Here is a 72,089-nt window from a genome sequence, read left to right on the forward strand (position 1 = left end):
ATTACTAGTCTGTTAAACATGTCTGACATAGAGGAAACTCCTTGTTCATTATGTTTAGAAGCCATTGTGGAACCCCCTCTTAGAATGTGTACCAAATGCACTGATCTTACTATAAGTTATAAAGACCATATTCTGGCTTTAAACGATTTATCACCAGAGGAAATTGACAAGGGGGAAGTTATGCCGACTAACTCTCCCCACGTGTCAGAGCCTTTAACTCCAGCTCAAGAGGCGCCAAGTACATCTAGCGCGCCCATTGCGTATACTTTACAAGACATGGCGGCAGTTATGAATCATACTCTTACAGAAGTATTGTCCAAACTGCCAGGGTTACAGGGAAAGCGAGACAGCTCTGGGACTAGAAAAATACAGAGCTCTCTGACGCTTTAGTAGCTATGTCCGATATACCCTCACAATGTGCAGAAGCCGAAGAAGGAGAGCTTCTATCTGTGGGTGATTTTTATGACTCAGGGAAGACACTTCAACCTGATTCTGATATGTCTACATTTAAATTTAAGCTTGAACACCTCCGCATGTTGCTCAGGGAGGTTTTAGCAACTCTGGATGACTGTGACGCCATTGTAGTCCCAGAGAAATTGTGTAAATTGGATAAATACTACGCAGTGCCTGTTTACACTGATGTTTTTCCAATACCTAAGAGGTTTTCAGAAATTATTACTAAGGAATGGGATAGACCAGGTGTACCGTTCTCTCCCCCTCCTGTTTTTAAAAAGATGTTTCCCATAGATGCCGCTACACGGGACTTGTGGCAAACGATCCCTAAGGTGCAGGGAGCAATCTCTACTCTAGCGAAGCGTACAACTATCCCTGTCGAGGACAGTTGTGCTTTTCTAGACCCAATAGATAAAAAATTAGAGGGTTACCTTAAGAAAATTTTTATTCAACAAGTTTTTATTCTCCAGCCCCTTGCATGCATTGCCCCTGTCACTGCTGCTGCGGCCTTCTGGTTTGAGTCTTTAGAAGAGGCTCTACAGGTAGAAACCCCATTTGATGATATCCTTGACAAGCTTAAAGCTCTTAAGCTAGCCAATTCATTTGTTTCTGACGCCGTTGTTCATTTAACTAAACTAACGGCTAAGAACTCAGGTTTTGCTATTCAGGCGCGTAGGGCGTTATGGCTTAAATCCTGGTCTGCTGACGTTACTTCAAAGTCTAAGCTTCTCAACATTCCCTTCAAGAGCAAGACCCTATTCGGGCCTGGACTGAAGGAGATCATTTCTGATATTACTGGAGGAAAAGGTCACGCCCTTCCTCAGGATAGGTCCAACAAATTAATAAAAAACAGCCTAATTTTCATGCCTTTCGAAACTTCAAGAGTGGCGCAGCTTCAACTTCCTCTAATACAAAACAAGAGGGAAATTTTGCCCAGTCCAAGTCTGGAGACCTAACCAGGCTTGGAACAAAGGAAAGCAGGCCAAAAAACCTGCTGCTGCCTCTAAGACAGCATGAAAGATCAGCCCCCGATCCGGTAACGGATCTAGTAGGGGGCAGACTTTCTCTCTTCGCCCAGGCTTGGGCAAGAGATGTCCAGGATCCCTGGGCGTTGGAAATTGTGTCCCAGGGATATCTTCTGGACTTCAAAGCTTCTTCCCCAAAAGGAAGATTTCATCTCTCACAATTATCTGCAAACCACATAAAGAGAGAGGCATTCTTACATTGTGTTCAAGACCTCCTAGTTATGGGAGTGATCCACCCAGTTCCAAAGGAGGAACAGGGGCAAGGCTTCTATTCAAATCTGTTTGTGGTTCCCAAGAAAGAGGGAGCCTTCAGACAAATCTTAGATCTCAAGATCCTAAACAAATTTCTCAGGGTCCCATCCTTCAAGATTGTAACGTTTCACCAACCAATTCTATGAAAAGTGATGTTAAAATGTATAATGATAGTTTGTAGCTATTTGTTACTACTTCATTCACATATAACTTTGTGAGGAAGTTAAACCCAAATAGCAGATATTGGAAGGATTGAGTAAAGTTCGTTTTGAGTCACAAAATCACAATGAGTAAAGTTGTGAATATTGATATTCAGTAGTTCAGCTTTAACAACCTCGGTAGTATTGTAATGAAAACTCTTATTCAGAATCTGTGATAATTCAAAGTATAAACAGCAACAGTATCGGATTAGATAAATATGGACACAGTTTGTATGAGCATTTGACTGTTGTTACAATTGTTACTAATTAGTTATACTTGCGGTTGATTCCACTGTAGAGATTGACAGACTGTATCTGTGTTAGTCACCTCCGGTATTGTTAAATGGATAAGGTTCCACTGTGGGGGTTCAGGGAGAGTTGTTCCAGCTTGGTTTACCCTGTCCGCGATGTTAGTATGAGACAGACTCTCAGATTTTCCGACACTCGATGGAGGAGATGAGAAGGAACCGCGCTGCGGTTGGCGTGTGACGTCACGATGCTGTGTGATTCTGACAGGCACACGGAACACGCTCAGAGCAGTAGGTAGATTTTGTTTTAAGCTGAATTTGGATGTTAGGTGAAAAAGTTAATGTCCCATATATAGTTAGATGCTCTAGGATGACTTGATGATTTCAACTTATGTGATGAAGAAAAGGTTTTGGAAAAGTTATAATCCAGGATATAGGGAGATACAAGTTACTAACTAACTATCCCTATACACTATAATAATCAAGCAGGGAAGCAAGGAAGAGGAGTTCCCTTTATAGAGAGAAACAGGAAGTTGGATTTCAGTAATTAAAGGAACAGCAGAACGTGACAGATCCCCCTTCTCAAGATCCCCTTGAAGCAGGACCAGGACCCGGTTTCAACGGGTACTTGTCATGAAAAGAGGCCAATAAACGTGGGGCATGTAAATCATGCGCTGGAACCCATGAGTCTTCAGAAGTATCATAACCTCTCCAATGCACTAGATATTCAAGCTTACGATTGCGAATACGGGAATCTAGAAGTTTGCCCACTTCGTATTCTTGTTGATCATCCACTAATGAGAGTGACTCAGTAGGAGATGGCAATTGAATGTCCGGATCGCCTCTGTACGGTTTCAGCAATGAGACGTGAAAAGAAGGATGAATATGTAGGTCTTCTGGCAACTGGAGACGAACTGCATTATCATTGATGACTTTGGATATGGGAAAGGGTCCCAAATACTGAGAGGCCAATTTCTTACAGGGTACTGACATTTTAATGTTCTTCGTAGACAACCATACCAAATCCCCTTCTTCATAAGCAGGAGGTGTAGAGTGTTTAGCATCAAAATATTTTTTCTGAGTTGCTTTAGCATTAGACAATTGATCCCGAAGAGTATCAAGCGTATTCTTGAGTGTCATAGAATAATCTTGAGCAGCAGGAGATATGGAGGAAGTGGTGGGATTTGGGAAACTGACAGGGTGGTATCCAAAGGTTGCATAGAATGGAGATTGTTTAATAGAATCATTCACAGAATTATTATAAGTGAACTCAGCCAGTGGAAGCCATTCGGACCAATCATCTTGTGAGTTACTAATATAACATCTGAGATATTGCTCTAGAGTCTGATTTAGACGTTCTGTCTGGGGATGGTAGGCTGTGGAAAACCTGTTTGAGATTTTGAGTTGGTGACATAAATTCCGCCAGAATCGGGAAGTAAATTGTGTTCCCCTATCCGTTACTATAGAGGAGGGGAGACCATGTAATTTCACGATATGTGATAAAAAGATTTTTGCAGTTGTTGTTGCATTTGGAACTTGTTTTAATGGTACAAAATGTGCCAATTTAGTCAGATGGTCTATAACTACTAAGATGGCAGTATATCCATTGGATGTAGGTAGATCCACAATGAAGTCCATACCTATGATGCTCCAAGGTTTCATAGGAACTGGTAATGGGGTTAATAGACCACTAGGTTTAGTATGTAGTTTTTTCTTGGTAGCACAAATGAGACAGGAATTTATGTAATGATGTATATCTTTTTTCATAGATGGCCACCAAAATTGTCTTTTGATAAGTTCTGTCGTACGTGTTATGCCCGGATGGCCGGCCATAGGAGAATCATGATGATTTTGTATGATTTGATTCCGTATAGCTGGTGGAATGTATGTTAAATTTTGATATGTGTATAACCCCGTTGTGGCATCCTTTATACAGTGGTTGGGTATTGATGAATCCGACTGTAGAGCCACTAAAATATCAGATTGAAGTGTAGTTAAGGTACAAATAAGCTTAGTAGGAGGTATGATAAACACTTTTTCCATATTTTCGGTAGAGGGTTCTGTAGTTCTTGAGAGAGCATCAGCTCTAACATTGGTATTTCCTGGTCTATAGGTTAATACAAAATTAAACCTGTCGAGAAATAAGGCCCAACGTACCTGCCTAGAAGTCAATGTTTTACTTTTCTTCAAATATTGGAGATTCTTGTGATCAGTAAATATTGTAAAAGGGGTTGAACAACCTTCTAGCAGATGTCTCCATTGTTCAAGTGCTGCCTTAACAGCTAGCAACTCTTTGTCCCCTATTGAGTAGTTCTTCTCTGCTGGGGTTAACAAACGTGAATAATAAGCAATAGGACGTTCTTCTTTGGATTCTTGATTGATTTGAGACAAGACTGCACCAATCCCGGTATTGGATGCATCTACCTCCAGAGTGTATGGAAGGGATGGATTGGGTAGTTGTAAAAACGGAGCAGAAGTAAATTTCTTCTTTAATGTTTGGAAGGCGTTTTCTGCTTCTGAATCCCATTTAAACTTGCTTTTCCCAGTTAAACGAGTAAGTGGTTGTACTATGCTGGAGTAGTGGTCAATAAACTTTCTGTAAAAATTTGAAAATCTGAGGAATCTCTGTAAGGATTTTACATTGGTTGGAGTAGGCCAGTTGAGTATAGAAGTGATCTTTTCTGGATCCATTTGGATTCCAGTTGGTGAAATAATGTAACCAAGGAATTTGATAGTTTTTTGATGAAAATAAAATTTCTCCATCTTTGCGTAAAGATGATGTTCCCGCAAAGTAGATAGCACCCATCTCACATGTTTTTGATGTTCCAACAAATTTTTTGAGTAGATGAGGATGTCGTCGAGATATACTATTACACATATATCCATAAGATCTTTAAATATCTCATTAATGAAAAATTGAAAGGTGGCGGGAGCGTTAGTGAGGCCGAAAGGCATAACATTATACTGATATAATCCGTAACGGGTTTTAAATGCTGTTTTCCACTCATCTCCAGGTCTCATTCTGATGAGATTGTAAGCTCCTTTCAGGTCCAGTTTAGTGAAAATGGTGGCCCCAGCTAAACGTTCTAACAATTCAGGTATTAAAGGAAGTGGATAGCGATTTTTTATGGTTATTGCGTTTAATGCTCTGTAATCAATAATGGGGCGTAGGGTTCCGTCTTTGTTGGTAACGAAAAAGATGGCAGAAGCAATTGGAGATGATGATGGTGAAATAAAACCTTTTCTGAGATTTTCATCGAGGTATTCACGAAGATGTTGTAGTTCCTTTTGTGATAAAGGAAAAATGCGGTTGGTTGGCAGTATAGCGCCTTCCTTGAGATCAATAGGGCAATCGAAGGATCGATGAGGTGGAAGGTTTTCTGCACTTTTGAGATTGAAGACATCAGAAAAATCACTGTATTGTTTTGGTAACAATGGATCTAAATGATTTATTGAAACATATGGAAAACATGTTTGTGAACAGAATGTGGAATCAAAGGTGAGTGTGCAATTATGCCAGTTAATAACTGGGTTATGTTTCTGTAACCATGGGAAACCGAGTATAATTGGGTGTAAAGAACTAGGTATTATATCATAAGTGATGAATTCTTTATGACCTGTGTTGGTTAAAGTGAGTATTGGAACAGTGTGGTGTGTGATGGGTCCTTTGAGATATTGAGACCCATCAATAACTCTCACAAATACAGGGATTGCTTTCTTCACACAGGGTATTTTATTTTTTGTTACAATTGATTGATCAATGAAATTGCCATAAGCTCCGGAATCAATTGTGGCTTGTTCCTGGATCTGTAACTGGTCCCACTGTAATGATAGAGTTAGAGTTAGATGAGTACGTGATTCATGAGTTTCAGAGATAAGTAATGATTTTATCTTACCCTTTCTAGGTCTGTTTAATAGAGGACAAGTAGCAACATCATGTTCTCTGTTACCACAGTACATGCATAGATTTGCCTGTTTTCTTCTTAATTTTTCTTCTATCGATAGTGGACCTCTTATGGTTCCGATTTCCATAGGTACTACTGTTGTAGCGGGTTTTTCATGAGTTGTTGAGTAATGTTTCCTAGGGTTAGAGTCAGGTTGGAATTTTTCATGTCTTCGTTCTCTATATCTTCTGCCTATAGAGATACTCAACTTGATAAGTCCCTCTAAAGTCTCTGGGAGTTCAACCCTAGATAACTCATCTTTTACATATTCAGAGAGTCCTAAACGGAATTGATTCCTGAGAGAGATGGAGTTCCATTGTGAATCAGTACTCCATAGCTGAAATTCAGCTATGTAGTCCTCGACGGCTCTTTTACCCTGTCTGAGGGAACGCAAATGATTTTCTGTGGTTTGCTGTTTATTTATATCTTCGTAGAGAACTGCCATAGCGTGGAAGAAATCTTCTAAGGAACTTAATATTGGGTCATCAGATTCAAAAAATCTGTTAGCCCAAGCCCTAGGTTCACCACTTAAATATGAAATGGTAGTGCAGACCTTTATTTTGTCATTACAGTATGTCCTGGGTTTCATTGCAAATAGTAACAAACATGAGTTTCTAAACTCACGAAACTTAGTTCTATCACCTGAAAAGGGAGTAGGGGGGTTAACCTGTGGTTCAGGCCTTTCATTTGCTTTCTGAGTTATTAATTCATTCAGTGCTCTTTTTAAGGTGGAGTTTTCACTTTGTACTTCTCTTAAACCTTGTGCTAGTAAGTCCATCTTTTGATTAATTGTGGTTATTTCATTACTCATGGCTACTGGGTCCATGTTTATAGATATAAGTGTTTTTAATGGCTTGATTATTCTGTAACGTTTCACCAACCAATTCTATGAAAAGTGATGTTAAAATGTATAATGATAGTTTGTAGCTATTTGTTACTACTTCATTCACATATAACTTTGTGAGGAAGTTAAACCCAAATAGCAGATATTGGAAGGATTGAGTAAAGTTCGTTTTGAGTCACAAAATCACAATGAGTAAAGTTGTGAATATTGATATTCAGTAGTTCAGCTTTAACAACCTCGGTAGTATTGTAATGAAAACTCTTATTCAGAATCTGTGATAATTCAAAGTATAAACAGCAACAGTATCGGATTAGATAAATATGGACACAGTTTGTATGAGCATTTGACTGTTGTTACAATTGTTACTAATTAGTTATACTTGCGGTTGATTCCACTGTAGAGATTGACAGACTGTATCTGTGTTAGTCACCTCCGGTATTGTTAAATGGATAAGGTTCCACTGTGGGGGTTCAGGGAGAGTTGTTCCAGCTTGGTTTACCCTGTCCGCGATGTTAGTATGAGACAGACTCTCAGATTTTCCGACACTCGATGGAGGAGATGAGAAGGAACCGCGCTGCGGTTGGCGTGTGACGTCACGATGCTGTGTGATTCTGACAGGCACACGGAACACGCTCAGAGCAGTAGGTAGATTTTGTTTAAAGCTGAATTTGGATGTTAGGTGAAAAAGTTAATGTCCCATATATAGTTAGATGCTTTAGGATGACTTGATGATTTCAAATTATGTGATGAAGAAAAGGTTTTGGAAAAGTTATAATCCAGGATATAGGGAGATACAAGTTACTAACTAACTATCCCTATACACTATAATAATCAAGCAGGGAAGCAAGGAAGAGAAGTTCCCTTTATAGAGAGAAACAGGAAGTTGGATTTCAGTAATTAAAGGAACAGCAGAACGTGACAAAGATGGAGACTATTCGAACCATCCTACCTATGATCCAGGAGGGTCAATATATGACTACCGTGGACTTAAAGGTTGCTTATCTGCACATTCCGATACACAGAGATCATCATCGGTTTCTCAGGTTCGCCGTCCTAGACAGGCATTACCAGTTTGTGGCTCTTCCCTTTGGGTTAGCTACGGCACCAAGAATCTTTATGAAGGTTCTGGGGTCACTCCTAGCGGTCCTAAGGCCGCGGGGTATAGCAGTAGCCCCTTACCTAGACGACATTCTAATACAGGCGTCGAATTTTCAAATCGCCAGGTCCCATACAGACATTGTTCTGGCATTTCTGAGGTCCCATGGGTGGAAAGTGAACGAAGAAAAGAGTTCTCTATCCCCTCTCACAAGAGTTTCCTTCCTAGGAACTCTGATAGATTCTGTAGAAATGAAGATTTACCTGACAGAGGCCAGGTTGTCAAAACTTCTAAATTCCTGCCGTGTTCTTTATTCTACTTCTCGCCCTTCGGTGGCTCAGTGTATGGAAGTAATCAGCTTAATGGTAGCAGCAATGGACATAGTTCCGTTTGCCCGCGTACATCTCAGACCGCTGCAACTCTGCATGCTCAGTCAGTGGAATGGGGATTACACAGATTTGTCCCCTCTACTAAATCTGGATCAAGAGACCAGGGATTCTCTCCTCTGGTGGCTATCTCAAGTCCATCTGTCCAAAGGAATGACCTTCCGCAGGCCAGATTGGACAATAGTAACAACAGATGCCAGCCTTCTGGGCTGGGGGGCAGTCTGGAACTCTCTGAAGGCTCAGGGGTCATTGACTCAGGAGGAGGCTCTCCTTCCGATAAACATTCTGGAACTAAGTGCGATATTCAATGCTCTTCAGACTTGGCCTCACCTAGCGGCAGTGAGGTTCATCAGATTTCAGTCGGACAACATCACGACTATAGCTTACATCAACCATCAAGGGGGAACAAGGAGTTCCCTAGTGATGTTGGAGGTTTCAAAGATAATTCATTGGGCAGAGATTCACTCTTGCCACCTATCAGCTATCCATATTCCAGGAGTAGAGAACTGGGAGGCGGATTTTCTAAGTCGACAGACTTTTCATCCAGGGGAGTGGGAACTCCATCCGGAGGTGTTTGCACAGTTGATTCAACGTTGGGGCAAACCAGAACTGGATCTCATGGCATCTCGCCAGAACGCCAAGCTTCCTTGTTACGGATCCAGGTCCAGGGATCCCAAGGCAGCGCTGATAGATGCTCTAGCAGCGCCTTGGTCCTTCAACCTGGCTTATGTGTTTCCACCGTTTCCTCTGCTCCCTCGTCTGATTGCCAAGGTCAAGTAGGAGAGAGCATCTGTGATTTTGATAGCACCTGCGTGGCCACGCAGGACTTGGTATGCAGATCTGGTGGACATGTCATCCTTTCCACCATGGACTCTGCCTCTGAGACAGGACCTTCTACTTCAGGGTCCTTTCAACCATCCAAATCTAATTTCTCTGCGGCTGACTGCTTGGAGATTGAACGCTTGATTTTATCAAAGCGTGGTTTCTCCGAGTCGGTCATTGATACCTTAATACAGGCGCGAAAGCCTGTCACCAGGAAAATCTATCATAAGATATGGTGTAAATATCTTCATTGGTGTGAATCCAAGGGTTACTCATGGAGTAAGGTCAGGATTCCTAGGATATTATCTTTTCTCCAAAATGGATTGGAGAAGGGTTTGTCAGCAAGTTCCTTAAAGGGACAGATTTTTGCTCTGTCCTTTTGCACAAACGACTGGCTGAGGTTCCAGACGTGCAGGCGTTTTGTCAGGCTTTAGTCAGAATTAAGCCTGTGTTTAAACCTCTTGCTCCGCCTTGGAGTTTAAATTTAGTTCTTAAGGTTCTTCAAGGGGTTCCGTTTGAACCTTTGCATTCCATAGATATTAAGCTCTTATCTTGGAAAGTTTTGTTTTTAGTAGCTATCTCCTCGGCTCGAAGAGTTTCTGAGTTATCTGCTTTACAATGTGATTCTCCTTATCTCATTTTTTATTCCGATAAGGTAGTGTTACGTACCAAACCTAGTTTTCTACCTAAGGTGGTATCTAATAAAAATATCAATCAGGAGATTGTTGTACTGTCACTGTGTCCTAATCCTTCTTCAAAGAAGGAACGTCTTTTACACAATCTTGACGTGGTTCGTGCTTTAAAGTTTTATTTACAAGCTACTAAAGATTTTCGTCAAACATCTGCATTGTTTGTTGTCTACTCTGGTATCTAATAAAAATATCAATCAGGAGATTGTTGTACTGTCACTGTGTCCTAATCCTTCTTCAAAGAAGGAACGTCTTTTACACAATCTTGACGTGGTTCGTGCTTTAAAGTTTTATTTACAAGCTACTAAAGATTTTCGTCAAACATCTGCATTGTTTGTTGTCTACTCTGGACAGAGGAGAGGCCAAACGGCTTCGGCAACTTCTCTTTCTTTTTGGCTAAGGAGTATAATACGCTTAGCTTATGAGACTGCTGGCCAGCAGCCTCCTGAAAGGATTACAGCTCATTCTACTAGAGCTGTGGCTTCCACTTGGGCCTTTAAAAATGAGGCTTCTGTTGAACAGATTTGCAAGGCGGCGACTTGGTCTTCGCTTCATACCTTTTCAAAATTCTACAAATTTGATACTTTTGCTTCTTCGGAGGCTATTTTTGGGAGAAAGGTTTTGCAGGCAGTGGTGCCTTCCGTTTAAGCACCTGCCTTGTCCCTCCCTTCATCCGTGTCCTATAGCTTTGGTATTGGTATCCCACAAGTAATGGATGATCCGTGGACTGGATACACCTTACAAGAGAACACAACATTTATGCTTACCTGATAAATTTATTTCTCTTGTGGTGTATCCAGTCCATGGCCCGCCCTGTCATTTTAAGGCAGGTGTGTTTTATTTTTAAACTAAAGTCACCACTGCACCCTATGGTTTCTCCTTTCTCTTGCTTGTCTTCGGTCGAATGACTGGTAGTGGCAGTTAGAGGAGGAGCTATATAGACAGCTCTGCTGTGGGTGATTCTCTTGCAGCTTCCTGTTGGGAAGGAGAATATCCCACAAGTAATGGATGATCCGTGGACTGGATACACCACAAGAGAAATAAATTTATCAGGTAAGCATAAATGTTGTTTTAATTTAAATCTAAAGGTAAGTTTAAATTTATTATAAGATAGGGATGAGTTAATATTTAATATAAAGTTAGCGGGTTGTTAGGTTTAGGGGTTAATAGGTTAATTTAGTTTATGGCGATGTGGGGGGCTGGCAATTTAGGGGTTAATAGGTTTAGTAAGTGCTAGTGATGTGGGAGGCCAGCGGTTTAGGGGTTAATACATTTAGTTAGTTGTGGCGGGCTCCGGGAGCGGCGGGATAGGGGTTAATAACTTTATTAGAGTTGCGGCGGTGTTGGGGAGCGGCAGGATAGGGGTTAATAAGTTTATTAGAGTTGCGGTGGGCTCTGGGAGCGGCGGGATAGGGGTTAATAACTTTATTTAGTTGCGGCGGGGTCCGGGAGCGGTGGGATAGGTGTTAAACAGTTTAGTATAGTGGCGGTGTTTAGTGACAGTATACAAATAAAGCTGGGGAAAAGCCGAATAGCAGCGAGATCGATGACTGATAGTTAACAACAGCCCGCTGCTCATCGCCCCATACTTGGTGCCCGGCTTTTTGACAGCTTTGTTAAATATGGAGAGCGTATTCAGGTCCGCGGCCGCGATGCTAGGTGATCTTAGGCGAGCGTATTGGTGCCATCGAATGCAAGTAAGTTGACGGCTTGATAAGTAGGCCTCTATATCTAATGAAATAATCGCATGGTCTGAAACTATTATCTCATGTATATTGGCCTTCACTTCTAGGTTGATTATTTTATCGGATACTAAAAACAAATCTATCCTTGATAGAGAGCCATGTGACTTAGAATCACAAGTGAAGTTTTTAGTATCTGGATATTGTACTCGCCATATGTCAAGGAGTTTCATATTCTTACAAAATTGCTTAAATATTGCTGCCTTTTTATTAGAAAAAAAAAAGATTTCTTTGGGCTGAATCTATCTAAACTTTCTGTAGGTATCAAGTTGAGGTCACCTGCAACAATTAAGTACTGACCTATATATTTAGATAATAAACACATCAGGTTATTCCAAAAACTGGCCTCAACCATATTTGGCCCATAGATATTGCAGATTATCAATTTATTTTCTTTCACTTGTAACTCCACTATTAACCATCTTCCCTCCGGGTCCATCTCTACATTGATAATACTATAATCCAAATTTTTATTGAATAATATGGCTACCCCCTTTTTTTCTCGGGGAACAAGGGGTGGCAATCACCTCTCCAAACCACTTATTTTTAAGTTTACTGGCTTCCTCACCTTAACTTTCTAATTTACTTCTATTGTCAATTTCTTTCATGTAAGTGGCAAGAGTCCATGAGCTAGTGACGTATGAAATATATATTCTTACCAGGAGGGGGCAAAGTTTCCCAAACCTCAAATTGCCTATAAATACACCTCCCACCTCACTCATACCTTAGTTTTGAAAACTTTGCCTCTCATGGAGGTGGTGAAGTAAGTTGTGCTTGATTTTCTTCTGTGATAGGCACTTCTAAGCACATTGAAGCCCAGTTCCTCTCAAAGTACAGTGTTTGTCTGAGGGATGTGAAGGGAGTATTGCCTGATGACGCCATTTTTTCCTCTATGGGAAATCTATTCTAAGGCTCTCTGTAATCGGTCGCAGGGATTCATCTGCTGCCTCCCTTTACAGATCGACATTATACTCCTCTACCATTACCTCTGCTGATATGTTTCATTACTGGTTTGGCTGTCTGCTATATGTGAATGAGTGTCTTCTGGTAAGTATATATAATTTTTTCTCCTCCTTGGAGTCTCAATTTGGTTTTGAAGATTTTACAGGCTTCTCCTTTTGAGCCTATGCATTCTCTGGATATTAAATTACTTTCTTGGAAGTGTTATTTCTTTTGGCTATCTCTTTTGCTAGAAGAGTTCCTGAATTGTCTGCTCTTTCTTGTGAGTCTCCTTATTTGATTTTCCATCAAGATAAAGCTGTTTTGCGGACTTCATTTACATTTTTGCCTAAAGTTGTGAACATTAATAGGGAAATTGTTGTTCCTTCCTTGTGTCCTAATCCTAAGAATACTCTTGAAAGGTCTTTACTTTCTTTGGATGTGGTAAGAGCTTTGAAATATTATGTTGAGGCTACTAAAGATTTCAGAAAGACTTCTAGTCTATTTGTTATTTTTTCTGGTTCCAGGAAAGGTCAGAAAGCCTCTGCCATTTCTCTGGCATCTTGAAACTTTTGATTCACAAAGCTTATTTGGAGGCGGGGCAGTCTCCGCCTCAGAGAATTACAGCTCATTCTACTAGATCAGTTGCCACTTCTTAGGCTTTTAAGAATGAAGCTTCAGTTGGTCTTCTTTGCATACTTTTACTAAATTTTACTATTTTTATGTGTTTGCTTCTTCGGAAGCAGCCTTTGGTAGAAAGGTTCTTCAGGCAGTTGTCTCAGTTTGATTCTAGTGCCTTTGATTTTAGTTTTTTTTTAAATTTTTAAGAAAACTTAATTTTTTTTTGGATTTAATTTCTCAGCGGATTTAGCTGTTGTTATTTTATCCCTCCCTCTCTAGTGACTCGTGGATTTCCACATCTTGGGTATTATATCCCATGCGTCACTAGCTCATGAACTCTTGCCACTTACATGAAAGAAAACATAATTTATGTAAGAACTTACCGGATAAATTCATTTATTTCATAGTGGCAAGAGTCCATGAGACCCACCCTATTTTTTGTGGTTTAGATTTTTTGTATAAAGCACTTTATTTTTTCCAGTTCCTCTTTTTATATGCTTTTTACACCTCACTTCTTGACTACATGGTAAAGTAAAGTGTATATTTTAAAAGGGTTAATGACCATTGAGGCACTGATTTCACAATGAATACACATAGGGCTTGATTTATCAAGCAAGGGCAGACAGGGACTTGAAAACTTGCAGTCATAGGGAGGCGAAGGGAGTCCGTTGGAAAGATCCCCCTGCATGACATTAAATTGTTTTTTAGCCTGGCCCAATGGTGTTTTAGGCACATAAATTAATGCCAACTATGGTATAGGTGCTGTTATTCACAAAATTTGGATATGTAACATTTTAAAATGGTTAATGGACATCGGGCCACCAATTTTGCAATGAATATATGTAGGGTAGATCCCCCTCGGGGTCATGAAATAGTTTTTAGACTGACCCAATGATGTTTTAGGCACAGCAATCGATGCCAACACTGGCACAGGGGCTGTAATTCACAAGTAACTGATATTTTAAAAGGGTTCATTACCATTGGGCCACTGATTATACTGTGAACTTATGTAGGATAGAACCCCCTACATGACATTTGTTTTATCCTTGCCCAATGATGTTTTGGGCACAGAAATGAATGCCCACACTGGCATAGGTGCTGTAACTTACAAGTTTGAATAAGTGATATTTTAATAACCATTGGGCCACTGATTTCATTATGTATATGTAGGATAAATCCCCCTCCATAAAATAAAATTGTTTTTTAGCCTAGCCCAATGGTGTTTGCGAATTACAGCTCCTATGCCAGTGTTGGCATACATTTCTGTGTCTAATTTTTAACTGATATTTTCAAAGGGTTAATGACAATTTGTCCACTGATTTCACTATGAATATGCGTAGGGTAGATCCCCCTCCATGACATGGAATTATTTTTTGCCTGATCCAATGGTGTTTTAGGCGCAGAAATTGATGTCAATACTGGCATAGGGGCTGTAATTCAAATTTTTTTAATAAATTATATTTTCAAATGGATAATGACCATTCGGCCACTGATTTCACTATGAATATGCATAGTGTAAATCCCACTCTGTGACATTATTTTTGTGAATTACAGCATCTATGCCAGTATTGGCAATGACATCAATTCCAGCAACTAAAAACACAATTAGGCCAGGCTAAAAAAAATCCAAGTCATGGAGGGGGATCTACTCTAGGTATATTCATAGGGAAATCAGTGGCCCAATGATAATTAACCCTTTGTACATATCATTTACTTATTAAATGTTTTAATATTTTGGATGTCAATTTGCCCTTTGTTTCCAGTTTGTATATAGAGAATTCACCTCTAACTACATTTTATGAGTCATTTTAAACACAATTTAAAGCAGTCTGACAAATTTTGAATAAGAAACAACTTCCTTATCGTCACATTAGTCTGGTCTCTTTTGTCACCATTTAATCTACAGCAATGACATGAACATCTTTGTTTTTCCTGATAAAAAATTAAACTTTTTGGCTATCATCAATTTGCCATAAGGTGTGTTCCTGCCCGTCTAAGGCTCTACAATCTTTATTTACAAACCAATTCATGATACATTTCCAGATTCCTCGGGAACCAAGAAAATTTATACAAGATGATGTGTTATACAGCCGACGATAAATAATATGTTACAATAATTCTCTGCTAAATGTTGACATATGTAGATTTGCTTTTAGAGAAGAACCGTGTTTCTGACAGTCAATAAGAAGAAAAACAAAAAGAAAGAAGAGGGCTCAGCAATTTAATATCTTGATAAACCTACTAACTTTCTATATCTGAATTGGGGATTTTCAATATTACTTTAAAGGGACAGTCAACACCAGAATATTTGTTGTTTTAGAAGATAGATAATCTCTTAATTGCCAATTCCCCAGTTTTGCATAACCAACACAGTTGAAATTATACACGTTTTACCTCTGTAATTACCTTGTATCTAAGCCTCAGCAGACTGCCCCCTTATTTTAGTTCTTTTGGCAGACTTGTATTTTAGCCAATCAGAGCTGCCTCCATGGTATATTCACGTGCATGAGCTCAATGTTATCTATATGAAACACGTGAACTAATGCCCTCTAGTGGTGAAAAACTATCAAAATGCATTTAGATTAGAGGCGGCCTTCAAGGTCTAAGAAATTAGCATATGAACCTCCTAGGTTTAGCTTTCAACTAAGAATACCAAGAGAACAAAGCAAAATTGGTGATAAAAGTAAATTGCTAAGTTGTTTAAAATTACATGCCCTATTTGAAACATGAAAGTTTTTTTGGACTTGACTGTCCCTTTAAAAAAATGGGCCCAGATAAAACATGAAAAACTGGGGAGAAAAAAAAATTTAATTATTTTTTTTCCTTTTCTTTTCTTTTTCCTTTTAATTATTTAGGTTATCATTTGTCTCCAATGTGCGGGATAGTGATTTAACAACAATGAAGGAAGAGAGGGGAAGCCTGCAAAGGGTATATAATCTGTGTTTGAATTTTATGGGAATGTGACATGATAACGTTCTCCCATTTTGCCAGGAAAGCCTTGAGTTTAGTATCTGAAAATATCAAGGGGTCTTTTAAGTCTACTGCTAGTTGAAATAGCATACTTTTAATAAATGCAGCAATACTTGGTGCTCTCTTGTCTTTCCAACTTTTTAAAACCATCTGCCTAGCAACTAAGATAGTAGTGTTAATCAGCCGTTTGTTTGGCACATCACTTTTAGAAAGAAAGAAAATCTTTTCCATCAAGTTTAATTTTATTTGGGAGAAATGTATTAAAGTGAAGCCTCCTAATATTTGGTGAATACATCTGTACTTAAACCGCTACCTTTTATTAAAAAAAATAAATAAATGGTTTATTATATATTTTAAATACTAACTTGGGTCCGTTATGAGATTACACTCCTCCCATCCTGCACTTCCATGGTATACAGAGGGTGACGCATAGAGCGGTCCTGAAGCGCGCACCCGTGGAGCCCTTACTATGCGCATGCATTAACAACCTATTTACTTAATATGCGCATGTGTTAACAACCTATCTACTTAATATGCGCATGCATTCAAAATCAATGTAATTACTATGCACAAGTGTTAACATGTTAGATAGTTACAAGGCGCATGCGTTACCCTGCGCATCCAATTGATTCCTATAGAGCATGCGCGTCGCATGGACGCGCATCGCTCAGAACCAGCACAATATATTCTAACGCATGTGCAGAAGAAGCGCATGACGTTTAAAAAAGGGGTTGAACGCCCCGGGGCGGGGGGAAAGGATTGGCAATCGTAGTTGTCAATCATTCTCTAAAAGTGGGACAAAATTGCGGGCGGAGGAAGCGCGGTAGAAAATAGAAGATGAATAGGTATTTATTACATTTTAAAAAGAAAATTAGGAAAAACGATGAATGAAAGTGCCCCTAAATTGTATTGATTGGTAATATGGCTTAAACGTGTATAGCTGAGTTTACATTCACTTTAAGCCAAAATGCGATTTTACACCAAACATTCTGAATTTTAGGACATAAATAAAAGGCATGTAAGAGATCTGCCTCAGGAAGACTACATCTCAAGCACAAGATGATACACAGCGTATGCCATTTAATCATCATATTGGGAGTAAAGTAAGATCTATTAAAGGGACACTGAACCCAAATTTTTTCTTTCGTGATTCAGATAGCACATGAAATTTTAAGCAACTTTCTAATTTACTCCTATTATCAAATTTTTTCTTATTTGAAATGCAAAAATGTAAGTTTAGATGCCGGCCCATTTTTGGTGAACAACCTGGGTTGTCCTTGCTGATTAGTGGATAAATTCATCCACCAATCAAAAAGTGCTGTCCAGATCCTGAACCAAGAAAAAAAGCTTAGATGTCTTCTTTTTCAAATAAAGATAGCAAGAGAACGAAGAAAATGTGATAATAGGAGTAAATTAGAAAGTTGCTTAAAATTGCATGCTCTATCTAAATCATGAAAGAAAAAATTTGGGCTCAGTGTCCCTTTAAGTAATTTAATATGCGATTCTCTAAGAGAAACAGCAGATGTATATTCAGAAATCCAGAGCAAAACTCTTTTTAAAATATTCAAAATTCAAGTCTTTAAAATCATTGCTCCATTTAGCAAAAAGATCCAGAATTTTATCTTTATAGATATTATAGTTTTAGATAGGAAAGAAATTGAATGTTTCCCAGAGCGATATATATTGATAATTGTATTAATTTCTCCTAGAGTCTATGGGTTAAAATATGTTAGTTTGTGGGTATTAATGAAGTGTCTAGTTTGCAAATAAGCATATAAGTGATTTCTCTCTAGTTCGTACTCCCTGACCAATGAGTCAAAGGACTTAACAGACTTGGTCTTTGTATCAATTAATTGAATAATATAATTAAGCCCTTTTTGAGACCAGGAGCTAAAGGCATAGGATTCAAAGCCACTTTCAAACTGTGGATTGCCCCTTATTGTCAGATAGTGAGGTTTTATGTTCAATATGGAGACTCTGGCAAATTTTCTTCCAAGCTAATAAAATATTGTATATAGTATATTTAAAGGGTGTTTTTTCGAGAAGTTTAAAATGTTTCTGGTGTAATAAGGCCTTGAGAGAGTAGGGTGAATCTGGAGCCTCTTCCCCTTGATCATTTGTAATATAGTACCAATAGAAGATAAGTTAAGAGTGGAGCGCCAACAAAGGCAAGGTCTGGTGTGTGTGTGAGGGATGTGTTCACACTATCTTATGTGGGGGCTATATCCCTGTGATTAACTGCAAAAGTTAATAATGGTTACTAAAATGATAAAGATAAAAGTAATAACACAATTTTAATACAAACACAAATTACATCACTAAACATGGATCCATGGTACATAAAAACATATATATATATATGTATATATATTTATAAAAACAATTCTAAAAAACAATTCTAAAAAACACAACACTTAAAATATAGGTTTGGATACCAGGGGGAATATGTCCCTCCAAGAGAAAGTTACAATATTGTTAGAACTAATATGGGTATGTAAATCGTAGAGGTGGTTGAACTCAACTACCCTCTATAACATTGGGTTCAGGGCTACCCGAAAATGGTTCAAATCACTGGTAGGTTGGTTCCTACTAGTCTGATCGATGCAATATACAAATTGTACAGAAGCAGAGAAATATATAAAAATATGAGAAAATACAGATAAAAATTCACAACGTGGTGTGTATCATATGTGAAAATACAGATAAAAATTCAGATAATACAGATAAAAATTCACAACGTGGTGTGTACCATATGTGAAAAAGGGAGAAAATGGTTATAAAAGAAGGTGATCACAGATTGTACTAGTGTGTACACAAACTAGTGTTGATCAAAAAATGATTCCAAAAAAGTGATAACAAAAAATTCTTGAAAAATAAAACTGTAAACCTGTGTGAAAAGAATATATGTGTAAAAAAATGTGTGACAAATCACACAGTGAGTGATGTGTGAGATGGTAAGTGGAAAAGGAGTTTGTTTGAAAAAGTACAAAATACAAATAAATACAATAAGAAAACAAAAATATATTCCTAGAAAACGTCCCCAAAAGTCATAAAAATGAAACTCAAATTAGTTCCAAATTAGTGTCCATAACAATCAGATGGTGGTGACCTTAAGGTGATCCTGATAGAGATTGTATCCAAAAATAAATAATAGTTAATGGTTCCGATAAATAGTTCAAATCCTCAAGATTGTGCAATAGTTAAACAGTTCAAATCCTTGATGTCAAGGTAAAGAAAAATAGATATAACAATGTGAAAAAAATGATGAAATAAAAGTAGAAGGCTGGGAAATCCTCAAAACCTAAAAACAGAAGAAAAATAACATAGTATAGTAATGTTTAGATGTCTTGAGAAAGGCCCAAGCTGTGGGCCGAAACGCGTTGGCAACTATATGGTGAGCTATTTTTCATGATTTATTATTATCTAAACATTACTATACTATGTTATTTTTCTTCTGTTTTTAGGTTTTGAGGATTTCCCAGCCTTCTACTTTTATTTCATCATTTTTTTCACATTTTTTTCACATTGTTATATCTATTTTTCTTTACCTTGACATCAAGGATTTGAACTGTTTAACTATTGCACAATCTTGAGGATTTGAACTATTTATCGGAACCATTAACTATTATTTATTTTTGGATACAATCTCTATCAGGATCACCTTAATGTCACCACCATCTGATTGTTATGGACACTAATTTGGAACTAATTTGAGTTTCATTTTTATGACTTTTGGGGACGTTTTCTAGGAATATATTTTTGTTTTCTTATTGTATTTATTTGTATTTTGTACTTTTTCAAACAAACTCCTTTTCCACTCACCATCTCACACATCACTCACTGTGTGATTTGTCACACATTTTTTTACACATATATTTTTTTTCACACAGGTTTATAGTTTTATTTTTCAAGAATTTTTTGTTATCACTTTTTTGGAATCATTTTTTGATCAACACTAGTTTGTGTACACACTAGTACAATCTGTGATCACCTTCTTTTATAACCATTTTTCTCCCTTTTTCACATATGGTACACACCACGTTGTGAATTTTTATCTGTATTATCTGAATTTTTATCTGTATTTTCACATATGATACACACCACGTTGTGAATTTTTATCTGTATTTTCTCATATTTTTATATATTTCTCTGCTTCTGTACAATTTGTATATTGCATCGATCAGACTAGTAGGAACCAACCTACCAGTGATTTGAACCATTTTCGGGTAGCCCTGAACCCAATGTTATAGAGGGTAGTTGAGTTCAACCACCTCTACGATTTACATACCAATATTAGTTCTAACAATATTGTAACTTTCTCTTGGAGGGACATATTCCCCCTGGTATCCAAACCTATATTTTAAGTGTTGTGTTTTTTAGAATTGTTTTTTAGAATTGTTTTTATAAATATGTATACATATATATATATGTTTTTATGTACCATGGATCCATGTTTAGTGATGTAATTTGTGTTTGTATTAAAATTGTGTTATTACTTTTATCTTTATCATTTTAGTAACCATTATTAACTTTTGCAGTTAATCACAGGGATATAGCCCCCACATAAGATAGTGTGAACACATCCCTCACACACACACCAGACCTTGCCTTTGTTGGCGCTCCACTCTTAACTTATCTTCTATTGGTACTCTTCCCATGGGCATTGGGGGCCCATTTTAGATAGGAGCTATAGGTCCTTCTAGCGCTGTGAGAATAATTCTCTCATTTGTAATATAGTCTAAACCTGTAAGCAAGTCGAGAGCAACTTTGACCATACAGGTCCAATTGTAAAATGTTATATTTCATAAGAGCAATACGCGGTTTTCCTTTACCCCATAAAAATCGTGAACATTGTGAGTTAAATCTTTGTATATCTTTACCACTAATAAATATAGGAATATTTTGCAGCAGAAATTAAATTTTAGGGAAGAGAATCATTTTAATAAGTGATATTCTAGCTGATAGAGTAAATGGTAGCTTAGCCCAGTTTCTGCCATATCGGGGTGAAATTCAGACCATACCAATCACCAGGATCACCTTTTAGTTAAAAGTATTCCTAGATATTTAATTTTCCCAGTTGCTAGTCTACAAGGATTTAATAATTGGCTATCTGTCTTTTTGGAGATCCAAAGAATTTCTGACTTGTTTAGATTTATTTTATAGCCCGAAAATTTACTAAATTCAGAGACAATATTAAGAATGAGTGGTATATTTCTTCTAGTATTGCCTACATAGAAGAGTATATCATCTGCGTATAAGGATAGGGCAATTCTCTTATTACCAATTAAGACCCCTTCTAATTGTTTCCTACATTGAATTGCTAATGGCTCCAAGGCAATGTTGAAGAGTAATGGCGATAGGAGACAACGCTGTCTAGTTCCTTTTTGTAGCGTTATGCTTGGTGAAGATAAACCGTTTACATTGATATAAGAAATCGGCTTTTGATATATTGATTTAATATAATTAATAAAATTCCCTGAGAGACCTAACTTGTCCAATACTGTAAATAGATTATCCCGGGAGATGGAATCAAACAATAGTCAACATGGCTGTCCTAATATTTTTCTGTGAGGTCCTACCTGGCATAAAGCCAGTCTGATCTGTGTGTATTATACCACCTATAATTTTCTTGAGCCTGTTAGCAATGATACTAGCTAAGATTTTATAGTCAGTGTTAAGTAATGATATGGGGCGATAAGCATTCATTGACTCTGCGTCTGTCTTTTTTATAAATAAGCACAACATTGGAAGCTGTGAAATATCTTGAAGGTTTAACATTATTAAAGAAATAGTTATTATATAGACCAGGGGTGGGCAGACTTTTGTAAGGCAAGGGCTACCTCTAATTTTATTCCAAGTGACGTGGTCACCTAACTAAATAAAAAAAAAAACACCAGTCGCTGGCTGTAAATTGTATTTTTGCCACAAATAGGACCTGATGGCTGAAAATTAGATTTTTGCCACAAATGATACAGCTTTAAAAATCAGCCGCGCTCTTTAATAATAAATACAGCCACACTCTTTACTTACTGCGAGAGCTCTCTCTTTACGTCAGACTGGGACCTTCAAGCAACCTTATCTGTGTACCGCACCTGCATATGAATAAGTAGTCTCACAATCAAGATGGCTCGGGTCTAGGGCTAGTGGAGTAGTCAAGCCTGGAACACATGGGAAACCCACAGCTCAGGTACAACGATGACAATTAACTATTCTCAGCTAATCATAGACAGACTCATTCTACAAAGATTAATTGATTAGGGGGCAGGTCCTGTTTGCTGCTCTACATCCGTCCGCTACTAGTTGAAGACTACTGCAAATAGTGGGGACAGTGACAGCGGAAGGACCTGCAGGCTTTATACCACCTTACACAGCAACCAGAGACTAGTATAGCAGCAACAGCACTGACCTGCGCAATCTGGTGACAACAAATTTTGGGGACAGAAAGCTGCAGAAACTAGCACAAAGTATAGCTAATATTAGTGTGTCAGAGAAAGTATCAGAGAGCAGCATCAAAGCCTGGTACAGAGTAATTAAAAGAACCTGAGGGGAGTAACAGACCCTGGCGGAAAAACAACACCAGACCATTCACCCAGCAGTGCCTGGTGACAAGTAACACATGACAGAACTAGAAAGTAGCAGTAGAATATCAAACGGAGCAAGACCTGGAACTGCCAAACCCAAGGATAACAAGCATCATCTCAATCTAGTGCATGAAGAGTCTGTACTATGGACTGATCGCTCGAGACAAAAAGTAGGAGAGCTTGGGACAGGCAGTAACCAAAGCTGTGGCAGCGAGTTCAGTTACAGCCCCATTGCGCATGCTGAAGTACACATACCGCCGTCATAGACTCATAGCCGATTTCAAAAGTCTGCATAAGAGAAACATTTCTCATACATCTACGGTGACGAGGCTCTTCACTCAGAATCTAGATGTGTGAGAAACGTTTCTCTTATTATGCAGACTTTCTAAATCTTCCAGGCGGTCACCTCAAAATTCACTTGCGGTCCACTGGTAGACCCCGATCTACCTCTTGCCCACACCTGATATAGACTGATAAGGATGGGGGGGATATCGTCTTGCAGGACTTTGTACAACTCAATTGGCATTTGATCTGGACCAATTGCCTTTCCATTTACAGAGCTCTGAATAGCTTGTATAATTTCCTCAATTGATATATCCTTATTAAGCATAAGCAATTGATCCAGTTGAATCTTTGGAATAATAAAATTGTCCCAGAATTTATTCTTAGCGTCTTGGTTAATATTATCCTGTGAATATAATTTCTGGGAAAAAAACAGTTAAACAGGGTCAGAATATCTTTAGGTAATCTACCATCTATTGAGATTGCTCCAATAGAATTATTTTTCTTCCTGCTTTTAACTAGATTAGCCAGGAATTTGACCGATTTAGGGGAATACTGTATCTATTAAACAATGCATTGTTATTAATGTCCCTTTGAGCTAGTTGATTTAGAAAATATTCTCTCTAGTTTTGCCTTTTGGTATTCTGTCTAGTTCACTCTGTTTGGATTCTCTAAATATCTCACATATTTGTTCTTCAATTGGTTGGCAAGCTGAATTTCTCTGCTACCCAAAATATTCTTTCTTCTAGACATATAGGCTATAATTTCCCATCTAAAGGCGGCTTTCGCCATCTCCCAGAGAATTTCTATTTTCGGTAAATCTTTATTAAAATTTATAAATTCCCTCCACTTAGATAGCATCCAATTTCTGAATCTAATATTCGTAAGTAAAAATGAGGGGAAGAAAAAGCTTGCATTTTGTTTCTGTCTATCAGAGTCGATGAATAGTTAGGGAAATGATTGTGTGGTCTTAAATTAAATTTGCGATGTCAGAGGAGACCTCAGCACCCAGAAGAGATTCACTAATTAAAAGCATCAGTTCTAGAAAAGGTCCTATATGTCCTGGATTCACATGTATAAGATCTCTCATCCAGGTGCTGAAGACTCAAGACATCTTAATTTTAAGGTTTTTGCAAAATTAGATAAAACTTTAGCTTCTTTTTTTATATCTTTTAACCTTCAATGATTTAAAGATATCAAGATGGGTATTAAACACACTATTAAAGTCTCCTCCCACTATAAATTCAGAATCTACATAATTAATAAGTTTGGCAAATAGACTTCCCCAGAAGACCGGTCAGTATTCATTTGCAGCATATAGATTGCAGAGTGTGAAATTAGAGCCTTGTATAGATACTTCTAAGATTAAAAACCTCCTTTTATCTATAAACTGACTTAATCTCATAATTCAGATTCTTATTAAAAGCACATGCAACCCCTCTCTTCCTTCCAACAGCCAGGGCCGAGATCACCTCACCAATCCAGCCTGCTCTGTTTGACTGCTTCAAGGCAATTTAAATGTGTCTTGTAAAAACTCAGTCTAGAGCATGTTTGTTTTTTGTTTTAAGATGTTGAACTATTCTTTTCCTTTTAATCAGGGATGTTATTTCCCCCCACGTTCCACAAGAGAATTTTAATTGCATTTTTCATTTGCATATAGCTCAAGTTAGGAGAGAAAAAAAGAACAAAAACACTCATACATTAAAATAAAGAGCAGCCTGTTTTAATCTAATGCATAAATAAATCAGCTTACATTCCAATACCTTGACATTTGTAAATAAATTGCTTAGCCTCTTCGAGAATATCTATCAATAACACTTGAGTCCTGGAAATTTTTTAGTTTAGCCGGGTAAATCATGGTGGCTTTAAGCCCAAGATTTATCAACTGTGTACATAGAGGGGCAAGCTCCCTTTTGTTTAAAGTTTCTGAGGACATTTTTTGGAAAATCAGGATTCGCATACTGTAATATTCAAATAGGGTTTGTTTACGATCTCAAAATCTTTTGTTTGTCCTGAAATTTCAAGAGTTTTACCACGATTGGTATTTTTGGGGTGCATGTACTATCCTTCATACTGACAGAGCCTAGTCTGTAAGCTCAATTGCCAGGGGAATCTGATCTACAGGGATCCCTAGAGCTTGGGTTGAGAAGTAGAGACCGATTTCATGATATCAGCAGATTGTGAAGCTCCCACTATTTTTAAATTATATCTACGGGATCTGTCTTTTAATTCAGCTATTCGGAGTTGGAGAGTATCAATTTAGCTTGTGAGTTTAGAGAAGTTTGTTGGCTATACTGTAGACCGTCTATGTCCGAAATTCTAGTTTCAATCTCAGACATTCTATTTTAATATTGTTTAATTTCATTAGACAGACAATAGCTCTCTATTTAAATTTTCAAATTGTGTGAGAAATTTATCAGATATTTGTTTTACCAGGCTGTCTATATCAATTTGATTAGTAATAACAGATTTTGTCACCAGATTCTAGGTCTGATGTGCCTAAGCTATTGCAAAGCTTTTTATCTGGGTTGCATATTAATGGCATTAATTTTACCGTTAGGTATTTTTATATGAGCTGAGTATTTCCTGTGAGTGACAGCTTGCGTTATTAAAAATAACTCAATTAGCATTGAGAGATCAGGTAGTGATAGTGGGAAAAGATGTTTTAGGCAAAGCACATAAATATCCTCTAACAAATTCTATAAAGTGAAAAAAAAAAAAGTAGTGAAACCATAGGTAGATCGCAACTCCACAAGACACGTGGTAATTGTGAATTAATAGTGTCTGAGTGTAAAGGGTTATTACTTGTTCTGTTAATCTCTTTATAAATTCTTTTAGGACTCAAAATGTTTTAGTAAAACTTGTTTTACTGGGGGGAAAAAAAAAAAAAAAAAAAAAAAAAAAAAAAAAAAAAACCCCTTAGGGATTTTTTATTTTTAACCAAAAACAAAGAAAAGAGTATAGAGCACCTCCTTAACCAAAGGAGAGATTGTATATCACTATTATGTAGATGTGCGATTCGGATCGAACCGAATTTCAGAATTAAAATTTTGCCGAATCAAACCGATTCGTAAATTCGGATGGCCATTGGGATTACACTAGTATTATACAGTATGTTAGGTTAACACCTAATATACAGTATAATACTAGTCTAATCCCACCTAACACTTACCGAAATGCAGAATTTCTTCGAATCGATTCGAACGTCGAAAAATTCCGAACCAAATTTTTCGCCATGCACATGTCTACTATTATGCACTTTTGAGCAGTTAACTTAGTTTTATACAATGTAGACATAATTCTTAAATTTTAATGACAGATCAATAAACCTTATGCACATATTCAACCTTTTTCTGTTTTATACTAAAGCTTGAAATAGGTAGCAATTGACTTAGCACTACTGAAATTGCAGCTAACATAGCTTGACGTACATATAGGAACTTATATCTAAGAAAAGCAAAATAAGTCCTGAAAATGCTTGATGGAGCCTGTGGGTCAGGATTAAAATGCTGCAGCTTAATCAGGGGAAGAAAAAAAAAAGTTCCTTAGGTATTTGATTTGTTACAGCTTGCTAGGATAAATTACTGATGTAGATCAAATTTTTTAGCTCTTTTGTAGGTTGGAGTCTTCACCCATAAGCCGATTTAAAGGAGGGACACAGTCTCCAGTGACCTTTAGATGGAAACGCCCCCATATCTTTACAAAGGGGCCCACAAAACAGTCAATATCTTTTCCCGATATTACAGTATTGAATACTAACTTTTTTTTAGCTGGAATTCCTTCTCAGATAAGCACAAGTAGAGACAAAGTATCTGTTAATTAGGTAGGGAGTCTAAAAGGGTTTTACAGTTCCTTATTCCAATTATATAGGATAGACAGTAATCCCAGCTGTAAGTAACCGAGGACATCACAATTAACCACCTGTTCTGATCTACATTTTCATATTATTTAGAGGGACATTAAACTTCTGGTATAGTTACGAACCAGGCTATGGTTTCTCTCCCCCATATCAGCAGCTATTTTTAAGCTACTCTTACTTTAATCACAGAAGTGGTTGATAAAGCTCTGCATTTTATACTGGGCGCCGCCATCTTGTATCACGTGCATTGCTGCATTCTGTGACAGAAGCAGTGCACCTTCACAGGGTAAAATTTTTGCCGAGTTAACAAGTTACATAAATATACGCTCTAAGATGGCGATACCCAGTGGGAAGATGCAGAGCTTCACTGTCTGATCATTCTAGAAGTGAGAGAAAAAGGAAAAAAAAGCCACACACCAAACAGATTGATTATATATTTTAATTAGGATCTGACATTAAAAGATGGTTTTGGCACGTTCACATGGCCATTCCACAGCCAAACAATAATAAGGGCAACTGTAGCTACACATAGAACACCGACAACAGCTCTGCTCCACTGCAGCATGTAAGCAGCATCACTAGACTCTGAAACAAAGCAAAATTACTTTAATATCTAGTTTTAAAGCGGAGCCATATATAATAAATGCTGTCATAGGAGATTCTCACAAACAGGGGATACCTTCTTTGTAGGCTGGCATTTCTGTATCATTCATCTGAAAATACACTGGCCCTTTAGAGGTCACCATTGATCTTGTATTTTGTTCCAAAACCAAGTCCTCTGCTCTTTTTTGTCCTGGGGAAGAAACAAAAAATTAAGTTAGGCTTTAACCTACCCATTTATAAGTTTGTGTTTATTCTGACTGACTTAATTTTGTAATGCTTAAAGGGACAGTCTAATCAGAAGTAATCTCATGATTCAGATAGAGCAAGCAATTTAAACAACTTTCCCCAATTTACTTCTGTTACCAAGAGAACGAAGCAAATTTGATATAGAGTAAACCTAGGTAGGCTCACAAGAGCTCAGAAGTGTGCTTGTGTCTTTAGTTCTCTATGGCAGCAGTATTTTGCAACATTGTATAACAAAGCTACAAATAATGTAAAACACTGGTGGCATAGAGAACTAAGGACATGTGCACACTCCCGAGCCTGCATAGTTTTACTCTTCAACAAGAGAATGAAGCAAATTTGATAACAGAATTATATTGGGAAGTTGTAGGCTCTATCCGAATCATGACTGATTTTATGGTTCCTTTATGAAATGGCGATATCATGAGCCCTACATTTTTAGGCCTATGTGACTTTCTAGTTTGTTTGCTGATATAAGTTCATTGTTCTGAGCGTGTTATATTAGAAGCATGTGTTAATATAGAGCACACTTGTTACAATTAGTATAAAACACAATTAGAACTTTGTAATCTTAGCGGGGGATGTATATTGTCAATTAAAGATAACTGGTGAAGTTGGCAAATACTTGCAGATGCTGCAATCCCTACTATGGGAAGCACATCACTCGCCAGAACAGTCAGCCCACTTTCTTTGAATATATAAAAAAAAAAAAAATTGGGTCTGGGTTAGGAGTTTGAAAATCAGCACAATGTTATTTAAATAAAAAAAAACCTATACATTTTTACAAAGACACTCCCAGATGGGCTATATACAAAAAGGATCTACAAAACATTTATGCAAATAAAGATCTAGCATACAATGTCCCTTTGTAAACGGAAGCCATTGTGATGGACATCTAGATTGTTAAAAAAAAAAAAAAAAGCACTGCAAGGTTACAATATTTAGCAGTAGTTGCATGATCTTACTTCTAGAAGTTCCACAGGACGCTTGACAGGAGTCCAGTAAAGAAGCTACACATGCAGAAGCACTGCAGTGTAAATACACCTACAAGAGAATAGATTAGACTCAGTTGCTTGTTGAAGCATTAAAGACAAAATGTATCCTAATATGGTTAAGTCATTCATCTGTAATAAGCCGATTACCCAGCATCAGTTCCAATATAGTTGTGCATAAAATCATGTGATTTGCTCAATAGGCAAAACATACAAGGTAACCTTTAAAAGTCAACATGAAAGCCAAAAATGTTCTCATTCGGATGGCAGTAAACTGGAAACTATATTCACTATCAAAATGTGCTTTGTTCTCATGTTATTCTTTGTTGAGGTGATACCTAGCCTCCCAATGTCTTGTAATTATGCTGCCATTTAGTGCTCTGGCTAATGTAAAACATTGTTGCTGCCATATAGTTGCAGACAAGTGCACATGCCTTAACTTACCGTCCTGCTTTTCAAGATGATATTTTTTGTTAGTTAACGAACAAGTCAGGATTCAAACACCATACCTGCTCAAAGCTGGCAGCGGTGTGTATTGCATCAATGAAGACTTAAAGGGACACTGAACCCAAGTTCTCTTTTGTGATTCAGATAGAGCATGACATTTTAAGCAACTTTCTAATTTACTCCTATTATCAAATTTTCTTCATTCTTTTGGTATCTTTATTTGAAATGGAATGTAAGTTTAGATGCCAGACCATTTTGGTGAACAACCTGGGTTGTCATTGCCGATTGGTGGATAAATTCATCCACCAATAAAAATGTGCTGTCCAGAGTCTGAAACACGAAGAAAGCTTAGATGCCTTCTTTTTCAACTAAAGACAGCAAGAGAATGAATTATTAATAGGAGTAAATGAGAAAGTTGTATGCTCTCTGAATCACGAAAAAAAAAAATTTGGGTTCAGTGTCCCTTTAAATGGACAAGAAAAGAATCTCCCCCCATGATTCAGATTGAGAATACAATTTTAAACATTCCAATATTACACAATTTGTGTCTCTTTAGCTATCCTACCCATGTCATGTGCATTGCATTTATTCAATAAATCACACGAGGCAGCTATCTGCAGCCACTGAACCTATTTCGATGTTTTAAAAAAAAAAAAAAAAAAAAAAAATAATAGAATGAGGCAAATAAGTAAATTGGAACGTTTAAAATAAGTGTGTCTCCCTTTAAAGGGGCAGTATACTGCATTTCTATTGACACAAGATACTAGCTTCAGAGTATAAAGATGTATGATTAATTTAGGTTAAGTTTTGTATATGAAATAGCCGATTTTGTACTTTGGACAACACCCCATCAAAATTGGTTGGTCTTGCAGACCTCATGTTAACTCACATTAATGGTTAAATAGACCCTGCAACAGTTTAGATTCTTTTAAAATTTTATTTAAAAGCCACAAGTTGTATACACACTTTTTTGCAAATGTGTAATTCTTGATATACTAGCTATAATTAACTTAAAGCAATTCAACTTGACCTTGTAACTTAGACTTACATCATATCGTTTAAACACATACCATTCCACCAAGAGCTTGTTGAGAGCTGGGATCCACAAATGTGAAGGTACTCATCATATAACGTTCATAATGAGATGGAAAAGCCAGATTTGCAGAACTCCCAATGGGCACTAGCTGGGTTTGATAGTTGTCACCAGTGAATGGACACCTTAAGACAAAAAGTTATGTTAGACTTGCCAGTAGGTTTGGAATACACAGCTAGAACAATACAGCTTACCTGTCAACCAGAACTGGCCATTGAGGTTGCAGAAGAGGATTAGCTGATGTTGTAGCCCAGCACTGGTTCAACACAAGATTTATAGTCGGGTCACTTCTGTGTAGTATCCTAACTTCTACAAATACTGGTTCTCTTAGTACTTTAACCAAGGGATAGTCTCCATCTTCATAGTACTGGCGATAGCTGGTGTCTGAGGAAAGCAGTACAGATTGTTAGTTTGGAGAGAAGGGAAAGCAGTGGTTTTGTTAAAAAAAAAAAAAAAATTAAAAAATTTTTTTGTTTTAGATTACCTTTTGCAATCCTCATTTCTAGCATAAAAGGGCCAGCGCTAGAGGCTGGAGATGGTGGTGGTAGGGTGAAGACATCTACCCTTACTGGGAGAGAAGCACTGGCTGCAAAGTTACATTGAATGTGTACTCTGGGAAGAAACATCCACTGATCATAAGTGAGCTGCTTTTAATACACATTTTTAGATTATTTTTTTTTTTATTTATTTTTTTAACAGTACCTTAAAGTGCTGTCCCTGGTGATAGATGCACCAAGCCATGTTCTAACATCCCTGTCTGCAACCATATCATTTTCATACACTACATTTGCACCATCCACCTGTTAAATAGATTTTACATTTTACAAACCACACCATTCTACTCAGGTTTTTCCCTCTACTTGAATAGGTTAGAACTTACCTTACGCTGAGTCCCACAATCTGACAAAGGAAACTGAAACAGGAGAAACGCATCATTCTGCTTCACTGGCAGACATCCAGATCCTTGTCCTCTGGTAAATCTGACAGAGCTTAGAATGAGCTGCGGCAAAGTAACATCCTTGGACACAGCAACTGTCAACTGACCATCTACAGAACACTGAGCAGTAACTGGAAAATGTTTATAAAATGTAAGTCAGGGTATATTCAGAAGGCTGATCTATTAACTAGTAAGTTTACTTAGTGTACTTACCTTGATTTCCATAGTAACAAGGGGTATTTAGATCACTTTGATCATAGCAGCAGCCTGCCTGGTGACAGGCCTCTTGGGAGATTGAAAGAGTTGCACAGGGAAGTCTGTTTTCCCTCTGGACAGAAGAGCATACACTGGGGCTTGGTGCATCCATCACTAAGTAAAAGTCCAGAGCAATATTAGCATTCAAGTGTATACAATGCAGAAAAAGGCTCTGCATCCCTGCTTCAATCATTACTTTAATTCACTGAAAGGGCTGTTCTAATGTAAAAAAAATAAAGTGTTCTTATTCTTTAGAGCATAATATCTTTAGCTACCACAGGAGATGTTAAATACGTCTGGTGAAAACATGCCCGTCAATATCTGGACACTATCATTTGCTATGTATTTAACACACAGACATCTAATGTATTTAAAGTAAAGGTAAACTGATGAATGGAAGCCCGTTTAAAAATACTATTAAAAACAGGGGCACTTTCATTCAAAGGTTAGAAAGCAGACATTTTGATTAAAACCTTACTTTTGTTTTTCAGCCAGGAGATCCTCTCTTCACATGTCAATGACTAATCCGGCTTCCTCCAATCACGGCAGGGCCTCAGGCAATGAATCCCCTGTGGGGAAGCCATGATTGGAGGAAGCCAGATTAGTCATTGATGTGTGAAGAGAGGATCTCTGGGTGGGGGGGGGGAAGCTCCTCTGGCTGTGAAAAGAACAAAGGTAAGTTTTTAAACAAAACGGCTGCTTTCTAAACTCTGATGAATGAAAGTGCCCCCTGTTTTAAATAATATAAAAAAAAAAAAAAAAAAAAAAACTCATTCAAAGTTTTCCCTCACTTTAAAGAGCCATTTCACACAAGCGTTTCATTTATTAAAAAAAAAAAAAAAACCCAGCAAGGTAAGTTTTAGGATTAATATCTATTTATATGTGTGATGAATGATCTAATTCAGTCCCCAGCTCATATTAAATATACATTATACAATACTTTGCATTAGTAAACCATAGCTTTTAGTAGTGAAGTGTATATAATATAGAAAACTTACCTTGATCCAGTGGACACCTCAGTTCTTCTGTACTGAGGACTTCCCATTGTCCTTTCACATACTGTTCAAGATAGATTGTCATGACATGATCAAGGTCCTATAGAGAGAAATATTTATTTTTACTTTAACTGAGTAGACATTCCTGCAATACTGGAAGATGTTTTTTACTCCGTAGTACAGGGAAAACCCAGGGAGATGGGCTGTTTGTCAGATCGGCAAGCATTTTATGTACATAGGAGCTGTTCTTGATGTTATATACACTGCTTATATTGCTGTTCTACAAGCACAGGTGAGTATACACTTTAGCCTCCCCACTAGTAAAATGCTGCAGAAGCAACACTACGAATGAAAATACAATGCACATTTATATGGTGTGCTTCAAATTATACTCTTCTTCCCACAGGAACACAAAGTGCACATTTGTTTTAGCTAGGACAAAACTATAACAGGAATCAATTTAACACAGCAACGCCCCTTGTTGGTCACATCGAGATGAGGACTAGGACTCCCACCAGGAAGTTTTATATCCCTTGTCTTACTATTTATGTTAATGCAGGGCTAACAAAAGCACTATACAAAAATAAAGCTTGGTTTCAAGACTCAGAGCATACAATTTTAAACAGCTTTCCAATTTAGTTCTATTAAATATGCTTCATTCTCTTGCTATCCTTTGTTGAAAATCATACTTAGGTAGGCTTAGGAGATGAAAGCTAGCTGCATTTATATGCCTCTATTGTCTTAATGTGTTCAGCTAACTCCCAGTGGTGCATTGCTGCTCAGGGGTAGACAGGAACAGTTCTGACCTTTGTGACTAAAATCAGGGCCAGCCCAGTGCTGAGCAGTTTATTTATACGACTTTTATGCCAGTATTCCATTTAAATTTGTATAGCAACCACAATGTGTATATACAAACATATGTGGGGTGTAGGGTTTAAGTGTAGCTGAAGACAGTCACACCATGCCGTCTGTCCCTTTACTGACCCACTTGTTTACAGAGCTGTCCCTTATCAGTACAGTGTCCAATTTACTACAAATCAGTAGTGCCTCAGTTTGCTGCCTGTAAAATGACCCCCCCCATATAAGCCCTAGTTACTATAGTTGTAGGAGGTCCTGCATGCATGTTGTAGAAAGGGCCACAATATAACCAAGTTAAAAAAAAAAAAAACACACACACCACATTTTTAAATTATCTATAGCATTTTAGAAAGGCGTTGGTTGATATGTCTGGGCCACTGTGTAATACTTGCCCTCTGGGCCAAAACTTGGCTGTCCTCCACACCCTGTTGCTGCTCCTCCAATGATTAAGGCTGTGACACACTGCAAGCGATGCGGCGCGAGGCGAAGCAGCTGCGTCGCTTCTGAAGATCAAATATTTCATCTCTGAGCACTCAGAAATGAAGGCAGGACACACTGAGCGCGCACAGCCGCATCTAAACGCTGCGTGTCGCTCCGCTTGCAGAGTCACAGCCTTCAGAGATGTTAGAGATCCTTATATACCTTATGCGGTCTCCCTATATTCAAAACTTGAATGACTTATTTACCATTTTTACATAGCATCCTCTATAATCAGCACATATTACTAATGATCCTTCATAATCTTTATTGACCCAGAGTCCACAGCTGGAATCATTTTGAAAGGGCTGTAGCTTTCCATACTTATCTGAAAGATATAAACAAACGTAAAATACAACATACAAATCCTAACCCATGCCCCCTGGTTATCTTGCAAAACTACAAAATGCAGTCAGTTAATTGACTGTACATAGTTAAAGGGACACTGAACCCACATTTTCTCTTTCACGATTCAGATAAATCATGACATTTTAATCAACTTTCTAATTTACTGCTATTATGAATTTCTTCGTTCTCTTGCCATCTTTATTTTAAAAGCAGAAATGTAAATCTTAGCAGTCAGCCCATTTTAGGTTCAGCACCATGGATAGCTCTTGCTTATTGGAGGCTTACATTTACCCACCAATAAGTGTTACCCAGGTTCTCAACCAAAAATGGTCCGGCTCCTATGCATCACATTCCTGCTTTTTAAATAAAGATAGCAAGAGAACAAATAAATTGATATTAGGAGTAAATTAGAAAGTTGCATGCTCTATCTAAATCATGAAAGAAAAAAAAAGTGGGTTTAGTGTCCCTTTAAGCTTTTACAAGTCAGATATTAAAATAAAGTGGAGATAATGGGGAAGTGTCCACTAACAGCAATCTATATAAATATTACAGGAACATCAAAAAGTGGGAAGTTTAGTTTTTTTTCAACCTTACTTGTTCCACTTTAGTTGTAGAATTTACTTGTATCTCTTGGAATCCTTTGTTGAAACTTAGTTCCTTTCCACAAGAGCATATCTAGGGAGGCTTCCATTAAATACTTGATACATGTGCATGTTAAGCCTTTCTAGGTATGCTATCATTAAAAGTCACTATGTCCCTTTAAACTTTCTATGTCTCAGACATTCTAGCTATAGTTTAGAAATTAGATAAGAATCACTTGATTATGAGCACCTTGAGCAGATAACCTGAGTGTCTTCTCATCGTGTATCACATTGGGGATCCAATATTGCAGACTTTCCTCTCCACATACCAGACGAGGTTTCTCTAACACCACATCAACTTCAGACAAAATTTCAGCTGCAGAAGCTGTGCCAGAAAGTACCAAAAACCACACAAATGCCAGCTGACATACACCAGCCATTTCCCCTGCTCCCTGCATACACTGACATGCAAACCTGCTCTCAGGAGGTCCTTTTAATTCTAAGCAGGACAAGAAAAGCTCAGGTGAACCTATTTGTGCACCTTGTTAATCTCAGCTGCACTGCATTATGTCTAATTCCACACATATATACTGTGGAATACTAGAGTATATCATGTGCAGTAATGTGACAACTTCTCTTAAAGGGGCATGGCAATCAAAGTTAAACTTAATGGTGATCAGAGCATGCAAGTTTAAGAAACTTTTCCATTTATTTCAGTTATCAAATACACTTTGTTCTATTGGTATTTTTTTGTTGAAATAGAATAAGTACATATCCTACACTACTGGGAGCTAGCTTGTAATTGGTGGCTACACATATGTCTCTTGTCATTAGGTCAGTATATGTGCACAGCTGGTTTCCAGTAGTGCATTGCTGCTTTGAAGACTTTAACTATGTGTTTAATCGCTTTGCAGGGGTTAAATTAGTGGTTAGCTAAAAGCAATGATGCAATAATAAAATGCTCTAACACATTACACCATGTTGTGTACTAATTATTTGTTATTCTACAGAGTTTAACCCTTTAAGGACACAGCTTTCAGTTTGCTCAATTGTTTTATGATGGAAAAATTCCGTCATATGTCCTTAAGAGGTTAACAAACTCCAGAATATGGAAAATTAGTCTGCATTAGACTTTAGGTCCTCCTTAGTAAATGTTACCAAATGGAAAACTAAGCACATGAAATCTAATTGCTTAACTGTACATAAAATAGGCACTGCTTTCAGAAACATGATTCTAACTTCATTAAACAGTTTATTGTCTTCTAAATGTATTCACCAGGAATGTGAACATTTATTTAGTTTTTTTTTCTTTCTATTTATTAAACAATTTAATTTGTGATATAAATGATATTATGTATTGACACATTTATACATCACATACGTTTACACCTTGGTCAAATATTTATGTTATGGTACTTTGCATAGTAATTTATTTATAGTTATCATATTTATATATTGACATTTTGCATAGTTTAGTGAAGGAGGTGGTTTCAATGAGCAAAACTGTTTCAAAAGAAAAAAGAAAATGAGCTATTTGTAAACAATTTAATACACTCTCCAGCAGGTGCAGTGGATAGGGGTTGCCACCTCAGCCATGGTTTCCTGGACACTTATAAGTTACACATGCTGCAGGGTGTGCAGGGAGGAATATGAATAGTGCATATCAATAGTGCTGTCCAGAAACACAATACATGTTCCTCACTGCACACCCTGCAGCATGTGTAACTTATAAGTGTCCAGGAAAACATGTCTGAGATGCAACCCTAGCAGTGGATCATCAGGAGAATATTTTACAGTACGGTGGCCCTTTAAACAGCTCACTGTTGTATTCACCTGTAATGTTCCTATTCATTTTCTCTATTTTAGTTTTATATTTATTGCGGAAAAAAACATTTTTTAATATATCTTTTATCATGCAGGAGAAGCAGGCAAAATATTTAAATTTTATTGTAAAGTTTATTCCACTATATATAGTTAAACATATATTCATTTTATTCAGTGCATATTGCAAGTATTTTTACTTTTGTTTAAAATAATATTTTTGTTACATATTTTTGAATGACAGCTCCAATACTAGGGACACTGTAGCTGGCCTCTGCTTTAGCACAGGTTGAGCAACCAGGCAAGCTTATATACTGATTATGCTAAATTAGGGAGATTTACAGTAAAACAAAGTATTTTATCATTACAACACAACCAGACTTCAACCAACATATAATCATGTTCTAAAAATGTCTCACAAAAATAAAAACATTCTTCCCATTTATAAATGTTTTATGACATTACAGGGTAAAGTTATTAATGAAATTTATTTGAAGATCCAGAAAACATCTATCCAAACATTGCTTCAAACATAGAAATTCCAAGTGATGTTCTGCTTTCAACACAAAAATTGCAGCTAATTAAATAACATCTTAATACAGATATAAATGATGTAATGTCAATAGTAACTGGCAAAAATATAGTAGTAGGTCCAGTTTTTGTTCTTTTCTAAGGTTTGGATATCTAGCTTCTGAATGTACAGACATGGGCATAGCCAAGTTGCACGAAAACCAGGGGTGTAAACTCACTAATACATTCAATGGTCTTTCCCACAAATACCATCCTAGACTTTAACCCAATCCAGTCTCAGGCTCTGCCTCTGCCCATCAGATATTTTCACACTGAGCAATCTATTTTTACTTCTTTGTGCCAGCAACAACACATACAGCTTTGGTGGGATTCCTACTGACTTCCAGCAACATATAGAGAGTATTGATCTTAACCCCTCTTAGAGTAATAATTCAAATCACTTGTGCAGCAGCACACATATAAATATGATTTCACCCCCTTACTGCCAGCAACTCACAGATTTGTTATTTTATTTTATTTTCTATGGCTGCCATTAGCACACAGATGAATGTTATTTATTGCCTTTGTGTCTGCAACATGCAAAACTAAGGTTTTACAATCCTTGACTGACATTAACACACACAGTGCAGTGATTTAACTCCTTTGTGCCAGTAACACAGAGAGACCAGTGATAGTACTACTTGTGGTAGCCAGTGACACACAAAGATAATGTCTTATCTAAAGGAACAAGGCCTCCCTCCAAAAATAGGTGGTGTGGCCCAAATGTTTTTAAGAACTCAGAGGTCTTGTGAGCCACCAATTCAATTAGACCTCACCGCCAGTATATGGGTTAAGGACAAAAATAAAATACTAAAAGTATATCGGCTAGATTACGAGTTTTGTCTTAAAGTGAAAAAGCAGCGTTATCAGATTATAACGCTGCTTTTTCACTACCGCTGGTATTACGAGTCTTGCAGATTTAGGGGCACTGCGCACTTTTTTGGCCTTACCGCAGTTCAACTTACGCAAATTGCGTATAGTCTTTTTTCAATGGGATTTTAATAGCGCCGGTATTACAAGCTTGTCCTGGGAGGCCAAAAAGTGAGCGGTACACCCTATCCCGTCAAGATTCGTAACTCATTCTAAAGTCAGTAGTTATGAGTTTTACACTACAAAGCTGTAGCATAAAACTCATAACTAAACTGTCACAAAGTACACTAACACCCATAAACTACCTGTTAACCCCTAAACCGAGGCCCTCCCGCATCACAAACACTAAAATAAAATTATTAACCCCTAATCTGCTGCTCCCAACATCGCCCCCACTAGAATAAACATATTAACCCCTAAACCGCCACACTCCCGCATCGCAAACACTAGTTAAATATATTAACCCCTAATCTGCTGTGCCTAACATCACCACTACCTATCTACATTTATTAACCCTAATCTGCCACGACCAACGTCGCCACCACTAAAGTTATTAACCCCTAAGTCTAACCCTAACCCCCCTAACTTAAATATAATTAAAATAAATCTAAATAAAACCTACTATCATTACCTAAATAATTCCTATTTAAAACTAAATACTTACCTGTAAAATAAACCCTAAGCTAGCTACAATATAACTAATAGTTACATTGTATCTAGCTTAGGGTTTATTTTTATTTTACAGGCAAGATTGTATTTATTTTAACTATGTAGAATAGTCAGTAAATAGTTATTAACTATTTACTAACTACCTAGCTAAAATAAATACAAATTTACCTGTAAAATAAAACCTAACCTGCCTTACAATAAAACCTAACCTAACCCTACAATTAAATAAATTCCCTAAATTAAATATAATTAACTAAATCCAATACAATTAGCTAAATTACAAAAAACAAACAAACAAACACTAAATTACATAAAATAAAAAACAAATTACAAGATCTTTAAACTAATTACACCTAATCTAATAGCCCTATCAAAAAAAGCCCACCCAAAATAAAAAAAAACCCTAGCCTAAACTAAACTACCAATAGCCCTTAAAAGGGCCTTTTGCAGGGCATTGCCCCAAATAAATCAGCTCTTTTACCTGTAAAAAAAAAATACAAACAACCCCCAACAGTAAAACCCACCCACACAACCAACCCCCCAAATAAAACCCTAACTAAAAAACCTAAGCTCCCAATTACCCTGAAAAGGGCATTTGGATGGGCATTGCCCTTAAAAGGGCATTTAGCTTTATTGCAGCCCAAACCCCTAATCTAAAAGTAAAACCAAATACACCCTTGAAAAATCCTAACACTAACCCCCGAAGATCCACTTACAGTTTTGAAGAGCCGACATCCATCCTCAACGAAGCCGGGAGAAGTCTTCATCCAAGCCGGCAGAAGTGGTCCTCCAGACGGGCAGAAGTCTTCACCCAGACGGCATCTTCTATCTTCATCCTTCCGATGCGGAGCGGCTCCATCTTCAAAACATCCGGCGCAGAGCATCCTCTTCAATCAACGGCTTCTTCTACAATGACATCTTCCTTTAAATGACATCATCCAAGATGGCGTCCCTTAGATTCCGATTGGCTGATAGAATTCTATCAGCCAATTGGAATTAAGGTTGAAAAAATCCTATTGGCTGATACAATAGTATAGTATGTTATAGAGCTCCCAATTTAGAGGCCATCTTAGACCCTGGCCCGGACACGCCCCCAGTGTTAGGTTTTTTAAGGGTGTATTGGGTGGGTTTTATTTTTCGATTAGGGGTTTGAGCTGCAATAGAGCTAAATGTCCTTTTAAGGGCAAAGCTTATCCAAATGCCCTTTTCAGGGCAATGGGGAGATTAGGTTTTTTAGTTAGGGTTTTATTTGGAGGGTTTGGTTGTGTGGGTGGTTGGTTTTACTGTTGGGGTGGTAGTTTGTATTTTTTGACAGGTAAAAGAGCTGATTCCTTTGGGGCAATGCCCCGCAAAAGACCCTTTTAAAGGCTATTGGAAGTTTAGTTTAGGCTAGTTTTTTTTTTTTTTTTTTTTGGGTGGGCTTTTTTTATTTTGATAGGGCTATTAGATTAGGGGTAATTAGTTTAAAGATCTTGTAATTTGTTTTTTATTTTCTGTAATTTAGTGGGGGTTTTTTTTTTGTAATTTAGCTAATTGTATTGAATTTAGTTAATTGTATTTATTTTAGGGAATGTATTTAATTGTAGGGTTAGGTTAGGTTTTATTGTAAGGCAGGTTAGGTTTTATTTTACAGGTACATTTGTATTTATTTTAGCTAGGCAGTTAGTAAATAGTTAATAACTATTTACTAACTATTCTACTAAGTTAAAATAAATACAAACTTGCCTGTAAAATAAAAATAAAACCTAAGCTAGATACTATGTAACTATTAGTTATATTGTAGCTATCTTAGGGTTTATTTTAAGGTAAGTATTTAGTTTTAAATAGGAATTATTCAGTTATTAATAGTAAGTTTTATTTAGATTTATTTTAATTATATTTAAGTTGGGGGGGTTACGGTTAGACTTAGGGTTAGGGGTTAATAACTTTAGTATAGTGGCAGCGACGTTGGGTGCGGCAGATTAGGGGTTAATAAATGTAGGTAGGTGGTGGCGATGTTAGGGGCGGCAGATTAGGGGTTAATAATATTTAACTAGTGTTTGCGATGCGGGAGTGTGGCGGTTTAGGGGTTAATATGTTTATTATAGTGGCAGCGATGTCTGTAGCGGCAGATTAGGGGTTAATAAGTATAATGTAGGTGTAGGCGATGTCGGGGGCGGCAGATTAGGCGTTAATAAGTGTAAGATTAGGGGTGTTTAGACTCGGGGTTCATGTTAGGGTGTTAGGTGTAAACATAAATTTAGTTTCCCCATAGGAATCAATGGGGCTGTGTTACTGAGCTTTACGTTGCTTTTTTGCAGGTGTTAGACTTCTTCTCAGCCGGCTCTCCCCATTGATGTCTATGGGGAAATTGTGCACGAGCACGTACAACCAGCTCACCGCTGACTTAAGCAGCGCTGGTATTGGAGTGCAGTATGGAGCACAATTTTGCTCTATGCTCACTTCTTGCCTAATAACGCCGGGTTTTTGAAAACCTGTAATACCAGCGCTGTAGGTAAGTAAGCGGTGAGAATAACGTGCAAGTTAGCAATGCACCCCTTTTACCGCAAAACTCATAATCTGGCCGTATGTTAATTAAAACATATAATATCTAATAACCTTAATAATCATTTAGATAGAGTATAGAAGACCTTTTCAAATTCCTCAATATGCCTCATTATACATTTTACAATTTGTCCGGACAGCTCTATGGGCTAAATCCTTTTCCTTGAAGTAATCTGCAACTTCCCCAGATTTCCTCCTATGAAAAAATGAACCGCTCCTTCTCTTCTAAAGGTTGGATGAGGTCCCTTTTGGTATTAGAGTGGACCTGCATTAAAGGTTCACCATTAGGGTTAAATGCTTAGAGGACCAGGGGGAATTTAGGGTTGGTGAGTTGGGGAATTGCATTTAGAATTAGTTGCATTAGTGATCATTCCACTTAGAGAGTAGCATACTGCTTGTCACACTTTTGCTTGACTGCCAGGCCTTATAGAGTTAAGAATGGCTGCTGGGTCATACGATCTATTCAGATGTCTCATCTGGCTGTGTGGATTAAATAGGGGCTGCTGGACCAAAGGTTCTTATTTGAGGTCTGAAGAGCAGATATAGTTAAGTGGGAGGGCCTGCTGTGCCAAGGGTCTGACCTGTGGTTTTGTGTATGTGGCATATAAATGGGATGATGGACCATGGGGTCTAATGAAAGTCTGATGTGGGTAAGTGTCATGCTAATAAGAAGCAGTAAGACGTCATAGATGCTGCATCATAAAAATTTAGCATTTAACCCATTTGCTGTCAGAATAGTCCTGTGTTGAAGGCATACTATGTATTTTCTGAACATTCCTAGGTATGTCCATGTGGTTATCTTATCTGTATATCATAATTATTCATATTATTATTAGACCTGTTAAAGGTGTCTGAATCTCAATGTCATTGCAACCCAACCCAACAAATTGCACCACAAAAATATCTTTTCTTTTTTAATTGAATCTATGAACTATCGACTAACAAAGTCCATAACTAATGTGCAGGATATAACTTCAAGTGAATTAAAGAGAAAATGGGCATCTCAGCATTACATAAACTGACCTGGCCAACTCATTTTGAGGATGTGAATAAAAAGTGACTCATGCCTGAATTAGTAAGGAGCAGTACAATCTCCAACAATCATTGGCAACTTAAAGGTGGGATTAAGTTTTTTTTATCAATACATATTTAGTAGTTTTATCATCCTACATGTGTATACTCATTGCAGTGCTTGCACATATGTGTGTATACCTAATGCTCAATAACGTAATGGTGTATTTAATTGTGCATTTGTTTATGATCTCAGAATTAAATATATTATTAAAGAGTCGCTACCCAAACCCTGCCAATCCTAATCCGTAATCCACTTATCCATAGTCTCCAAAAACTCCTTATTTCTTACATATGGCAACATAAAAGGCCAAGGATAGCTACCGCCACATTTTACCGCCCCAAAGAATTAGGTGGCCTTGGGATTCCGAACCTTATACAATACAGACTCGCTTCCTTCTACACCAGAATTATTCATTGGTGTCGACATTCGACCCACAAGGAATGGATCCTTCTGGAACACTCATTATCCCACACTTCCCACCTCGGCAGCAAATGCTGGTTACCTTCAAACAAAAGAAATCTACCTGCATGTCTCCCAACAATCACTAAAAAAACTTTTAAACCATGGGACACATCTATCAAACAAAACAAACATATCTCCACAATACCTTCCCCGCTGACATCCCTTTGCGAAAATACAGATTCCCCAGTTCAACCACTTAGCCCAACAACACAAACACCCTATATCACTAACTCCCAACGCTACCTCGCAATCACTCAGAATGGGAAACTCAAACCCCTACCCGAACTCACCTCCATTCTAGGAGATACACACATAAACTGGTTTAGACACCAACAACTTACTGACTTTTTCTCCAAACACCCCCAAAAAGCACAACTTGTACGCTCTCTAACCAGTTTTGAGAGTAGTTGTATTCATGAAACACTCAGCATGGGTTTTCTATCTCTCTCACACCAATTACTCATGCAACCATACAGTGTGTCTGTTCCCTCATACACTCGGAAATGGGAGAGGGAAATAGGTGACATTTAAACCTAAAAAGAATGGCAACATTTTTTCTCCATCATGACAAAATCCTCATTGTCCATATATGTCATGGAAATGAATGTTAAACTATTATATAGATGGTATTACACCCCATACCGCCTACAGACCATCCTCCCCACACTCACAAGGGAATGTTGGAAAGGCTGTACAGCAATTGGCATCCCCACACATATTTGGTGGACATGCCCAACTGCCCAGAAATTTTGGGAGGCTATTAGGATCGAGTTTGAGAAGATCTTATCCATAAGACTTGAACTTAATATATGGTTCTTCCTCTTTAACAAATTCACCCAAATAAAATGTAAGTTACGTCTAGCTCTGTTGACCATTATGACAAACTCAGCTAAGAGACTGATCCCAAAAAATTGGAAAAGCACCAACCTCCCTTCTATCCAGGTTTGGAAGGAGACAACTGGAAAAATACCACTACACACTAAACAAAAAAATGGACGATTGTCACTCAGTCTACTTCCTATGGGAAGACTATCTCAACCAGACAACATCCGCACCCACAGCTGGCACCCCTACACTCCTCTCAAACCCACAGACGTCTAGCGCTCTTCACCAACAAACTTGAAATGATACCCCATCACCCCTAACTAGCCGGGAGACCACTTCTGTAGCTTGTCAAATAAAAATGTTCATGTTTTTTCTCTGCAGGACCAGTAACCTTACGTAGCCTGAACTCACTTTTTATCTGCCTAGCACTGATAATATCTTATGTAATTTAAAAAAATACATGCAATGATCTATATAATTATAACACAACCTGGTTAGCATTTTGCTGTATATTACCTATGCAAAGGACACATTGTTGTTATTTATGTCTCCTGACCAGCGAAACGCTGTTGTATATGTACCTACCTCTATTTTCATTGTATGTAATGGCTATACTTTCTTCAATAAAGCTTTTTTCTTTTTGGAAGCTTACCAAAGTGGAAGCTACATAATAAAGAAGAAACAAATATCAATGCTCACACTCTACTTCCAGTTGCATCATTAATTCCATTTCATCCAGAAGACAAGATACTTTGACCTATTAAGAATTCCTGTGGGGTATAAGGAGTTTGTAAATGGGACAAATATGCTAAATATTATTAAGGTGGTAAACTTCTCTCTATTTATTCTTCTAGAACAGTCTGCAAGCGTTTGATAGAATTAAATACGCCCAGTTGTTTTTTTAAATTGATACCCTCCAACTTATTTTTCTTTATCCATTTTCAATCTTTCCTTGAACACCACAAGAATACGTTTTACATTACTGAGATTATTTTTGTCCTGTTGTGGTCTGGAAGATCTTACAGACTCTAAAAAATATTGCAGAGATTCAGACTGTCTGATTTTTAATCAGATTCAGGACTATTTGGAGTCGGTCATCTTCATAACAAGGGCAATTCCTGGTATGCTCCAATTGTTGGCTGTTCTGCATTTCATGGCTACCTGGTCTTTTCAATCTGTGTCTAGTATTGTGGTAGGTATGAGTTAGCTAACGTTTTTCAGGCACCTACGGACTGTTTTAGATGCCATGTACACTATTTTTACAGTTTTGTCTTTCAGAAACACCAGATAAATAGCAATCAGTAAAATTACTATTTTTGCATATTGCTGGAATTACAAATGTGTTAGAGGCAGTAGACTGCACAGCAAATTTTCACTTGAGAAATAAAAATATAACACAGCTATATATTGCTAGAGTGGTTTATCTTGTGGCTAAATACCCTTAAAGGCATAAAATAGCAGGGGTCCTATGCAACTGCTGACTGGTTGACTTGCCTGTATTCCTTTGCAGGAGTGTCACCAAGAACACACTGGTTCATTATGTAAAGGTGCTACATTAAAAAATATGAAACTCATGCTGTTTTGGTTCCGGTTCCGGTGGGAGGAGCTAGCGCAGCACGTGGAATGCTGAGTGCTGCTGCGGAGAGCTCGAATTGCACCAACCCCGGCTTCTGGCCCGTTGCTGCAGGCTATCCGCCTGCCTAGGGCGCTTGCACTAGATTACCGGTGCACAGCTCAGAGACCCGGAACAAGCCACTTGGCTCGGTCGCTGGAGCCGACACGTAGTACCGCTGTCTCTGCCGCTACTACTAAGACCACTGCTCGCCTGGAGGCCCGCCGCAAGAATCAGCCGTGGTTGCCTCACAGAAAGCTCTGCTGGAAACAAGTACTGTACGGGAGGCCGACAAGTTGAGCAGCACTCCTCGGCGGAGGGAAGGAGCAGAAGCTTACAGAAACCCCCTGGTTACGGGTAAGACAGCACTGGATAAGGCCTTTCCTGGTAAAGACCGAGGTAACACGCAGAGGACACGTTTGGGGAAAGTCCCTAGAGTTGATATACCACGGCTTGCCTACTCTCTGCGCTATCCGATCTACAGACTGTAAGTAGAGACTTTGGTACCTATAATTGAGTGATCTACAACCTGCAAAGCAGAGACTTGGGTACTTATAATCGAGGCTGGGAAAAGTTTTCAGAACTTTCAGAGTTACCTTGCATCACAATCCTTTTAATCAAAAAGGCTCCCGCACACAAGTAAATCTCTCCCTAAAAAGCTAATCCAAGGGAAGGGGAATGCTTACGCTAAGGGCAGGAAGTAAAGGGAGAAAATCAGGGAGAAAAACCCTTTATTGACTCTCACAATATCCACTCTTGGGACTCACATCCCTGCTACCGCTGTATAAATTGGAGGGCACAGGTTCTCACCCCCTTTCCTCCTGGTAATAACTTTGACACAGTAGTTTATAGTGCTGATACACTTTTAAACCACGCTAGTAAGCCGTGCCCTGGATCCTTAATTGTGAAGGCTAAAGGAAGATTGCCACATACCCGTAAAACAGATCCCACTACAATACCCCGCAAGTAATTAAGAACTGGACTCCCAAGGACATGTCCTTTGAATATATTCCCCAGAATTAAAGGGAAACGAAACGGAAAGGGGGAAGGGAAGAGAAAAGAAGGAGGAAAAAAGGGAAAATCTGTTGAAAAGTCTATCTAATATCTCTATAGCAATAGTCATATGGTTAAAGAGAGGATAGGTGTTTTTTTTTTTTTTTTTTTGCAGTGTTCTGTTTTTCTTGTAAATGTTCCTATCTAGCCTGATATAGCTTAACACTGATGCCTGCTGAATATGGTACCCTCTGGTAAAATGTGAAGGAATATAGACCTTATGTTAAATGTTACAGGAGCCAAAGAAGGAGGTCCCTGATGAATTCTCACTGTTACTTGTAAATGGTATCTGTTTACTACATGGTAGCACGACTCAGTGTTATCAGATTGGGTGGTAAACGAGTAAACTGAGGTGTCAATAGGACATATAAGAGCTTAACATAAAGTGTATAGACATGTTTGATTTGTAGAACTTGTTTGTGCGATCTGTATAATAGTAGTACCCTCCTTGAAAGGGGGGAGAAGGAGAAGGGAAAGGAAAAAGGAACCTTACACATTATTACACTTAAACTTGCTTTGTTGGGCGACATGATTGGCTAGGAAGACACTTGCTGCACTTTTTTTTTTTTTTTTTTTTCTTTCTCCGCACTAAGGATATCTGCATGATCACACTTGCACTGGGCAGAGATTCAGTAATATCACTACACTACAATCGCTTCTTCACTTAAACACTGGAATTTAAGGGGCTATGCCCGCCCCGTTTTATAATTAAATTCCCTCCCTGCACTCTTTTTTTTTCTTTTTCTATGAGATTAAATGCACATGGATAAATTTATCACAAACTTTAAAGCTAACTCGCCAATCATGCCCCCCAAACCGAAAGACAAAAAACCACGCACATCTGACGCACATCTAGACACGGTAAATGAACCATCATTACATAGACTTGATACTCAACCATTAGTTAATCAGATGTCGGATCTCTTCCTACCACAATTTGAGTTGTTAAAAACCCAAATGACTGACATAATGTCAGAATTTAAACAGTTTTCTAACCGACTCACATAAGTTGAAAATAGGGTATCGGTAAACGAGGATACACTATATAAGCAGGAACAAAACATAGATGCAAACACTAAAACCCTGAAAGTACTCCAAGCAAAAATCCATGAGTTAGAAGACCGCTCGAGGCGTAATAACCTTAAAATAATTGGCCTCCCCGACAACGGGGATTACGCAGATCTAATTCACTTCTCAAATACAACTCTCCCCATGGCTGTCGGTATCTTACAGAAAGATATACCAACACCAGTAGAAAGGGCACATAGGTTGGGGCCAATTAGGGATGCCATAAATGATAAGAATTATAACAGACCAGTAATGATTAAATATCTTAACTTTCAGGATAAGATGAATATCTTAAAACTTTATAGAAAAATGGAGAATTTATATATTGGCCAAAGTAAAGTTTTAATTTTTCAAGACTATTCCAGTGAGACTGCCTCTAAAAGAAAAGAGTTAGCCCCGTACTGTACCAAACTGATTAACGCTGGCTTCAAAGCTAGACTCATTTACCCTGCTAAAATTGTAATAGAGGAACAAGATGGTAAATGTACCCTCAACAATGTGTTAGAAGCCAGGGAATTTTGTAAAAATAAGAAAATTATCTGGTAAAAAATGCAGATAAGGATAAGTTATATTAGAAGCATACACGAGTACTATGTGTTTTTTTACTTTTAAAATGTGTGTTAGCCGGCTGCGGCTAATAATGCTGACTTGTTTTGAGATGTCTAAATCAGCAACTCACCTGCAGCGCAGGGACTTGAGTGTTGTTTTCTGCTCCTCTTTTTTGTCTCTTTTATTTGATTTTTTTTTTTTTTTTTTTTCTCCTTCTTCTTTCTCTTTTTCTTTTCGTTCTCTCTCCCTCTCCCCCTTGCCCTCTCTCTCCCCCACAGTCCATTTCATCTGTCTTGGCCTGCCCCCTTATTATTGTGGATACGGTATATCACTACTTTTCCCCTGATCCCCCAGCACAATGATAGATAAATTAAAATATCTTTCTTGGAACGTTGGCGGAATAACATCTCCTAGTAAAAGGAAAATAATTATCAAACAACTTGCCAGACATAAACCAGATATTGTTTGGCTACAGGAGACACATCTAAAGAGAGTAGAGATGGAGAAGTTCAAATGTAAATGGATAGGTAAGGTCATCTCTTCAGATTGCTCCAGGAGAAGGAAAGGGGTCGCTTTTCTTATTAATAAAAATTTACAATATAGTATTCAGAATATTCAAATTGATACACATGATAGGTGGTTAATCTTACACATTGAGATTGCTGGGGTTCGATATGTCCTGTGCAATATATATGGGCCCAATAATATAGACCAGGCTTTCTGGGACGATATCATTATCAAACTGTCACCCAACATAGACCAGAAAATTATAGTGGCGGGCGACTTCAATCTGACCCCTATGTCTGTCCTTGATAGATTTACCCCTAAACAGTACACCCCTCCTCTTAAAAAAATGCGCTTATTCTGCCAGATCTGTAAAAATCTTAAACTACATGATATTTGGCGTATCCAACACCCTGATACTAAATTATACACCTGCGAATCTAAATCGCATAGATCTTTCTCCCGGATTGATTTTTTTTTAATCTCTAGTCCTCTTCTCAAAGTCAGAAGTAAAGCTCAGATAAAAGATATTGTAATTACTGATCACGCCATAATTTCTCTCGAACTGGAACTCCAGCCCCCTCTAGTAGAAGCAACTAACAATTTCTATTTCCCCAAACACCTAATAAACAATATTCCGTTCCAACACTGGTTACGTCATAAATGGCAAGAATATAGTTCCGACAATTATCTACATGCAGATAAACCAGAAATTTTTTGGGAAGCTGCAAAGGCATTCCTACGGGGACAGATTAAAGCCTATATGGTTATAGCCAAAAAGAAATATATTGCACGCGAACTACAGCTATCAAATACAGTCACGAACGCCTATAGAAACTATGTAATTACACCACTAAAGAAATTTTGGGACAAATATAAGATGGCCAGGCAGGACAGGGACCTTTTCTTAAGATCCAAATTGACCATGGAAGAAATTAGAATGAATGCTCTCTATACAGGACATTACGGTAAATCTGCAAAATATCTTGCCAGACTGGATAAAGTTAGGAAAAAGAATAATACTATTGAGCAGTTAGTAGTGGGTGGTAAGAACCATACAGCATTGGCGGACATTAAAAATGTTTTCTTTGATTATTATCAAAAGATATATACTGCCAAAACAACTGACTCAAAGGACAGTGTGAGGTTCTGGAATAATATCTCATGTCCAACAGTCTCCCCTGACCAGATAGAAGCAATGAATCTTCCCATAACAACTTTGGAAGTTACAAAAGCCTTAGAGGAAGCTAAACTAGGCAAGGCCCCCGGCCCAGATCAATTACCTGCCGAGTTTTATAGATTACTTAAAGATGAGATTGTACCTATCCTTACCTCGTTGTTTAATGAGTATTATGTCAACAAAAAGGCCATGTCCAGATTCTTCTCGGCGTCAATCATCACCCTTATTCTTAAAAAGAATAAAGATCCTTCAGACCCTGGCTCATATAGACCGATTTCTCTACTGAATGTAGACTATAAACTGCTCACAACTATCATTGCTAATAGACTTAAAAACGTATTACAGGAGATTATCCACCCAGATCAGTCAGGCTTTATGATGGGCAGATCTCCAACAAAAAATATTCGTAGAACATATATGATCCTTGAACATTTATGGAATAAACTCCATGAAAACAAAGTAGCATGTAAACAAGACTTTGCCCTGGTGATGATTGACGCCGAGAAGGCTTTTGATTCTATTATTTGGCAACACCTCCACAATGCCTTGTCCAACTTTGGTTTTTCTGGAAACATAACCCATTTTGTCAAAGCCATTTATAATTTTCCCATTTCCACGATTCTGGTTAACGGTAGCCAAACCGCGCCTCTTAAAAAAAGGGACTCGACAGGGCTGCCCCCTTTCCCCCCTGCTTTTTAACATCGCAATAGAACCTATGGCAATATATCTTCGCAAAGAAATCTCAGGCATAAAATTGGGCTCCCAAAGGTGTGTACTCTCCCTATATGCCGACGATCTACTACTCTACTTTAAAAACACTAAAAGAAACATCCCAAAAGCCCTCGAAATTCTAGAACAGTTCAGTCTAATATCCGGCTATAAAGTAAATACTCTTAAATCAGAGATATTATGGGTTTATAAACACAAGGAGAGCTTCCACCAACATAATTTCAGAGAAGTGGAAAGTTTTAGATACTTAGGAATCCAATTACATAGAGATCCTGCGCTATGGTATAAACTTAACTATACAGCTTTCTTTGCTAATATTACATCTAGAATACATCGTTGGTCCTTATTCCCACTTTCACTAACCGCAAAAATAATGCTTATTAAATCTATTCTTTTTCCTCAGTTACTGTATATAATGAACAATCTGCCGCTATTCATTCTGGACAAAGACATTAAGTTTTTTAATAGCGCGTGTGCAGATCTTATCTGGAACAAAGGTAGACACATGCTCTCTATTAGAAAGCTCTCCCAAGCTAAGAAATTTGGAGGCCTCGCATTCCCGGATATTAAGACTTATAATATAGCCATATTGGCACGATTTGGAGTAGACTGGTTACTAGCTGCCGACTATCTAACAAATAGTAACGCGGAGGAGGAGCTCATTAAGCCATTCTCCCTTATAGCGGCCCTACATTGTCCCCATAGACGACTCCCTGAAAAAATTAAATCATTAACCAGTATCTCTAATATTGTTAAAGCATGGCAGCAACTTTGTTCACGGCTAACGATTAACTTTCATATATCCAGCTTCCTTCCTATCATAGGTAACCCAGAGTTTGAGCCAGGATTTCAATATGCAATATATGATGGCTGGGCTAGTAAAGGCCTAATATTGATAGCACAATTATTAGATGAGGGATGGGGGGTACGCACGTTTGAGAATATTGCTACACAGTATAATATCTCGAACAAATCCTTCTATGCATATCTGCAGATCCGTCATTTTATCCAGGAAAAGCTGCAGATGGGGCCCTGGCCAGGGAAATACGATAGGGTTGGAGATTATATTAACGCATATAGTCAGGGGAAGCACTCAATCTCGCTATTGTACAATATATTGCTCGCAAAACAAGGCCAGTTAATTATGGAACAATGTTCAGCATACTGGGCTAGACATCTTAATGAAATTAATGATGAAATAATTAATAAAAGCATTAAATGGGTGAACGACGCACCCCTTCCTTTCTCCTGGAAGGAATCTCATCTAAAACTTCTTAATAACGCATACAGGTATACCTCACTTTACAGCGCTTCACTTTACAGCGATTCGCTAATACAGCGCTCTTTTGAGCTGAAGTTCAACCTCCAAGGATTTTGAAAAAGTGCTGTAATCATTGTGAGAAAAGTGACTGGCACCATTCTGTTATGCTTAGTTCACTCTGTTTACAGCATTACAGTGCAATCTGTGTCTCAGTGCTATGGTCTAGCATATTGTACTACAGTAATTGTCACTATTTTACAGGTACAGTATTTATTGAATACTAATTGAATACTGTGCTGTGCTAGTGTTAAATTAAACGTAGCACTACTGCAACCCTAATATATGTTAGTTCAAACATTTTTAAACACACTGGCAAGTGAATAAAAAGCTAAAACTGCCTTGTTTCACTTTAAGGCGGTTTTCACTTTACAGCGGGGCTCCGGTCCCTAACCCGCTGTATGAGCGGGGTATACCTGTACATTTCACCTAAAAGACATGCCCGCTGGTCACCAGAAACGCAAGGACAGTGCTATAAATGTAAATCTCCTCTTGCAAATTTATCTCACTGCTTTTGGTACTGTCCAAAAATAAATCAGCTCTGGCGTAAAGTAAATTATTGGTTAAATAAGAATATACAGGAGCCCATTTCATTTGATCTAAACAAAATCTTTTTTATGGTATCAGATCCAGTATCCCATAACCTAGCAAACACCATTATCTTAATAGTTAGGAATCTAATATTAAAAAACTGGAAAAACAATAAAACCCCACCTTTTAGTCTATTTCTCCAAGCGGTTAAAACACAAATTATGTTCGAGCAACTTAATGTCTCCAATGTCAGCGAGAAACAAATTCAACGATTCTTTAACAAATGGCTGACAGTAATACTGACCTACCCGCTTCCTACACAATACATACTTACCAAAGCATTTCAGAAATCTGCATATTTTGAAGGCTTAATTTTACGCAATATATTCCCTGTATCCTGGTATTAATAACCCCTTGTATATGATGTGGGGGACAGGGGGAGGGGGACGTCGGAGTAGAGAATCACATCTTCCCCCTTCCTTTTTTTTTTTTTTTCTCTCTCTTTCTTCTTCTTCTTCTTTTTCTTTTATCTGTTTTCCAAGATTTATTTATGAGAAAAGAATGCCAGCAAGATATTGAGAATATGTAAATATACAGTTGTATGTTATATTTTTCAAGATATGTATAATTATTTTCATTTGTTGTGTATATTTTTTTTTTTTCTTTCTCCCAAGCATGTATTTTGTTTTTGATGGCTGACTTGAAAATAAATATTTAAAAAAAAAAAAAAAAAATATGAAACTAAACGTCACATGATTATTTTCTACATATTTACAGTTAGCGAATGGGCTAGTTATTAGCCCAAGTAGAATCGTGTTTTAAGAGTTCCTGTGTATTATTATTATTATTTATTTTTCCATACAGTGTTCTATATCCATAATGGATTAATTAACAGATCGGAAAAATGGTTAAGTAGTGGCTGAAACGTGCATTTATTAGGTGTTGTGATACTTTATATTTTTAATAAATGATTATATAGCTCTAAACACATCAGTGTGCAGAATCCATTCATTATCATTCTCTTTCTCTAAATGGTTTACAGAGCCTGAATGTGATTTGCACCTGTAAGACCTGTAAGCATACAATGTAGCCATTTCAAATGCTCTTCTTAGAGAAAAGAGGCAAATTCCAGCTTTTTGTTCAGTCCGTATAGATGTACAGTATTTAACTCCTTCACTACCGGCACTTCCAGACAAAAACTTGCCCAAAATACCAGAGCATTTTTGCTATCACTCCATTTAAACAGAGAGCCTTGTTGTTTTTTTTATTTACCTATCAAATCTATATATATATATATATATATATATATATATATATATATATATATATATATATATTTATATTTAAGTAGAGAACCCAAGGTATTGATCTAGGCCCATTTTGGTATTTCATGCCACCATTTCACCGCCAAATGCAATTAAATAAAAAAAAAAGTTACTTTTTTCACAAACTTTGGGTGTCTCACAGAAATTATTTACATACTGCTTGTGCAATCATGGCACACATGTTTGTAAAAGTTTCTCTGGGATGCCCTTTGTTCAGAAATAGCAGACATATATGGCTTTGCCATTGCTTTTTGGTAATTAGAAGGCTGCTAATTGCAGCTGTGCAACACACTGTTATAACCAGCAGTAAAGGGGTTAATTAGGTAGCTTAAAAGGTTAATGTTAGCTTTAGCGTAGAGATTAGCCTCCTACCTAAAACTCCCTACCCCCTGATCCCTACCTGATCCCTCCCACCTGATCCCTCCCAAGCAGCCCTCTTCTCTCCCCCACCGGTCACCCCCATCTTAAGTACTGGCAGATAGTCTGCCAATAAAAAAAATAGAACTTTTTTGTTTGTTTTTCTGCAGTGTAGGATTGCCCTAACCCTCAAACCTCCCTGATCCCCCCTAACACAGCTATCTAAACCTCCCTTGCCCTAACTATTGCTGCCATCTTAGGTACTGGCAGATGTCTGCCAATACCTATAAACCCCTTTTTTTAAATATATATTTATTTTATTTACATTTTTGGGGGGTTTTCTGTAGTGTAGTGGTCCCACAACCTCCCCCCATCCCGCAATCGCCATTAACCCCCCCGGGCCCCAAACACATTTTATGTAGTGTAGCTGCGCCCTGTCCCTTTCACACAAAAAAACGTCCATTGGTAGGGTCCTCCCACTTCCTTACTCAAAAAATGTCTCCCCTTTAATTTGTTCCCAATGATCCACCTTGCTTGAGTCTATTAAATTGTTTACAAGAATTTCCATTACTCTTATACTGGCATTTGAAATAGTTGATTTAGCCTATGGTATCCCCAGCTATTCTGAAAGTTTTTGTCCTTGAGGCCAAGCTGTGTAAACACAGCCAGCAGCAGAAATTACACTCCCAGGGGGTTATAGAAGAGATAAGGTAATAAAATGTTAATTTTCCATTGTTCTCTCCAAGGATTGGTAATTGGTTTATGGATATATATAAGATAAAGAAGCTGTATATGTACACATTGTGATAAATTAATGAGATCAGATTATATCTACAAGCTCAACTCATTTTATTAGGCTGTGGCTTCAAAACACAAAATCACCTAATTTATATACACAAATAAGCCTTGGGGGGAAAAAACTCATACATTTTATACTCTGCAGCTTGTAAAAAAAAGTAATTGGAAACACATTAAGGGAAAAAAATTTATAGTATACTGTCCCTTTAAGATTTTTAAATCCCTTTAACTTTCAAGTCTCCATAATTTGAGGCAAGGCAATCCATAAAGTGTTGTGCCTTTGGGCTATCTTTTCACTTATTTTTAATATCTGCTTTGTGCTCCCTTATCCTATCTTTTAGCACCCTTCTTGTTTTCCTGCATAAAATCTGGGCATGGGCATTGGCACAAGTAGACCACAAAGGAGGTGGCACATGTGATCCATTGATTTATACAACATTTGTCACCCCTATTAAAATAAAAGACCTTAGTCTTTTCCATCAAGGGACAGTATTTACAGTGGCCACAACAGTGGCTTCCCATATCTTTGTTGTCTTACTTCCAGCCAATTTTGTACTGGTCGTGCTAATGTGAACTCTGCACAGAACAATCTGTCCTTCATATTCGGGGCTCACCTAGCTGTAAATAGAGGTCTGTGTGGGAAGACATCTCACAAGGAGGGATCTGATGTCAGTATGTTATGTAGCACAGCTCTTAACTTATTCCAGTGGCAGATAAACCTTGTAATCAGTCGCACCTGAGATGTTTGAGACTTTTTCTGCTTCTGACCATACAGAATGTCCCCTCTAGGGGTCTATCATAGCTCTAACCCAGGCCTTTTTGTACTCTCTCTTAGAATACTCTGTTTGCAGGAAGCGCTGTGCCAGCTCTCCCACCTGACTTTCAAAGGCAGCCTCCGTAAAACAGTTCCTTTTAATTGGATGAACTGCCCCACGGGAACCCCATTTTTAAGGCTATGCGGATGATGGCTACCTACAAGTAACAGGCTATTTGTTGCAGTTTTCTTTCTGAATAGAACAGTTCTGTCTTTTTTAATTTTAAAGTCCAGAAAAGTTGCCTCAGCATCATCTACCTGGTAAGCAAGATAGATATAACTATAATTCTAATTCAATAATGTAATGGATTTCCTTTCAAAGGCCACCCCTGTGGAGCAGTTCCTTATTAACCGGATGAACTGCCCAGCGGGGACCCTATTTTTCAGGCTTAGCAAATTATGATAACCTGCATGCAACAGTCTATTTGTTGCAGTTTTCTTTCTGAATACTTTTGTATGGATAGTACTTGTTTAATTTTTAGGTCCAGAAAAGTTGTCTCATCAACATCAACCTGGTGATTATAATTATATATATAAATTTAAATATTAGACTCCGCACTTAATGTAAATAAAAAATTAATGCATAAATGTGCAAAGCAAGAAATATCTTTTAATGTACAAAAAGAAACAGACAACTTCGTAATTGTACTGCATACACAAAATCAAAATGCCACAATCATCCATACAAACATACAAACTGGGCGTCGCCAGTTATCAAGCAACAATGGAGTGGAGGAGGTCAGATGGAGAGCAAAATAGCAACCCCAGGTTATATATGCAAAACCATGGGTATATCTGTGCAGGATACAAACACTATGAGATTGAGGCAGTTCATGCACTATAAGCAGTTCATGCAAATGGAAAAGAAGCAATGGTTAGGTAGCTGGCAATTGCAGAGGTAAACAGTATAGCAAAGAATCACAGATGTATAATGATTAGAGCAGTTCATGCACTTCAGAAAGTTCATACATCAAAAAGATGGTAACCGTTGTCAGGATAACACGTAATATCAAGTATCACCAAGGTGTAACAAAGTGTTTCCTTTTATGTATAAACCTTGTTTCCATATATGTATCAACTTTGATAGTATATTTTATGCCACTCCAGCACTCAAGGACAAAGTCCGCCGTGAGGATAAAGAGCTGTGCAATTATAACGCTCACTGAGCGATCTCACCCAAACTGTGTCATGTATGTAGTAGAAAGCGTCCATGATGAAGTCACAAATAGCAGTGGTGATTCTAGCTATGCTCCGCATACATAGAGATGTCAGCGACCCAAAGCAGCATGTGAGTATCCAACTCCCTTGGCGTCTGACATCACATCCACCAGTCAGGCAATGTGCGTTTCGGGCTCCGCCCTTCAACTTGGCCTGTTATCATCCGGATAGCCACCTCCTTTTTAAGCTTGAAACCTGTTATCTGTAAGTCACGCCCACTCTGCGTCACTACTCCACGGCTCATACATAAAAAACAGCCATCACACAGACATGCACAAATGTATTAAGTAACAATGCAAGTAATCAATGAAATTTGTTCATAGTGTGTTTTTGCGATTAAGCTGTGGCCATTTATATTAATCTCAGGTACTGAGCTACTATTTATGGACCCAAAAGCTACAAGGTAATAAAAATAAGGAAAAACTCTATAAAACAAACTAATAATGAAAAACACAAAATATAAAAAATAAAACTGAAAAGAAGATGGTTTAAGTGTCTATATAAGTACCTTCATGTCTCTTACCGAAGAGAACAGATAAATCAACAGACCCTATACAAAAGTGCCCCATGTAATTTCCCTATTAAGGCGATAGGGAGTCAAAAAATCCATTTTTTGGATCCAAAGTGCTTCTTTTTCAAATAGTAATTTTTGCCTATTAGCACCTCTTCTTAAAGGGCCACCCACCCACCAAAATTAAAGTTGACTTTTATTATGCCCTAAAAGTGTAAAATGATGGGCAACAGGGGCAGAGGGGTCAAGTTTGCCAATGGCTACTTTATGTTGTTTGATCCTTTCATGAATGGGTTTCGGGGTTTTGCCCAGGTAGGCTAGCCCACATGGACATTTGATGACATAGACTACATAATTGGAGTCACAGGTAAAATGTCCTCTAATCGACAGACATTTGTCCGATCTAGGGTGTGTAATTGTATCCCCCAATTGTATAGAGTTACATTGTGCACAGTTGTTACAGGGGAATGTGCCTTGTGGAACAGAATTCTCAGCTACTCTCATTGACCCAGTACCTACATCTGCTTTAACCAGGGTGTCTCTCAGATTCCGGTTTCTCTTATATGAAAATAAAGGAAAATCCTTGAATGTGCCAGCAAGCAATCTGTCCTCTGATAGTAGACCCCAATGTTAACCATAGGGTACCACAAATGGAATCCTATCACTTAGAGTTTTCTTAGAGGATTTTTTCTGTATGAGGTCATCAAAGACCTGATCATCAAACCAGCCGACAAGGGCGGGGCCCTAGTCATCATGGATAGAGATCAATATATGACAGAGGTCCAAAGTCAGTTGGATGTGACCGACAGCTACTTGAAGTTAACTTTCAACCCTACCAGTAAATTTCAATCTTATATACAATCCACATTAGATATGGCATTAGATCAGTGTATCATCACTAAGAAACAAGCAGACTTCTTAATTCAAAGAGATCCTGTTATACCAGTAATATACTGTTTGCCAAAAATACATAAATGTTTAAATAATCCTCCAGGTAGGCCTATTGTGGCTAGCACAAATTCCATCTTTCAACCAATCTCAATATTTCTTGATAAGCTTTTGCGACCTCTGCTGGAGGATGTTCCTTCACATTTGGAAGACTCCTCAGACTTTTTGAGACAGATTAAAAATTTGGAATTTAATAAGGACTCAATCCTTGTGACTTTGGAAATTAAATCATTGTATACATCTATACCACATCGTGAGGGTATGAAATGCATTGGTGAACAATAAAACAGAATGACTCTCTATTCGCCCAGGGAACGGATGTTCATTATGGATTTACTTGAAATAGTGTTAACAAGGAACTATTTTCTCTTTGGAGAATCTTTTTACTTGCAAACAAAGGTACGGCGATGGGGGCCAATATGGCCCCCACATACGCATCCTTGTATGTACATGAATTTGAATACAAATTTCTCTATTACAACCAGAGCTTTAAGACATTCTGCAGTTTTTGGAAAAGATATATTGATGATGTCTTTATGGTTTGGACAGGTGACAATAATTCCTTAATGTCTTTCTTTCAGGAATTGAATACTTTTGATCCAAACCTTCAATTTACCATCAATTATGACTCTAAGACACAAAATGTTCTTGATATAACTGTTTCCCTGAGAAATGGTTCCTTGTTCACAGATGTGTTTAGAAAGGACACGGATAGAAATAACCTGTTGTTTTTTTCTAGTTTTCATCCTCCACAGACCATTAGGAGCCTTCCTTTCAGCCAACTTTTAAGGGCTAAACGAATAGTTAATGACACATAACGCCTGAATGAACAATTTGTTAATTTTTTTGATCGTTTTGAGAGCAGGGGATATCCTATTGACCTGTTACATACACATAAATCTAAGTTAGATCTTATCCCCCGTGCTGACCTTATACAGAAAAAATCCTCTAAGAAAACTCTAAATGATACGATTCCATTTGTGGTACCCTATGGTTATCATATTGCTCCCCTAAAAAGGATTTTTAGGAAACATTGGGGTCTACTATCAGAGGACAGATTGCTTGCTGGCACATTCAAGGATTTTCCTTTATTTTCATATAAGAGAAACCGGAATCTGAGAGACACCCTGGTTAAAGCAGATGTAGGTACTGGGTCAATGAGAGTAGCTGAGAATTCTGTTCCACAAGAAACATTCCCCTGTAACAGCTGTGCACAATGTAACTCTATACAATTGGGGGATACAATTACACACCCTAGATCGGGCAAACGTCTGTCGATTAGAGGGCATTTTACCTGTGACTCCAATTACTCCTACGTGGGTGAAACCACGAAACCCATTCATGAAAGGATCAAACAACATAAAGTAGCCATTGGCAAACTTGACCCCTCTGCCCCTGTTGCCCATCATTTTACACTTTTAGGGCATAATAAAAGTCAACTTAAATTTCAGGTGGTGGATGGGGTTGGCCCTTTAAGAAGAGGTGGTAATAGGCAAAAATTACTATTTGAAAAAGAAGCACTTTGGATCCAAAAAATGGATTCTTTGACTCCCCATGGCCTTAATAGGGAAATTACATGGATCACTTTTGTATAGGGTCTGTTGGTTTATCTGTTCTCTTCGGTAAGAGATATGAAGGTCCTTATATAGACACTTAAACCATCTTCTTTTCAGTTTTATTTTTTATATTTTGTGTTTTTCATTATTAGTTTGTTTTATAGAGTTTTTCCTTATTTTTATTACCTTGTTGCTTTTGGGTCCCTCCATAAATAGTAGCTCAGTACCTGAGATTAATATAAATGGCCACAGCTTAATTGCAAAAACAAACTATGAACAAATTTCATTGATTACTTGCATTGTTACTTAATACATTTGCGCATGTCTGTGTGATGGCTGTTTTTTATGTATGAGCCGTGGAGTAGTAACGCAGAGTGGGCGTGACTTACAGATAACCGGTTTCAAGTTTAAAAAGGAGGTGGCTATCCGGATGATGACAGGCCAAGTTGAAGGGCGGAGCCCGAAACGCGCGTTGCCTGACTGGTGGATGTGACGTCAGACCCCAAGGGAGTTGGATACTCACATGCTGCTTTGGGTCACTGACATCTCTATGTATGCGGAGCACAGCTAGAATCACCACTGCTATTTGTGACTTCATCACGGACGCTTTCTACTACATACCTGACACGGTTTGGGTGAGATCGCTCAGTGAGCGTTATAATTGCACAGCTCTTTATCCTCACGGCGGACTTTGTCCTTGAGTGCCGGAGTGGCATAAAATATACCATCAAAGTTGATACATACTGTATATGGAAACAAGGTTTATATGTAAAAGGAAACACTTTGTTACACCTTGGTGATACTTGATATTACGGGTTATCCTGACAACGGTTACCATCTTTTTGATGTATGAACTTTCTGAAGTGCATGAACTGCTCTAATCATTATACATCTGTGATTCTTTGCTATACTTTTTACCTCTGCAATTGCCAGCTACCTAACCATTGCTTCTTTTCCATTTGCATGAACTGCTTATAGTGCAGGAACTGCCTCAATCTCATAGTGTTTGTATCCTGCACAGATATACCCATGGTTTTGCATATATAACCTGGGGTTGCTTTTTTGCTCTCCATCTGACCTCCTCCACTCCATTGTTGCTTGATAACTGGGGAAGCCCAGTTTGTATGTTTGTATGGATGATTTTGGCATTTTGATTTTGTGTATGCAGTACAATTACAAAGTTGTCTGTTTCTTTTTGTACATTAAAATACATTTATTGCTTTGCACATTTATGCATTAATTTTTTATTTACATTAAGTGCAGAGTCTAATATTTAAATTTATACTATTTCTTGGTGTAATTGGTAGTAGTACATCATAGTCTCAAGCACTGCTTATTTCTTGTTCATATTTTATACATATATTTACTTGTTAGTGCTTATCCTCTCATTTGATATAAATATATATATATATAATTGAATAGGGTAATGAATTCTTCAACCTCATTTTCTGTACCTTCTCACATCAAAATGTCATCCACAAAACAAATCCATAGGGAAACATGCACACCCACCCACTGCTCAAAGTCTCTAAGAACTGGCATCTCCCAATATAGTACCTGACCTTGCAATTCCAAAAAATATTTCAGAATGAAAACTTCAACAAATAGCCTGTTACTTGCAGGTAGCCATCATCCGCATAGCCTGAAAAATGGGGTTCCCAGTTGGGCAGTTCAGTTAATAGGAACTGTTTTACAGAGACTCCCTTTGAAAGGCAGGTGGGAGAGCTGGCACAACGCTTCCTGCAAAGAGAGAGTATTCTAAGAGACAGGTAAAAAAAAGGCCTGGGTTAGAGCTGTGATAGACCCCTAGAGGGGACATTCTGTATGGTCAGAAGCAGAAAAAGTCTGAAACATATAAGGTGCGGCTAATTACAAGGTTTACACCACTGGAATAAGTTAAGATATGTGCTACATAACATACTGACATCAGACCCCCTCCTTGTGAGATGTCTTCCCAGGCAGACCTCTAACAGCTAGGGGAGCCTCAAATTTGAAGGACAGATAGGTCCATTTGGAGTTCACACAAGGATGACTAGCACAGAATTGGCTGAAAGTAAGACAACAAAGAGTGGGAAGCCACCGTACTGTCTCCTGATGGAAAAGACAAAGGTATTTTATTCTAGTAGGGGTGACACATTTAGGATAAATCAATGGAACACATATACCACCTCCTTTGTGGTCTACTTGCTCCAATGCCCATGCCTCAGATCTTATGTAGGGAAAACGAGTAAGGAACTAAAATATAGGATAAGGGAGCAGAAAGCAGATATTAAAAATAAGTCAAAAGATAGCTCAGTGGCACAGCACTTTATGGATTGCCCTGCTTCTAATAATGGAGACTTGAATGTGATAGGGATTGAACATTTTAAGCAAAACAGAAAAGGGGGTAATTTTGATAATAATTTATAACATGAGATTAAATGGAATTATAGGATTAAATAATGTACATCCATACGGACTGAAAGAAAAGCTGGAATTTGCCTCTTTTCTCTAAAGAGAGTGTTTAGAATGGCTCTCTGTCTCTTTATTTCTTTGACTGGTAGCAAATTATATTTGATTTTGTATCTGTTGAGGTGTATCAGTACAAGGGTTATTTAAGTTGTAAATCAAAATATTCCTTACAGAAGAGCTTGAAAGCCATACCAAGAAGTTATGTATTGTGACATTCTGTGTATAAAGTTTGCATGATCTAATAATAGTGAGGTAGCAGTAAATAAGTATAAAGCATGTGGAAATGAACTATATAAATAAGATATTTTGCAGTGAGTGTGGACATACTATGCTGAAGCCCCTTAAACGGGCCCATTGTGGGAGGGGCGAAACACGTCACACTGGCAATGAAACTGCCACTGCTGCTGTTACTGATTTACAGAGCATGGGGTGAACACTCTGGTGAGGCACTAAATTTGCGGTAGAATGTCTTTTTGCAGCTCGTCTAAGGACAATGCTTGCAGTACATAAACGAAGGTCGGCACTGAAAGCACTTAAAGGGACATGAAACACAGAATTTTCTTTCATGATTCATATAGAAAATGCTAATTTAAACAACTTTCCAATGTATATCATAGATATAATTTGCTTCATTCTATTGGTATCCTTTGTTGATGCACTTCTAATGAAGCAGCAAGCACTATTGGGAGCTAACTAAATGCATTGGGTGAGCCAATATCATGAGGCAATTATGTGCAGCACCAATCAGCAGCTCCTGACTCTATCTAGGTATCCGTTTCAACAAAAGATTATAAAGAACAAAACAAATTAGATCATAGAAATACGTTGGAAAGTTGTTTAAAATCACATGATCTACTGTATCCGACTCATAAAAAAGAAAATTTTGGTTTAATGTCCCTTTAAAGTGTTGTTGTGAGCAGGCACAATACTTCATATTCGCAAATAAGCCAGACAGATGCATGGCGCATAAAATTCGGGAATGTTGTAAAGCCTCAGTGATCTTCTCGATTGAGACACCTAACAACACTGTGACCTCTCACCCGCAGGAAATAGTAGACACTTTTGCAGCATATTATGGTGATCTATATGACCGGAGGAAGGTTTTGCATAATACAGAGACACTTACTTCAACTTTTTTCACTCATACCTTACTGCAAACTATATCTAGAGAACAGAGGGAAACATTGAATGCGCCCATATCTACCATGGAAGTGCTAGGGGCTTTCAAAGATCTTAGCCAGGAAAGGCAGCGGGACCGGATGGTTTTCCGGGCGAATACTATCTTGTTAAGTTTTGTAATTATGTTATGGAAGGGGGGGTTATTCCACCTGAACTCCTAGCCGCAAAAATAGTAGTAATTCCCAAACCAGGGAGTGACCACAAAAAATGCCAGAATTATCGCCCAATATCCCTAATCAACCAATATCTTAAGATCTTCACAAAGATAATAGCGAACCGACTCAAGCATATTATACCACACCTGTCCACCCGGATCAGGTAGGTTTTGTTAAAGGTAGGGAAGCCCCAGACAATATACGTAAAGTTACCAATCTAATTCAGATCCTGAAAGAGACACGAACGCCTTCTCTGCTCCTATCTTTGGATGCGGAGAAGGAGTTCAATAGAATTGATTGGGATTATATGTTTTTGGTACTGCATAAAATGGGATTTGAAGGGGCAGTTATGAAAGCATAAAAAGCTATTTACTCTGTCCCGGGAGCACAGGTCTCATCAGCGGGATACAAATCTCAACCCTTCCCAATCCGCAACGGGACCAGACAGGGGTGCCCTCTGTCTCCGTTACTCTTCGCTCTGTGTATAGAGCCACTAGCCGCCAAAATTTGCTCGCAAGTAGATATAACAGGAGTCAAGACAGTTATGACGGAATATAAATTAGCCCTGTTCGCGGACTATATACTTTTGACTTTGACGAACCCCCTAATATCACTACCCAATCATTATCAAACACTAAAGACCTTCTCTATCATTTCGGGATTTAAAATAAATGCAGAAAAGTGCGAAGCTCTCCCCATTGCGATTCCCCGACAGACTCAGATGCTATTAGAATCAAACTTTAACTTTAAATGGATGAAACAGTCCCTAAAATACCTGGGAATTCATCTCCCAACTTGCCCCACGCAATTATATAAAGTAAATTATATACCACTGTTTAAACAAATTAGAAAGGACATATCGAAATGGAAAAGCTTTAAATTCTCATGGCTAGGTAGAGTGGCTGCGGTGAAGATGAATGCTTTACCAAGGATATTATATCTATTTAGAACCCTGCCTATTAAAATTGTAAAAACAGATTTAGATACACTACAAAAGGAAATACTAATATTCATTAGGGGTACTAAAATGAATAGAATAGCGAAATCAATCTTAAATAGACATAAGAAACTTGGAGGTATTGGGGCTCCTAGCTTAATAGAATATTATAATGCTGCCAGATTGGCACAAGACATTTTATTATTGAAGAGAAATAAAGAGATTATATGGCCTACCCTAGAAGCAACATTAGGTGGGTGGAGCGAGACTGATTCAATTATTTGGGACCCCGGGAGAACACAAATCAATAAAGAGACATCTAGACCATATACTACAAACCTCACAGTAACCACTTGGAAGACAGCAGAACTAAATACAACCTTATGCCACAGTGTTCCTTATACATCCCGATAAGATATATCTTACCTAATGAACTCTGGGCTCAGCTTAAGAAATGGGAAAATAAGGGTTTATATAGAGTGGCAGACTACATGGAGGGTGGAACTACACTTTCATTTAATCAACTTCAGACAAAATTGAACCCCTTGAAACTACACTGGTACATATACCTACAGATACACTCGGCTATCCAATCATATTTGAGAAACCCGAGAGAAAGCAACATTACACCAATAGAAATCTTCTGTAAATCAAAAGACCATAACAAACATACCATCTCTATCCTCTATGTGGCCATACAGGCTTCACAGATTACTACAAAAAACTCCATTATGTTGGCGTGGGAAAGGGAACTACTTATATGTAAAGAAAAAGGGCTTATAAGTGTAGACCTTAAGGAAAATGTTACTAAGACCATCTACCGCTGGTATCTAACGCCCACGAGAACGGCTCATATGCATGCGCAGGGAAGTGTATTTTGCTACAGAGGGTGTGGAGAAATAGGAACATACAGGCATATGTGGTGGGATTGCAGGGAAATCACAGGGATATGGAGACAACTATCTTCCTTTCTCAGTCAAATCCTGGATGAAAATATTGATCTCACAATCCAACAGGCTCTCTTACATGAACATATTAATTTATTTAATAAACATATCAACACATTTATTAGGATACTCTGCACAGTCACGAGGACATGCATAGCCAGACATTGGAAAACTGGTAGCCCGACCTGGACAGAGATATACAATAAAATTCAATATACATACACTATGTATGAGTTGGCATCGAATACTCTAGATAAGGAAGTAGTCCAAGCGGTATGGTATTACTGGATAAGTAAATGACCTTTAGATATATAGGTCTGTTGGGAGATATAGCCTTAGGTGGTCAATACAGAAATAAAAACCTTTGCCTATTGATGTGCATACAACACAAACTAAAATACGATGTGTTGTCACTTCCCTTCCCCCCCCCACCCGTATTACCCTCTCTTATCCAAATTTACTTAACCTTACCTCTTCTCAACGTCGTACTCTCTAACTTAAGTTACATAGAGACAGAGTAGATAAACCTGGATTCAACGAAAAGTAGAGGTTGCCTGATAGTAATGAAGATTTATAGACTAAATATTATCAGAATTAAGTGACTTCAGGACTTTGTTACTACTCTTTAACTGTTGAGTTAACATGGCTATCCATATATCACTAGAAACTAATAGGTTGTTATAAAAATTATTATCTAAATCATTTGTCATATAGAGATGTTATATTGTAAACCTACACTTTGGAGTCCATGATGATGGAGGTCAACGAAGAGAAAGGTATCTATGTAACTGTTTATTATTTCAAAGTAATAAAAAATATTCAAACATAAAGTGCTGTTGTGTAAGAATATTGAGCGATGAAACCAAAAGCATACAGAACTTGGAAGGAGGAGTAACCTCTGCTAAGAAGTTAGAGTGGAGTGGCTGGATAAAGTCCCGAGTGTGCCTATTCGTATTTTTGTACCTATTTTAGAGTGAGTTAAGTTTAAATTCTTTGTGATGGGAGCCGGACTTTATAAGCATTTGTAATAACGTTATCATGGACCGTGCATTGTGCACTTAAAGGGCCATAATACCCAAATGTTTAAACACTTGAAAGTGATGCAGCATAGCTGTAAAACGCTAACTAGAAAATATCACCTGAACATCTCTATGTAAAAAAGAAAGATATTTTACCTCAAAAGTTCCTCAGTAGCCACCTCCCATTGTAAAGGTTTTCTAAGCAGCATATTAGTATGTCTGTCCTGGGACAGCTTAGGGGATGAGCCTCGTGCACTCTCATATTATTTCCCTATTCAGCTTACTATGAAATCTCATGAGAGTTAAGTCAAATCTCATGAGATCACAGTAAAAGAGTTCATGACCTCAGCACTGCTGATGCTGATTGGCTGCTGTTCATTTCTTCATTTATTTATTTTTTTACCTGCAGCTGGGAGCAGCGGAGTATAACTTTTTACACAGAACTTACTCTGCTGAGCTGAGGAGATTGTGAGTTAAAATATCTTCCTTTTTTACATATAGATGCTCAGGTGATATTTTCCTGTCAGCTTTTTACAGTTATGCTGCATCAGTTTCAAGTGATTTAGCATATGAGTATTATGTCCCTTTAAGAGCCAATGTATGTGAACTTTAGGAACTGCAGTAGATACAGAGCGTGCTGTTTGCACTAATGAGCCAGTAAATATGGGTTTTAAAGCGATCATTTTCCTTCCTTAAGCAGAGTGTCTCTGTGAATGTGGTTTTATATTGTGTAAAACGTATTCTGAAATCGTGTTTGAATAAATAAGATGTAGCTAGTACTTTGGTGTAGCCTGGGCCAATGTGTGAGATATAAATTGTAAAACACTTTCATTTTTACTTTTGGTGACCACTAGCACATAGTGTAGCTGCAGACAACATTGTTGTAATACTAATTGGCCTGGCCTAAACCCAGAAAAACAGTCCCAGATCATTATTCCTCCTCCATCAAACTTTACAGTAGGTACTAAACATTCCATTATCACTCCTGAGAGCGCTTTTTTACTGCTCCAGAGTCCAGTGGCAGCTTGCTTGACACCACTACAGCCAAAGCTTGGCATTACGCATGTTGTTGTGAGTTTTGTCTACAGCTAAATGAAAGCCCATTTTGTGAAGCTCCCAATGCACAGTTATTGTGCTCATGTCACTTCCAGATGCATTTTAGAACTCTGTAGTAAGTGGTGAAACAGATGAAAGGCAATTGTGATGCACTACTTGCTACAGCACTCCCCGTTCTGTGAGTTTAAGTGGTCTTACACTTTATGGCTGGGTTGTTGTTGTTGTTGTTTCTAGACATTTCTACTCCACAATAATAGCACTTATAGTTGATTTGGGCAGATCTAAAAGGGCAGAAATTTCTCATAACGGTGGTATCATACAACTGTGCCTCTTTTAATGTCACTGAGCTCTTTGTTGTGGCCCTCTGTACTGCCAGTGTTGGTCTATGGAGATTCCATGGCTATCTGTTGGGATTTATGCACCTGTTAGCAATGGGTGTGCAGTATCCACACACTTTTGGTCATATAATATATATAAATTATAAGTATTATATACATTTCTTTTTGATTTGTTATATAAAAAGAAATTTGTTTGCTAAAAGCCCTTTCATTTAGGTATACAACTGTGGGCCAATCTAGTCTTTAGGCCTGTGGGTTATCTGCCTACTAGGTGCAGAATTCTCTTAAAGATGTATGCAACGTCCCCATTAGAAATATTATTAGTGCTTGGAGAGACATATTTTGGCCCCCATTCCATTAAAGTGTCTACATCGGAACAACTGTTCCGATGTGATCCCATCATTGAAATTTCGTGATCACTTGCACGATCGCGAGATTTCAAATTTTTTACGTCAGGGGGGCGTCCCTATGATCAGGGAAGCGCCAGTGGCTTCAGAAAAGCCAACGTTGAAAAGAACGTTGTATTCCGTCCATCGGTGTTAAAGCCCAGAAAAATACGGACGGAATACAACGCTGTAACGGCATTAAAAGGGACAGTCTACACCAGAATTGTTATGGTTTTAAAAGATAGATTATCCCTTTATTACCCATTCCCTAGTTTTGCTTAAACAAAACTGTTATATAAATACACTTTTTACCTCTGAGATTATCTTGTATCTAAGCCTCTGCAAACTGTCCCCTTATTTAATTTATTTTGACAGACTTGCATTTTAGCCAATCAGTTCATGTGTGTCAGAGATAACACTGTGCTCATGCACATGGAGTTCTTAGGAGCCAGCACTAACACCCTCTAGTGGTAAAAAAAAAAAAACTATCAAAATTCCCTGAGAAGAGGCAGCCTTCAAGGGCATAGACATTAGTAGAAAGCTAAACCTAGGAGGTTCATATGCTAAGAACACCATGAGGACAAAGCAAAATTTGTGATAAAAGTAAATTGTATAAAATTACATGCCCTATCTGATTCATGAAAGTTTATTTTGGACTAGAGACTTTCCCTTTAACTTCAACCACAGTTTTATCTTTCTTAGCATTTAGCAATTACAAGATAAAGAGTTATGACATTTCTCAATTCTCTTTCCAATGCTATTTCTTGTGATTTTTCTTTTTGGCAGTGATACTCTTCCAGCTAAGCATCAGAATGTCCTGAATTATAAAAGTTTTCCGGCACAGTAAAATGACTTTCATTCAACAAAAATAAAAATAAGTGGACACAGAAAAATAAACAGATATTAAAAAAAAAAGATCTAGAAACCTTTAATCATACTCTTATATGTTCATTATTGTATTGTTTTTCTTTAAGCAGACAATGCCTTGCTCCAAACAGAATTCCAGCAATGCTTCCAGCTAACATTACTCCAACTGCAAATATCCACTCCACTTGTGAAGACCTGACATGATGGCTACCTGGAAAAAACAACAACATTATAAATATCTGAATGACATGAACACAACACTAGATACTCCTCTCACACTTGGTAAAGAGAGTGTTCTTCATTGCTGTTTATATAACATTATTTTATCTCCAGCCTACATTTTAATTATATTAAACCTGTAAAAGAATAAAGGATAAGGACAAAAGGAAGCTGTGGGTGTAACAATGTATACAGGCAGTGGGTGTGGCCTTTCCCAAGCCCAGGGTGTCACTTAAAGGGAGAATAATCATCTTGTAATTTCAACACATATTTTATGCAATTTACCAGTAGATTAACATACCAGCAGAATCTGAACTTTTTTAGAACACTTCAACACCATATTTACTGCAATTGTTATTTGGAGGGGGCAATATAGACTTGCATCTGGAGATGGCAGGGCTTGCTACTGTTATCGTTTTAATAAAATATCCATTGTTTGGCTTTAGCAGACATAAAATAAACGGCAAATTATAGGGATGTGTGCTAATATTACACTTATGAAGTCTGCCATTTCAGAGTTAAATTACAGGAAAGGAGGGCAAAATAAAGAATGAAAGTATATTGCAAAGGTTTTTTTATGCATAAGTAAGCACTTCATATTATAATCTCAAAGTGTTTACAGACAGTCCACTTAAATATAGCTCTGTGTGTACATATGTTTCTGAATGTAGGGTCAGGTGTCAGGAGAGAGGTGGAAGTGGAGGGAAATCCAGGCAAAAGTTACAGAAATACATTAAACTACACAGTTTAAAGACAGGCTAAAAGTAACTAATTGTTTCAGTAACAGTACTTTAAGTTAGAGAAATGTGTCACAGCACATCCATGAAGAGCACAAAGACTCTGTAGGAGACTCTCCCCCTCTGTTGGAGTCAGCATAAAACATTTTTCAGAATGGGTCCTGAAATATATTAATGTATTCTGCCCCCTTGTGGTATGTCTCAGTACTACCTATAAGTGAACTAAGTGTTCAACCATAATGAGGAAGAATGATTTGGAACACTGTACCTGCCAAAATGAACATGTTAATGCTGTATACACAGAGTACCTTCATACTTACTGGCCAGACCGAATGCTTCACACTGTGCAATGAGGCTTTATACTTAATTTTCTCATCTATATATTTAGCCTATAAGCTCAGTCTGAAAAAGAGAGAGACCCTGAAGCGTAATTGAAACAAAGTATCTGTTTTTTTCTGATGTCTGTCACTTCACATTTCAGAACCTTTAATACAATAAAAGTGTTGCCTAGATCAGTGATTTTTAACCTTTTTTTTGCCGTGGCACACTTTTTTACACCATCCCAAAATGTAAAAAAAAAATCACACATTGTAGCCTAATACAGCATATATATATATATACACATACACACAAACACACATACTGTATGTATTGTGCTGTTATGCCATGCCTCCTACAAACTTCCCCTGCACTGGGAGTAAAAAACAAGCAAAGTTTAAAAAATATGTCACACTGTTGTCAGTCTGCCATGGCACACCTGAGGATCTCTCACGGCACACTAGTGTGCCACGGCACACTGGTTGAAAAACACTGGCCTAGATAGAGCAAGATATGCAGCTAAGAACACACAGTAGGTAGTTTTGTGCAGAGCTTTAGTGGCTTGTGTTGAAGGACATGTAAAGTAGGATTTAATTGCTATGGGGAAAACTAGCTATTTAATAACTGGATACACACACCCCTTATAATTCCTGAAAAGTTCATATCTGTTTAAAGGAACAACCTCTTCTTAATGAAATTAGTGTGCGTGGGGGGGGGGGGGGGTATATGAAGATCAATAAAAAATGGAGATAAGGGAGCCATTTACCAATATTTTAGCTCTGTGTAGTAAAATCAAACTAGAGGTGCAGACCCTATATAACTATTGCAAACTATTATAAATAGGGAGAAAATAAGGAGAAGTAGTCCTTATAAAAAGATAGGGAATTCAGCACTCTCATATACACATTTAAAGAGACAGAGATATAAATATCTCAAGGTATCAACCTAAGTATTAAGATAAATAGAGCAGAGTGTGGAGCCAGGTGGAAACCCAGAATAAAGACTTGACAACTAGCATGCTTGCAAGGCACTCATAATTTTATTATTTACAAAAAGCAACAAAATTCTTAGTAAAGGTCATGTGACCATAAAGGTAATTTGAAACAAAATTTAATCAAAAATATGAGCTAAAAAGCTAAGTGAGACGTCTCATAGGAAAATAAAGTGTTTAAGAAATGAATGGCTAAATATAATAGTGACAATGCAACACCTCTATTAGAGGGCAACCCCAAAAGAAAGAGTAATATAAGGGTAATGTTGTCATAATAATATAATGAGGATCTATGCAGTTCACATAAACATTGAGCCAGAATAATACAATCACAAGAATACTTTAGAATGCAATTTGGAGTGAAATATAAACACAGGAAAAAGCTTTGCACAATCATATGCAGCATGCAACTAAACCAAGTCTTAAAACACAACACCAACATCAGAGGACAGTCCCAAAGTTAAGGGTCAGTACTGTCATGATATAAATATAGGATCTATGTGTTTTAAATATGGGTATTGTATAGTAAATTTTGCATAACTTCTGACAAACAGGATATTAGTAAAGCAGCAGCATTTAGCATGAACACATCACAATTTAAAGGAAGTCCTTCCAAATCTGTTGAAAACAGGCATCCACTTGTATTGCGGGAGGAAAAAAATGAAGTAAGTTTCCACTGCCTGTAAAGAACAACAGTCATAGCATGCACTCACAGCCTTTGCGATGTAAATCAAGCACAGAATCCTTGGTAAGAAGCTGCAAATCCGGTGAATGTTCCTGTGTTGCACAAGATGCAAACA

General features: G+C 37.8%; 2 protein-coding genes across 2 annotated transcripts in view; both read right to left on the bottom strand.

Moving 5' to 3' along the window:
* Positions 1 to 7,091: 7,091 nt before the first annotated feature.
* Positions 7,092 to 35,222, bottom strand: LOC128652270 (zona pellucida sperm-binding protein 4-like). Its single transcript, XM_053705207.1, has 14 exons — positions 35,033 to 35,222; positions 34,063 to 34,181; positions 32,522 to 32,618; positions 31,482 to 31,637; positions 31,212 to 31,399; positions 31,034 to 31,131; positions 30,816 to 30,943; positions 30,526 to 30,715; positions 30,309 to 30,456; positions 28,765 to 28,843; positions 27,633 to 27,746; positions 27,408 to 27,538; positions 23,273 to 23,515; positions 7,092 to 7,238 (listed from the first exon to the last, which is right to left on the bottom strand). The coding sequence occupies exons 1-14, from the start codon at positions 35,220 to 35,222 to the stop codon at positions 7,092 to 7,094; spliced, it is 2,028 nt and encodes a 675-aa protein (XP_053561182.1).
* Positions 35,223 to 69,089: 33,867 nt separating this feature from the next.
* The window catches only part of LOC128652271 (zona pellucida sperm-binding protein 4-like), a 60,137-nt gene continuing 57,137 nt past the window's right edge, over positions 69,090 to 72,089 (bottom strand). The window contains exon 12 of the mRNA XM_053705209.1: positions 69,090 to 69,235. Coding sequence (XP_053561184.1) covers positions 69,090 to 69,235 — 146 coding nt within the window. The remainder of the gene's footprint in view (positions 69,236 to 72,089) is intronic.

This window comes from Bombina bombina, chromosome 3 (genome assembly GCF_027579735.1).
Source record: "Bombina bombina isolate aBomBom1 chromosome 3, aBomBom1.pri, whole genome shotgun sequence".
In the NCBI taxonomy this organism is placed as follows: domain Eukaryota; kingdom Metazoa; phylum Chordata; class Amphibia; order Anura; family Bombinatoridae; genus Bombina; species Bombina bombina.

Coding starts and splice junctions, on each gene's coding strand:
- LOC128652270 (XM_053705207.1), bottom strand. CDS start 35,222: ATGGCTGGTGTATGTCAGCTGGCATTTGTGTGGTTTTTGGTACTTTCT. Junction 34,182..35,032: donor ACTCAGGTTATCTGCTCAAG/GTGCTCATAATC, acceptor TATATCTTTCAG/ATAAGTATGGAAAGCTACAG. Junction 28,844..30,308: donor AACAAGCTCTTGGTGGAATG/GTATGTGTTTAA, acceptor ATTCTCTTGTAG/GTGTATTTACACTGCAGTGC.